Genomic DNA, 72,089 nt, shown 5'->3' with positions numbered 1-72,089 from the left:
TATCTATACTGATCACAAGATTTTGAAGTATTTATTGACTCGGAGATAATTGAACTTGAGGCAAAGAAGGTGGATTGAGCTTTTTAAGGATTATGATATAATTATCGATTATCATCCTGGAAAGGCGAATGTGGTAGCAGATGCGCTAAGCTGAAAGATTTTTGCATATTTACGGGCTTTGGATGCGCAAATGTCATTGAAGGAAGATGGTGCCATAATTGCGGAGCTTATGTTAAATCCGATGTTCTTGGATTGGATTAAAGAGCTATAAAGTCAAGATGAGAAATACTTGTTGAGAATGGCACAAGTCGAAAAGAATGAGACTAAAGACTTTGAAGTAAGAGATAATGGATATCTATATTATAGGGGAAGACTTTGCATTCTGGATAATGATGATTTGAAGAAATATATTCTTTATGAAGCACATTATAGAAATTTTACTATTTATCCTAGAGGTAATAAGTTGTATAAGGATTTAAAAAGTCGCTATTGGTGGTCTGGTATGAAAAGAGCTATATCGGAGTTTATGACTAAATGTTTGATATGTCATCAAGTGAAAGTTGAACATCAAGTACCTTAGGATTACTTCAATCCGATATATATTCTAGAGTAGAAGTGGGAGAGAGTTACCATGGATTTTGTTTCAGGGATACCTTTATCGCCTGGTAAAACGGATTCCATATGGGTTATTATAGATAGAATAACCAAGATAGCTCATTTTATTCCAGTTCAGGTAGATTACTCGATGGATAAGTATGTGGAGTTGTACATTAAAGAAATAGTCAGACTGCATGGAGTGGTGATATCAATAGTGTCCGATCGAGACCCAAGGTTTACATCAAGGTTCTAGAAGTCGTTGTATGAGACATTGGGTACTTGATTGAACTTCAGCATAACTTTTCATCCACATACGGAAGAGCAGTCAGAGTGAGTCATCTAAATACATGAGGATATGCTAAGGGCATGTGTGATTGAATTTAAAGGATCATGGGAAAGGTATTTACCTTTAGCCAAATTTACGTATAATAACAATTAGCAGTCAAGCATTAAGATGGCCTCGTATAAAGCATTATATGGGAGAAAGTGTCTTACACTATTAAATTGATTTGAATTGAAAGACCGAGACATAATTGGGCCGAATTTTATTAATGAAATGGAGGATAAAGTAAAGATTATTCAAGGGAATTTCAAAATAGCCTCCCGATCGGCAAAAATCTTATGTTGATTTGAAAGAAGAGAAATCGAATTCTAAGAGGGAGATAAAGTGTTTTTAAAGGTGTTGCATTGGAAGAAAGTCCTGAGATTTGGGCGAAAAGGAAAGTTGAGTATGAGATTTATTGGACCTTATGAAATTTTGAAAAGAGTCAGACCAATAGCATATCAGCTACCCTTGCCTCTAGATATGGACAAAATTCACAATATTTTCCATGTATTGATGCTCAGAAGATATCGATCCGATCCATCCCATGTTATTAATCCGGAGGAAATAGAGGTCCGAATGAATTTAACTTATTAAGAAGAACCAGTGCGGATCTTGGCAAGAGAAATCAAATAATTGCGCAATAAATAAATTCCTTTAGTTAAGGTACTATGGCAAAATCATAAGGTGGAAGAAGCTACTTGAGAAATGAGGAGGACATGAGAATGCAGTTTCCCTACCTTTTTGCTTCAGGTATTTATCTAAATTCGAGGATGAATTTTCTTAAAGGGAAAATTGTAATATCCCAAATATCATATCAGGGACTATAACAAAAAGATTTGAAAATTTAAGATTTAAATTAAATAAGTGGTAAAAGATAAGAAAGAGGATTTGGAATAATGTTTAGATTAAATTGAATCAATAGATAAGTTAAGAGGGTATTTTGGTCTTTTAAGAGGAAAATGAAATTAAAATAGATAGGGATTTTAAATAGGAAGAAAGAGGAAAGTAAAGTAGTTTCTACACTTATTCTTCTTCTTCTTCACGTGGGTGTTCTCTCATCCCTAGTATAAGGTAACTTCCCATTAGATAGTGTTTTCTTTAAATTATGGGTTGCTTTGATAACATTAAGTGATATATATACATAAGTAAGGATTAGATGGGATTAGATGGGATTCCATATGGGTTATTATAGATCGATTAACCAAGATAGCTCATTTTATTCCAGTTCAGGTAGATTACTCGATGGATAAGTATATGGAGTTGTACATTAAAGAAATAGTCAGACTACATGGAGTGGTGATATTAATATTATCCGATCGAGACCCAAGGTTTACATCAAGGTTCTGGAAGTCGTTATATGAGACATTGGGTACTTGATTGAACTTCAGCATAACTTTTCATCCACAGACGGAAGAGTAGTCAGAGTGAGTCATCCAAATACATGAGGATATGCTAAGGGCATGTGTGATTGAATTTAAAGGATCATGGGAAAGGTATTTACCTTTAGCCAAATTTACGTATAATAACAATTAGCAGTCAAGCATTAAGATGGCCTCGTATAAAGCATTATATGGGAGAAAGTGTCTTACACTATTAAATTGATTTGAATTGAAAGACCGAGACATAAGTGGGCTGGAGTTGATTAATGAAATGGAGGATAAAGTAAAGATTATTCAAGGGAATCTCAAAATAGCCTCCGATCGGCATAAATCTTATGCTGATTTGAAAGAAGAGAAATCGAATTCTAAGAGGGAGATAAAGTGTTTTTAAAGGTGTCGCCTTGGAAGAAAGTCTTGAGATTTGGGCGAAAAGGAAAGTTGAGTCTGAGATTTATTGGACCTTATGAAATTTTGAAAAGAGTCAGACCAGTAGCATATCAGCTACCCTTGCCTCTAGATATGGACAAAATTCACAATATTTTCCATGTATTGATGCTCAGAAGATATCGATCCGATCCATCCCATGTTATTAATCCGGAGGAAATAGAGGTCCGAATGAATTTAACTTATTAAGAAGAACCAGTGCGGATCTTGGCAAGAGAAATCAAATAATTGCGCAATAAATAAATTCCTTTAGTTAAGGTACTATGGCAAAATCATAAGGTGGAAGAAGCTACTTGAGAAATGAGGAGGACATGAGAATGCAGTTTCCCTACCTTTTTGCTTCAGGTATTTATCTAAATTCGAGGATGAATTTTCTTAAAGGGAAAATTGTAATATCCCAAATATCATATCAGGGACTATAACAAAAAGATTTGAAAATTTAAGATTTAAATTAAATAAGTGGTAAAAGATGAGAAAAAGGACTTGGAATAATGTTTAGATTAAAATGTATCAATAGATAAGTTAAGAGGGTATTTTGGTCTTTTAAGAGAAAAATGGAATTAAAAATAGATAAGGATTTTAAATAGGAAGAAAGAGGAAAGTAAAGTAGTTTCTACACTTTTTCTTCTTCTTCTTCACGTGGGTGTTCTCTCATCCCTAGTATAAGGTAATTTCCCATTAGATAGTGTTTTCTTTAAATTATGGGTTGCTTTGATAACATTAAGTGATATATATACATAAGTAAGGATTAGATGGGATTAAAATGAGGAGATAAGGGAAATAATGGGGATTTATAAAATGAGTTTGAAATGATATGTTAATATAGGAATGTTTATGGATGTTTATGGTAGATTTGACTGTCATAGAGGCAAATGGGAGATTAGAAGCATTGGATAGGATTAAAAATGCATTAGAAAAAGTGGTGTGATTCTTGGAACTTAATGTTCTTGGTAGATGTTAGATGTTTTATGAAACAAGATGAAGGAAAATTTGTATGGATAAGTATTGAAGAGATAAATAGCATTATTGGGTGTAAATATAAAGAAATTTGGCCCCATTTGGCTAATGATTGGGTTAAAAACTAGAAAATATGGGCAAGGGTATCGGTACTGATAGAACAGTACCATTGTAAGGCTATCGATAACAAGCAAACATCGAATCTAATATTGGTATCGATACCGCAAGGGGATATCGGTACCATAGTATGGTAGTATCGATACCATGGTAAGGGTATCGATACCAGGAAACATCGAACCTAATATTGGTATCGATACTGGTAGGAGGTATTGGTACCATAGTATAGAAGTATCGGTACCATGGTAGAAGTATCGATACTTTGGAGCCAGAAATGTTAAAAATAGGTTGATGTTGAAATAGAAAGTAATAATATATATATATATATATATATATATATATATATATATATATATATATATATCCTTTTGAATATGGTTTAAGTATGATGGTTAGGAAATACTAACATTGGGTATGGTATATGTTATAATGGATGCTTGAATAGATCAGAACCAAACTCCCGAGACAAGCAAAAATAAGGCAAATGCAAAGTACCGGAGTAATCAACTTTACTTTTTGGATACTTAGCGAGGAAAGTCAGGTGAGTATATTTATTGTATCAATCTATTTAAGTACAATATGCAATAAATACAATTAGAATGTTTAAATTTTAAAGTATGTTTTATAGTAGTTACTAAGTTTTATTTAATGTATGAAAAGAATTTTATGAATGAGTTTTAGAGTATGAACTGCTCTAGAACAAATGATAAAAGAATAATGCATATGGGTGCATTATTGGCATGAAATGATGCCTTAGCTGAAATGCATATGGGTGCATTATCGGCATAAAAGAATAATGCATATGGGTGCATTATTGCATGAAAGGATGCCAAAGTTGAAATGCATATGGGTGCATTATCAACATAAGGTATGTTATAATTACAAATGTATAATGGTGTATGATAAATGTGAATGGACGTTATTAATGAAAATAAGGAATAAAGACCAATGACTATGACAATTACGAATGTAACATAGTTTAACTAAAAATGATTAGAGAATCCTTAGAGATTATGACATACTTATATGTACATAAAGGTTTCTTTACAATATTTTATCTCACTAAGTATATAGTTAATGTGTGTTACTTTTATGCGTAGGTAAAACGAAGACTAAATTAGTAAGGAGTGCATCCATCTCAGAAGATATCATCCATTAAGGTTGACTCACCAGTAACATTAAGACAATAGTACTCATTTTGGAACTTTGTTGGGCATGTAATTAAATTTAACAAAATATTATGTAATATAACTTAATGATTACTACTTATTATGTTAACTTATGTGAGGTTAAGTTTTGCAACAAAAAAATTAAAGTTTTCTTAAATATGAGTATATAATTTTTTAAAAGTGATGTGACATTTGTATACGTATATGGAAATGTATATGGTATATGGGTGTTACAAGACCAATTCATAGTGATGTTCATTGATGACATCTTGGTATACTCATATTCAGAGGAGGAGTACGACCATCATCTTCGTATTGTGCTTCAAACTTTGAGAGAGTGTCAATTATATGCCAAATTTAGTAAGTGCAAGTTTTGGTTACCAGAAGTGTCATTTGCGAGTCATGTAGTGTCCGTCAAGGGTATCTGAAATTGACCCTCAAAATATTCAAGTTATGGTAGGGTAGAAGCCACCGAAAAATGTTTCGAGGTATGTAGTTTCCTAGGACACACTGGATACTATTGTTGCATGTTGTGAGTACTATAAAATTATATGCAATTAATGTGCAAGAATACATATTCAAAAAAGTAATAATGATGAGTGAGTATCATCCTCATGGATTGATGGAGTTTATGAGTTTGGACACAACAATACACTAAATTATATAAGTATATTAATGATATTTACACTGATGATGCCTAGGTAAAATAATCGTGACTGTAGGGCAGAATGATGGTGAAGAAATATGAATGGAAGAACAAATTTGATGTCGTGGCAATGGAGATGTTTATAGTCTAAATAAGTGAAATGTCAAGGCAATGTAGAATGGTAAAAACATAAAATAAATTAACTAACTTGATAATCGTCACACAAGAAACTATTTTGGGAATGATTGGTAGGGAGTCACTCAATGAGCTAAAATTTACCTCTAAGGTTGATTAAGACCTCTTATGATTTACTAGTTTGACGAAGTTTGCTAAAAGTGTTCTAGCTATTTCTAGTCTAAGAACCTAATAGCTTATAATACCACGACATCTCCTCTCAGTCTCAACAATGACAAGTAACCTGTTGAAAATGGAGTACCCCTCTTAGTCATTGAAATCCTAGCTTAGTATCTCTCAAGTAGTAAGGGATTAGGCTATAGCTATTAACTATATCCCATTGCTTATGTTAATCATGCTTAAGTTTATCTCAAATAGTTAAAGATCAATGACTATGTTTCTCTCAAACACCTAGTCTTCTTCTAAGAGATGTACACTCTCATGCCTCTTACAAACTTAGAAGATAAAGCTCACATAAGCAAAACGTGTAAAACAAAAAGAAAATCATTCATCAACCAGTAAAAGATAAAGTTTAAAAACATCCATCAAATGAACTCTACCAAATATAACTTAGTTCATGGTAGAGTTTGAATAAATAATAGAGTATATCGAATCGTTCATTCGTCCTTATAACCCAATCAAAGCTTCAAGATTAAAAATGGAGCAAAAGTTAGAGAATAAAGCACAAGGTGTGCAAGACCAATACTTCCTTCAAGCCACCATGAATGGCTATAGCGTGAGCTCCTCTCGGATGCTATGTCACTCCCTCAAGCTTCACCAATGGAGGAACACCACTAAAAATGAACGGTAAAAAGAAAAAGGAATAACTCGAGCTTCTTTAATAGAGGAAGAGAGAGTTATAGAAGATGATGAATTAGATTTCCTCCAAAATAGTGTCATTTTCTTTATAAATCTAGGGAATATACTAGGTAATTTTTCTTAAAATTCCCATCATACCTCCAAGCACACTCCAAATGTATGAAGATTGATTCCATAAGTGGCAGTGGGTCTCATTTTAGTGGTTACCAGCACCAATCACATGCTAATAACAACTTTCATTTGTGAAAATATATTTTTTATCATTTTATGCACCATAAATGACAAGGCATTACAGTCTGCTTTAGCAACTTGTGATGTTGTGGCATTCTTCTATGCTCGCCTTATGCTCCTTATTTCCTACGTATCACCAAATAGACACACCTTTTCTATCATATAGCACCTTCACAAACCAAAATGCAATGACAAAACACAACCATCAAAATATAATTATATAAAACTACATGCACCTAAAATGACCTATACGATATTTTAGACAATCAATAACTTAAATGAAAAAGGCCTTAAAAGTATGATTTTTACAAAGTTATCAACTATCGTCATTTTGTAAAAGGGTTTTCTATGATTGACGTTCTGTTGACAAAACTACTACAAAAAGGAGTACATTTTGTATGAGATAACAAGCGCCAACATAGTTTCGAGAGACTAAAGGAGATCTAACTCAAGCACTAGTGTTGACTCAACCAGAATCAGGTAAGGATTACACAGTGTTTAGTGATGTTTCATTGAATGGTTTAGGTTGTGTATTGATGCAAGAATGTAAAGTAATCATGTATGCATCCCAACATCTTAAACCGCATGAACTTAACTACCCTACTCATGATTTGGAGCTTGCTGCTATGGTTTTGCCTTGAAGATATGGAGGAACTATCTCTTTAGAGAGGAGTGTTAAATCTTCACCGACCATAAGAGTTTGAGGTATTTGCTCACGTAAAAGGAGTTGAATCTGAGACATCGGCTTCGGGTAGAGTTACTCAAGGATTATTACTATGTGATCGAATACCATCTGAGTAAGGTGAATATAGTGGCCGACGCCTTGAGCTGAAAGACATTATCCGACCTTCGAGCCTTACTTGTGCACCTGAGCTTGCCCAATGATGGTGGGTTGCTAGCAGAGCTACAAGTTGAACCTGAGTTGGTTAAGGAATAAAGTGAATTTCAAAGGAATAACCATCGCTTGTTGGCTAAGGACGAACAAACCCGACATAGAGAAGCGTCTGGTTTTACACTAAAAGATGGTGATGTGCTGTATTTTCGGGAATAGTTACGTGTTCCATCGATTAGTGAGTTACATGCCAAGATCATTGGTGAGGCATATTGTAGTGTGTTTTCGATCCATCCATGAGGGAAAAAGATGTATCAAGACCTTCGTTAGTAATATTGGTGGCCTGGTATAAAGAAAGAAATATCTCAATTCGTGTCTAGGTGTTTGGCTTGTCAGCAACTCAAAGCGAAACATCAGGTTCCATCAGGGTTGCTTCAACCTATCTAGATTTTGTAGTGGAAGTGGGATAGAGTGACCATGGATTTCTTGGCTAGATTACCAATGACACGAAAGAAGAACGATGCAATCTGGATAGTGGCCGACCGGTTGACCAAGTTTATTTACTTTCTGTGAGTTTACATGGATTTCACCTTAGAAATGTTGGTTAAATTGTATGTTCAGGAGATAGTGAGATTGCATGGAGTACCTACATTGATTATCTCTGATCGAGATCTATGTTTCATATCGAGGTTTTAGAAATCACTTTATGAGGCTTTAGGTGCCTATTGTATTTTAGTACTACTTTACATCCGTAGACTAATAACTAGTCCAAGCGTGTGATTCAAATTTTAGTGGACATGCTTAGATATTGCATATTAGATCTTGAAGGGAGTTGGGAAAACCACCTACCATTAGTTGAGTTTGCTTACAACAACAGCTACCAGTCAAGTATTCAGATGGCTCCCTATGAAACCTTGTATGGTAGGAAGTGTAGGAGGCTCTTGTGTTGGACAAAGCTCAACGAAAGGAAGATGGTTGGTCTCAATCTAATCATAGAAGCTGAAGAGAAAGTTTGATTGATTCAAAGTTGACTCAAGGAAGCCACCGTCAAAGATTGTACACAAACTTGAAGCTTAATGACATAGAGTTTGAAGTGGGTGACAAAGTTTTCCTAAAGGTCTCACCTTGGAAGAGAGTGTTTTGTTTTGGACACAAAGGGAAATTAACTTCGTGCTTCATCAAACCCTATGAGATCTTTGAGAGGATTGGACTCGTAGCTTACCGACTAGCATTACCATCAGAGATGGAGCACATCCGCAATGTTTTTCATGTATCAATGCTTAGGAAGTACCATTCTAACTCTTATCATGTTATCCCGCTAGAGCAAATCGAAATAAGTCAATATATGACCTATGAGGAGAAACTCGTAAGTATTTTAGATCGAGTGGTCAATGAGTTAAGAAACAAGTGGATTCCCTTAGTTAAAGTCTTTTAGAGGAACCACGTCATCCAAGAATCAACATGGTAGACCAAGGAGGATATGCAACTTTAATATCCACATCTCTTCTACACATGTGATTTTCAAGGACGGAATTTCTTTCTAGGAGGAGAGAGTTGTAATACCTTGATTTTCAAGTAAATAGTTTCAGGTAAACTCGGGTGGGTTTTAATTTAGGCCAAAGGACAATTTAGAAGTATTGGGTTAAAGATTGACTTATTATGGTTTGGGCTTGAGCCCATAAAAGCTTTTAAAGGATCTCTTTAAATTGAGCTTGAAATGAGGAGGACTAGGAGAGTAATTAACCCTTTAAAAGTTTTAAAGGATGAAAACATCTATGTTTGGTGAGCTCACCCAGGGAAGAAACAAGGAAAAATTGTGAGTGATCTCATTTTTACCCTATTCTTGTCTTTTTCTCCATTTCATAACTCCTCCGGTGAGTTGAAAAAAAGGAGCAAACCTTATTATCCTCAATTCCAAGTATGAGATTCTAGAGGTAAGTGTGGAAATCTTTATGCTCTAAGCATTGTATAAAACCTCCAACCTTAGAGTTTGGCCATGGTGGCTATAGTTGGGTTTTATAAGGGTTTTGGGATTTTAGAACTCTTAGGTGTTCCAAATCCATCCCTAAGAGTCTAGAGTTATGTTTATACTCTTCTTAAGCCATTAAGTAAGTTAGCAATCCATTATTTTACTTTTGACTAGTAAGAGAAGTGGGAAAAAGCTCAAAAGTGAAAGAGAATGAGAAAGAGGTCCTTGGGTGAGCTTGAAGGTATTCCTACAACTCCCAGGTGTAAGGTAACACAGTCTTAACCTTTCTTTACTACTTGTAAATCAACATGTGTAGTTTTAATGCATGTTTGGAAGTTTGCGCCATTTGTGTGCACTTGGGGGTTAAGCATAAAAATGGGAATTTGTTGTTATTGTTATGTAAATTAGAAGCCTTTCATGTTTCTTAAGTACTACATAATCTTTAAGCATCATTTTGGGGGCCTTGGGGACACCTTGAGAGGGTTTTGGAAGGTTTTAAACTAGTGAAATAGAGTTTTATAGGCAGAGGGTATCAGTATTGTTTTTACATTATCGATACTGCCAGTAGTGTAAGGGAAAATTTTGAAAGATTTATGAGGAGATTATTAATACCCTATCAAGGACTATCAATACTACTCAAGTGGTATCAATACTCGAGGCCTTGAGTATAAATATCGAATCCAATTTTTGTATCGGTACTTATAGGAGTATCGATACCGAGGGTAGAGTATCGATACTCCCCATAGGGGTATTAATACTGAGGTAATTTTTAAAACATCAAAAGTAGTTTTGGTACTGGGAGTATCGATACAAAAGTGGGATAGTATAAATACTCTCAAAAGAGTATCGATAATGAGATAATTTCCAAAACATTGAATACATTTTTGGTACCGATACTTGGGGAAATATTGATACCACAAGAGGGGAATACTATTACCCAAAAAGAAGTATCAGTACCAGCGTGAGTATTTATGCCATAAGCCTAGCTGAGGCTAGAGGGACGAAACCAATGGTTTTAGTGTGAGAAACCTTCTAATAAACTCACAAGTGGAATACCTTAATTAATTATGTGATAACAAATGATCTTAATGAGGTAAGATTCTATATGCCTTATTCCTTTGTATAATGCTCGATAAATGACGAGGAAATTTAAATCATCTGTACGATGATTGTGTGGCAGATTGAGAAATATCTAGATATATCCAAACCACTGGTAGCGTACATAAAATGCTAGTTGGATGAAGTGTCAAAGCTAAGTGACCCGACCATATCTTGAGTACTCTAGAGGAGTAGACTAGCCGAGTGAGTTCTGATGCTTTGTGACCCAGACTCAGCTTGAGGTTCAGGGTGACGCTGATGTTGTGTGACCTAGGTCTTTCATAAGGTTCTTTAGTAAACAGATAGGAGTGTAATTTTCGTGATGTTAAGTGACCCCAAGTTACACCATATGCTTACTTTGATTGTTGTATTAATGTGTACAATTATTCACGACCATACTTGCAGCATGCTTATATGTCAAATGCATGTAGTATAGTGTGTTTTTTTGTGTGGCACTGAGTTTATGAGCTTACTGTATGGATTATGTTTCTGTGCACATGCCCTTAGGTTCCAGTTCGAGGAGCACATCTCTAGATTCAAGATTTTCATACTTGATCTTCCATCAGAGTACATCTCGAGTATTTAGTGGGCATGTACTATCATAGACCCTTATTATTATTGGAGTCATAAACTCTGTTTTGTACTTGTGTATTTTGCAGGTTGATGTTGGGAGCTCCCCTGTATTTATAAATATTGATATTTCGTAAACATATTATATTATGAGTACTTTATATTATGTTTAAATGGTATTTTGGTCAAATGCTTTAAAAAATTGGTTAGACACTTAAGTGGTTCCGTGTGAAACTCTAATCATCTAAACTTCGGGTCGGGTTAGATTAGAGTGTTACAAGTTCAGGCTTCGTCGACCGTCAGATGCGACGCTCGACGACTATAAACGTGGGGGCCGATGAGCTCGTCCGTTAAGTTTTGTGTAAACTACAAGTTTAGTACCTAATCTATCGGTATTGATCTGTTTTAGTAGCTAAGCTTTCAATTTTTCCAAAACTATACATAATGTTTAGTTTTTTGTTTCATTTTAGTACCTTGTTAAAAAATTAACATTATATTTTGAAGAAAAAAAATTAAAAGTTTAATTACTGAAACGGACCAAAACTGATAGTCTAGGTACTAATGTGTTAAGTTTTTAACGACATGGTACTAAAATGAAACAAAAACTAAATGTTAGGTATGATTTTAAAAAAATTAAAAGTTTAGTTACTAAAACATATAAAAACTAATAGTTTGGGCAAAAAACGCATAGTGTACCCTTAAGATTTTAACGGTGGAGTACTAAAATGAAACAAAAATTAAACGTTAGGTTTGGTTTAAAAAAAATGAAAATTTAGGTACTAAAATGGACCAAAACTGATAGTTTAAATACAAACTAATAGGTTACGAAACACATTAGATTATACCAAGTCTAAAGTCAAGTGGATTTACTTTTGGGCAAACTATACAGATGGTCTATTATATTTTTGGTCTAATCGATTTTAGTCACCAATTAAAAGAATAGGGATTTTGATCACTTACGTTATCGATCCGTTCAATTTTAGTCTCTCAGCTGTTAATTCATGTTAACCCCTTAATGGAAATGTTACGTGACAATTAAAAAATGACTTAATGCAATAATAAGTGCCTAAACTATAACTGAAATTAATTTTAGATGCCTAAAGAATTTTTTGCTTAAAATATGTGTCTAACGTTTTCTCTGTTATACTTTTAGGTGTCTACTTCGTAACGACTATTAAAAAACCATTAGCTAACACATGTCGCGTTTATATTTTTTGAAATTATACTTTTATTAAAAACTTAAAATATTTGTCACACCCTAAGTTAGGGGTTAAAATTCTCATGACTTTTGAAATAGCTTCCTAATTAAAAATGTTGGGTTCATAAGAAATATGGAGAATATTTAAGGACTTTATATGTAAATTTCCATTTCTTGGTTACTATGAAATTGAGAGATTTCTAGAATAAGTGAGATTGATATTGTTTATGAGTAAATTTGGAGTATGATTGACAAATATTATTACTATTATTTTATTAAAAATAATGAATGCCACATAATACATAGATATTTTCTTATTATGGGGTAGTTGGGTTTTAAAACCAATAATAAGGATGACGATGAGGAAATGAAAACACAATTTCCATACTTATCCATGGAAGACTCCAAAGTCAATGCACGTTTGGTTGTGCTTGCTGGTCACTTGGTAGCTCTTGATTGCTCCTCCACCAACCTAAATATCTGTTGCGTATCGGCTCAGGCCGCCTCTTGCTCTATCGACGGTTCTTTAACCGTCATCGACGAGCGAACCGGGAAGAAGTACAAGGTTCATGTCTCCTCGGAAGGCACCATCAAAGCTACCGATTTTAAAAGATAATGACAAGGAAAGATGAAAATGGGATAATAAGCTTCGTCTTTGGGACTTGCTTTGCCAAACATAGAGCAACGAACAGTGAGTTTATTAAAAATAGTGGAAAGATTATTTTGATTACAAGTCTATGATCACTCAAACAAAAGATTCTCATGTCTTCCTCATTTCTCATATATCTGGAAAGCTTAGGATTCATTGCAATGGTTACTTCACCACAAGCTTCTACTTCACCTAATCCTGCTAAACGTTCAATTACCGCTGCTCCGACAACCTCACCTGGATATGAGCGCTACCTCGACCCTCCTGTATTTTTATCAACAATCTGGTCTGCTGCCATGCCTTTCCGAGCCTTTCATTCAACTCTTCAGCTACTGGCTTTCTCATCAGGTTCATGTTTGCTCACATCCTCGCCGCACCATTTTTCAAATGAATCAGTTGAGCTTCACCATCAACTTTCCAGTGCTATGGAGGAATCAATGATGTTGGAGTCACCATGTGTTTATTCTCAGTTCATAAGTGCTGCTGTTGCAACTTAAATTCTGAAGTTGTTGGAGCAGTGATCAAACTTTTATAGCTCGAGGAACTTTAGCAATGGCCAACGAGAATGCTTGTAATGGTGATACCGATTGCATGGGGCCAGCTCATCGAAAAGTCAAGAAGAACCAAAGAAAATATCTGGCGTGAGTGGAGAAAATAAATATTTAGAAAACAGCAAAAGAAGTTAAGAAAATCAACTCTATTCCGTTATACAAGCTGTTTTCATTTTATGGTTTGAGAGATATTATGTGAATAATCATGGGCACCATAAGTGCCATCGGGAATGGTTTATGTATGCCCTTGTGACAATCTTGTTCGGTGATCTTGCTGACGCATATGGAGAAAAAAAAATTCGTTCACCAGTCGCACCCAAATGACCGATGATGAAATGGTCATGTACTTCTTTCAGTTTGATGAAGCTGAAAAAGGAGGCATTTCTATTCGAGATTTACGAAGAGTAGCTATTGCACATGATTTTATGTGGACGGATAAGGAGTTGGTTGACATAATTTATTGCTTTGATAGCAAGAGTGATGAGAAGAAGATCTACGGGGTGGGAAGGTCGGGTTGGCAGCGAGGAACAACATAGCTCGTCTTGACTTCATTGGACGATCATCGGAGCTCGGATCGGTGACGAAGAGGGCGAGCCGAGTCTGATGGTGTACAGAGGATTTTGATGTTGAATCGAAATGCATTGTTTTTTTTTTGGGATACAATGGTGGTTGGACTGTTCGTGCAAGGACAAAACTAATAAATGGAATGAGTTTTGATCATAGCTTTGGTCTTTGGTTCATTACCACATACAACCAGAATTAATAATTGAGAGTGGTGCATGCAAGGGACACTCCACGTGGGTTATGTGGCAATGCCCCACACACCAATTACTTGTAAAATGGGGTTATGATTTCCCAAAAGGAAAATCATGTGGGTGGTGATTTAAAAAGAAAATATAGTGGAAAATCGCATCATGAGTGTTTGGTAAGAACTTGGCCTTGTCTCATAGTTTCTTTTAGTTTTAGTTTATGGCTCAATAATGCAAATTAATTCAGTTCAGTCCCTAATTTTAGTGATGGTCTGGATCAAGAGGAAAATATTGGAAGTGGAATCAAAGATCAAGTGCGTTCGAATGGAATTTAAATGGTCGACCAGTATGACACGAAAAAAATTGAGGTAATACTTTACTACCTCTTTATGCTTTATGAACATGTTGATATTGGTGAATGCATGAATAAGATAATGTTGGTCACTTTTGTGGAGTTGATTAATTTATACACTCGATATGAATATGGTAGAAATTCAGTAACTGAATACGGATCGAATGACTAATATAAGAGATTGAGGGATTGTTAGAATTAAATATAGTCCGAGTTGACCTTGAATGAGAAAGTACTTTGAGGATTTGTTCTTAAAACAATAAATTACTGATTTAATTGTTAAAATCTTATCTTTGTACATAAAGTTCCTGATAACCTATTGGTAACTTCTGAGAAGACAATTGACCTAAAAATCTCTGAGCTAAGAATAAATTATCGAGGGTGTTCTCTTGTCAGAACTATTCAGAATGACTGGAAAAAATAATACGTTTGAATTAAATAATAAGATCAGATGGATGAAAAGAATTGAAATACATCGGATCTGTTAAAATAGTTCGATAGGACTGACATAAATGATAAGTTTAAATTCGATAATAAGAGCGGACGAAAGGAAATGATTGAAATACATTAGATCTGTAAAATGACAGGAATATCCCTGAAATAGAAATGACTCATGAACATCACCAAGCTTAGGAATGATTGGATATTCTCGAGCTTTGAAATGAATGGATAAAACTGAACACCAAAATGATCAAAATACCCTTATATTCCTAAACTAAATAGATGTTTTGGATTAATTAAGAAATCCAAATAAACATGGATGTTGTACTGCTCTTTAAAGTTATTAAACGCAACTTAAGCCGGTCAAACAATGCTAGTGCTATATCAATACTTGAATGGCATAGGTACCACTTGAATGATAGTTCGTATTCTCAAGTTTGGATTGAGGATAATTATGGAAGTACTCAACTCAGCTCAACGCTAAAGTTCATTCGATATTAAGAAATGGATATTCGTGAGATAAATCAATCACGAATACCAAAATGATTTTAGTATATGACCAAAGTGAACTGAATGGAAGTACGTGTATCCGAAACTCAAAAGTGTCTGAATTTCTCTGTAAAACTCTGAAGTAATCGGGATAACATTAATTGCTAAATGAACCAAGGAACCTTAAAGACAGAGAATTTAGTAAGTAGTTGGATGAGTCTGGAAATATAATAAACTTGTATGATGCACGGTCCGTATAGATATGAACTAAGAATCAAATACGTCATCAATTCTTGATATTGTTGTAATGTGAAAAGAAAATAAAGATTATAAGGATGCCGGTTCGATTCCTTAAGCTATATTTAGTGATGATTCTGAAGATTTATGGACAAGAATTGTTGGTATTATAGAGTGAATACCAGGAAGGGCTTGACCAGTCGACATACACCAGTTTTGAGAGTTGTTCAGCTCAAGTTGTTCAGTAATTCGATCGATTGTCATGGATAGTAATTGCCAGGAATATTCGTTTCTCATTTATCAACTCAAATTACTCTGATCATACTTGAACACTTGCCTGAGGCATATGAATAATAGATGGATTCGAAAGTATCAACCTTAAATGTTTGACTAGATCGATTAGTAATCGATTCTCTTTAATAGAACCTCGTTCCTGGAATCCGATCAAATTGCATAAGTTTTGTGTTATCCATACTGATAACTACAATGGCCTCTGAAAATACTTGGATCCTCTAGTGTGTTCCCTACTTATTACTGAACTATTTTATTGGTTTTAATATGTGGTACACCGAATTCATTAGTTATTGTTTTATGGAAGCACCAATTTAATGTGACACTTTATGGAATATGGCTGCTATCTAATTTTTGTTTTGAAATGGTATATGATTACCATGTTTTTGGATTTATGGAATTTATGTCACGGTGCAATTGAATTTTGGAATTGAATTTCGATGGAATAGCTCTGATCAAGCTAAATGGACCTAATGTGACTCTTGAGGGCCCCAAGATGTTTCATTAGGTCGGCTTTCCTTTGCTGTGTGCTTAGGGTAAGCTATATTGACTTATTGACTTGGGCTTAAGGATACAAGCTTCATAGCCTATCCTTAAGTCGGCTTTCTTTTTGCTATGTGCATAAAGTAAGCTATATGGAAAATAATTTTGGGAACTACTGATGGTGTACCAGAAAAGGGTTTAAATTATGATTTTCAAAAGTTAAACTCTTTTATGAATATGTGAGATTTACTGGACTATGATTTGTACCTATTATGATTTTATCGTATTGATGGAACACACTAGATATCCTATTCGACCTCATGAAAACGTGATAGTACGAAAGGTTTCTTATGAACTGAGATTCATGGCTTCTACTCGATGAACTACTAATGAAACCCTAGATTATTCCGAAATTGGTATACGCTTGATTCAATAAGGAAATTATGGCTCCTCATTTATCTGCATGTTATGTAGCATCATCTGGTAGTTTTGTATTACTGAGCTTTCTGAAGCTCACTCTATTACTCACCATTGCAGGTTAAAAGAATTGTACCAGTGCATCTATCGAATTCAGTAAGGAAGCTCTTCCGGCGTTGTTTGCAGAGTATGGTACATGTGATTAGGGGGCATGTAATTGTATTTTGTTTTATATACGAGTCTGAAAACTTGTTTTTATTTCTGAACACTGATAAATCATTTTATGAGTTACATGTTTTGATAAAAAAATTTAAATTTTCCGCTATTTTTAGAGTGGGTCGCTCCAGTGACCCTAATGTGACACTCTAGATCAGATCGGATTATCCGTATCGGTTTGAGGGTGTTACAATATTTATTTTTATATAAACAACCCTAAATTCTTTGAATTACAAAAAAACTAAATCTCTATCCTAGGGATTCAAATAACGGCCAGATAGTGGTATAACAGCCGCTATATCGCGGTAGCAGAAACGTCCGAGACCGTATTGCAAAAAATAGTCGTGTAAAGTGGTGGGTCGCGACCGTTATTTAATTGATAACAACTAATCACGGCAATAACATACCGTTATTCCGTTATTTTTTTTGTTATTTTATTTTTTTTTTAAATCAGGTTTTTTTTTTAAATCAACTCATTTAGAAAAAATTCACGACCGCGACATTCATAATGATCATGATAACATCCATTATATCTGCAATAACGATAAACGTAACGCGACCACAATTTAAATCCTTGCTATATCATATTCCTGTCGTCGGTGACTGCACTGCTGAGAGGTGAGGAGAATCATGGAGAGTGCTTTTGACGGCAAAGAAATAAAAGCAATGCTTTCACATCCTTCCTTAAGCTTGCATTCCTGGAAACCTCTTCCCATGACAGGACAAAGACGAATGAAAGATAGAAAAAAAAAACACCAGAAAATGCAGAAACTCAACTTGGATTATAAAGTGACCTTCAGGTAGAACGTCAATCAACTTGACTTTTTACTGCATATGAATTAAAAAATTTTGTTTCGTTAATTGATTAGTATGATTTATGATATACACATTGATGGTTTAATCGTCTTCTTCTCCCCCCCCCCCAAATTGATGGTTTTATTCACGGTACAATGAGTAAAAGTGACATAGAAATGTGGAATGTTCCAATTTTGAATGAATGGTTTTCCAATGATTATTTGTTCAACGATTTAGGGTTTATCAGAAAATTTCACTTGATTAATATAACGGATAAATCGTTAGATGCTTATTTTGAGCGAAAAAATTCTTTATGCACTTAAAAGTTAATTTTGAATATAGTTTGGTAAGATAAATTTCTCTCACCCTTTCAATTTGCATCCTCCATATCACCACCCAAAGCCAATCCGATGCAACAATACAAACACAGACCATTTTAGATAATCTCATAATCGAGAGCTTCATCAATGAAGAAGAAGAAGCTATCATATGTTGAAATCACACGGAAAAGAAGTAGCCATCATATGTTGAAATCACACGGAAACATGAAGTTATCAACCTCTTCAGTGATAACGTGAGTGTTGAGTTTCATGCCTACCTTCAAAATCATTAAGAAGAAGAATTTTTTTTAAAAATTTTTTAATTGTCACGTAACATTTTTATTGAGAAACTAATTGGAGTTAACGGTTGAGAGATTAAAACTGAACGAACTGATATTGTAAAAGATCAAAACAATTTATTTATTGGCGGCCAAAATCAATCAAACAAAAAATATAAAAACTCATCTATATAATTTAACCTTTTCTTTTTTTATCCTATAATCCTTTATTGTTATATATTAGTATGTTTCTTGTTCTTATTTATTTTTCAGGATATTCTAGTCGTAAATATTTTTTAGTTTTAGCTGTAATAGATATCTTTCTATCAATTGGTTGAAATTAAATATTTTTCAATACAATTAAAATTAATTGTATCAAACATCCTCATGATCCTTATTTTAAATTTATCCCTAATCATTCTAATTAATCCTCAAACTTCTGAACATTTAAGTTTCATCCCTAAACTATAACCTTCATACCAAATTAATCCTCAAACTTTTTGAACATTTCAATTTCATCTCAAACTATATGTATATGCTAATAACATTCCTTGTTAAGAAAATTGTTAGACTAATTATATAATTATATATTTGAAAAAAATATATAATTTAGGTTAAACTATGGTTGAAACTAAGTATGTATTTGGATGAATTTGAGAATGAAATTAGAAGATTTAAAAGTTTAGGTACCAATTTAGAAAAATGTTCATAGTTTGGGGATAAAATTGAAATATTAAAAAGTTTAAGGATTAATTTAGAATGAGATTTGATGATGAAACTAGAATGTTCAAAAATTTCTGGATCAATTTAATGTAAAAATAATAATTTATGGAGATATAATGCAATTAACTCATACAATAACCATATGACAAATGGTTTTAATCATTTTAAAATGCTTTTCTCATTTAATGTGACTTACTGACTAAACTTCATTCTAACTTTTCTTGTGATCAAAACCAAAATGGGTGGAATATTTATAAAGGTTAATTAATACAAATGGTCTTTCGATTAGAGTATGTTGTTTTGTTGAGCCTATCAACTATTAAAAGTTATAAAATTGTCTCTTGATTATAAAATATTTCTTTGTCAAGTCTCCTGACTATTTAAAGTTATAAAATGGTCACATGATTGTTCATATGTTTCAAACTCGTCATTTTTCATTAAAACAATTAATGACATTCTGAATTGAATGTTAATCTGTAAACTGAGATATGATAACATCTTATCTCAAAACCTCAAATGTATAATATATCCTAGTTAGTAGGTTAATGTCTAGTTCAAACGATTTTCAAATTTTTAACAAATTTGAAATATATGAATAGTTGAATAACCATTTTATAACTTTTAATAATTGAGAAACTAAAAAACAATACCTTATAATTAAAGAATTATTTTATAATTTTTAATAATTAAAAAAACTCAACAAAATAATTAAAAAAACTTAATAAAATAATATTTTATAATTAATAACGATTTATATACTTTGCCCATTCATAAAAATACGAGAAGATCGTCTCTTTGTCTATCCCACCGTGTGTAGGCATAACGGTCTAAAACATTTTTGAAAAGAAAAATAAATGGAAAAAAATCAAAATATTTGAAAACTTAATCTTCAACCCGAGACCCATTATTTTGCCCATTTCTTTATTTTATTTTTCAAAAAGAAAACAAAAATTTTTTCCCTCTCCTTTCAAATTTTCTTCACTCTCTCACTCTACCTCAAACCCTAAACCATCCAATTCTTTGAGCAAACGGATCTGAGTCGGAGGAAACAAAGAGATTGATTTATCCTAAATGCAGGACTTTGTTGGATCGGTTCGCCGATCCTTTGTCTTTAGGTCTTCGACGTCTGGCGAAGATGACGGTGGAGGACTTGGATGCTTTGTTGAGAAGATCGGCGCTAGCATTCGTAGATCGCAAATCGGTTTGTTTTCTAAGCCACCTGCGCCTCCCGCTCTTCCTCCTGTTAAAAAAACGGATGATCCGCCGATCAGGTGGCGGAAGGGCGAGATGATTGGTAGTGGCGCCTTTGGTCGTGTTTACATGGGGATGAATCTTGACTCGGGCGAGTTATTAGCAGTTAAACAGGCGAGTTACTCTCAATTGAGTCGTGACTTCTTTTTTGTATTTTGTTTTAAATTTTATATTGTCTTGACTAGGTTTTTTTTATGAAGGTTTTGATCGCGGCAAATGCTTCGAAGGAGAAAACACAGGTAGAAAAAGGATTTTTTTATAAGTTCTTTTGAAAGTGTGTATAACATTATAAATTGAATCATAAAACAATCATTATTTTTTGTTTCTTTAATTGAATTGATTATGGGTAGGCTCAAATTAGAGAGCTCGAAGAAGAAGTGAAGCTACTACAGAATCTATCACATCCAAACATAGTTGTAAGTGTGATTTCTGGAATTCAATTTAAAATTTGTTGTGGGCAATCCACAAGCCATCATTAACTGTTTTATGTTTGTTAGAGATATTTGGGCACTGCAAGGGAGAATGATTCGTTTAATATTCTATTGGAGTTTGTACCGGGTGGATCCATTCAATCTCTTTTGGGGAAGTTTGGATCTTTCCCTGAACCTGTAAGTTATTGTTTTGTGATTACATTTTAAAATATTTGGTGTTTTCCCTTTTCCACTAGCTGGTGGTGATCTAATTGACTAATTTTACTCATTAATTAGAATACTTGCTCAAAAACAGGTAATAAGAATGTATACAAAACAACTTTTATTGGGACTGGAATATCTTCACAAGAATAGAATCGTGCACAGAGACATCAAGGTACTTCATTTGGTTTTCATTGAAAATTGTCGCATGTTTACACGCATCTGTTTGATATGATGTGCAAAATCAGGGAGCAAATATTCTTGTGGATAACAAGGGGTGTATCAAACTTGCAGACTTTGGTGCATCCAAAAAAGTTGTCGAGTTGGTAAGAAAACTATTTTCCTTTCTTTTCCATCCATGCCTTAAAAGGTATTCATTTCGAGTAATGGTTTTCTGCTTCTTCAGGCTACAATAAACGGAGCCAAGTCAATGAAGGGAACTCCATATTGGATGGCTCCTGAAGTTATTCTTGGAGCAGGACATAGATTGTAAGAAATTCATGTAACTTCATGCTTATAAATGTAATCCTTGCTATCTGAAGTTGGGATCTTATCTGCTTCGGTCTTCTTTTCTTAGCTCTGCTGATATATGGAGTGTCGGTTGTACTATTATTGAGATGGCTACTGGAAAGCCTCCATGGAGCCAACAATATCAGGAGGTGTGTATTTGAGCTGTTAGAAAACCGTCATAAGAATGATAGTATAAGAATAATCCAATTATAGACTAGACTAGGCTTGATTTTCCCTTATTTTGACTGATGATCTGGAGTTTCTTTCAGGTTGCTGCTCTCTTCCATATTGGGACAACTAAATCTCATCCACCAATCCCTGAGCATCTCTCGTTTGAGGCTAAAGACTTCTTGTTAAAATGCCTACAAAAGTACATTCTTGATATCTATTATTGTTTTGTCGTTAGAATTCCATATTTTCTCCATCCATTCTCTGTTTCTTTAAAAGGTCAATGAAATAGTTGAATCATGCATAAATTGCAAGAACTTTCTTTTCCCTAATAATTTCAATTTTGTAATCAACCCTTATATTGGATGCCAGAGAGTCAGAACTCAGACCTAGTGCATCAGACTTGCTTCAGGTAATTTGAAATTATTGAGCAGTTTTTGCCTGAATTCTTCATAAAATAGTCATATGTTGGTTGTAATGCATGCATTAAGCCGTGGATATGACTACATAAATAATACTCTGCTCACTTATAATTTGTCTTTACCAAAATAAATGCAGCACCCTTTTGTGACTGGGAACTATCAGGAACATGCAGTTCGTAGCTCAATTATGGTAAGTCTGATTGCATTAAGCTTTATTATTTGATATTTCTATTCTTTTGACCTTCCTTGATTAATCTATCAGGAACCTGAAAATCTGGAGATGGCATCTGGGTTTAACCTGAAGAGCTCGTATGTGTCCAAATTTCTTGAGCTATGTTTATTTATTTTTTATATACAACGGTTGAACTTATTATTGATGTCACAGAAGAAATTCAGGGATCAGATCAACAAGCATAGGTTTAAAGGATGTTTGTGAAATGGGTAGTGTGAGTTGCTCTACAGCATATCTTGGGAAATTCTCAGAACCTGGAGCCTATTGGAAGGAAAACAGTTATGACAATAGCATGTGTCAGATAGATGACGGCACTTCAGTAAATTTCAGCACTGTTTTAGCATCTGCTGATTTGAATAAAGTAATTAACTATTCTTGCGAGTCACCCATTCTTGTCAGATTTTTATAATTAGCTTGAACTAAATTGCTTAATTATTTATTTGCATCAGAGTTTTAATCCCATATGTGAACCTACTGAAGACTGGCCATGCAAATTTGACCAAAGTTCTGAGCTAAGCCAAAGTGGAGTGAACTTGTCCTTAGGTGAAACAATAGAAGCTGCTGGCATTCATGGAATGTCTGCTAAGGAGAACGGCTTCACTTTTTTGTGTGGACTGCCAGCAGCTGATGATGATGAAGAAGTTACCGAGATAAAAATTAGAACGTTTCTGGATGAAAAGGTATTGATCTTTCTTTTATGGATGATTTTTATGTTCATTTCCTTTAGTTTGTTTTCCTTGAGGTCTTGAATGAGAGAATCTAATTCCGTATTATCATTTGACCAGGCTCTGGAACTGAAGAAGCTTCAATCTCCTCTGTACGAAGAGTTCTACAACACATTGAATGGTAGTCTTCCAACTTCTGCTGGAACTGCAAACGGTGAAAATATTTTGAGCTTACCTCCTAAAAGCAGGTCGCCTAAGCGGCTTCCTAGCAGAAGACTCTCAGCAGTTGCTGATGCTGCCAACATAGTTATCCCAAAGGGTCATAAGAATCATTTGTCAATTACTGCTGGTGTTCATGATCGAACTTTACAAGAAATTCAGCCACCTATCAGGGAATGGAAAGGGCTCAATGCGCAGCAGGAGACTATTAGTCCTAGGTTTGCTAATAATTTTTTGTGGTATGCTAGCTTACGTTTGCATGTAAAATCTTCATGTCCTATTCTCTAATCTCCTATTCTCTAATCTTGCAAATGGTATTGCACAGCATGAGCTTTTCGGAGAGACAAAGGAGGTGGAAGGAAGAGCTTGACCAAGAGCTCGAAAGGAAGAGAGGTGTGCTATGCTTTTCATCGCATTATGTCAATATCCAGCCTATTATGAGTGTGCTTGTTTTATGTTAGTTAAAAGCTAATATGCACTCAGATGATGTTAGTTCTATTTGGAATTCGGATGCATAACAAACCAAATTTCTATTGCAGAGATGTTGCGGAAGACATCATCTCCAAAGGATAAGTTTCTATTTGGACAAAGAGAACAATTTCGATCTGCATTTTCTGGCAAGTAAATGTATCTAACTTTACCAATGGGGCTGTCAGTTATGTATTCTATTTTTGGTGAGTATATTCAACTTTAAAAAAAATATCATGTATTTAGATGATCTTTGAGGGTTCATGCCCCTATATCCATGTCCATATGTTTTGGACATGTATTTCAAGAAAAATGAAGTCGGAACAGTCTAGTTAATAACAAATGCTTGTGTAGCATGGCAGTGCAACCTTCATGTTGTTTTATGCTCTTGATTTCCGGCAAAAATAAATTTATTAGTATTTGTATATGGGTTTTTCTTTTTATTTACCCTTGTAATAGAATTTTCAAATGTATTTAAGTAATGATTTAAGATATATCATGTCATTTAAAGTGATGACATTTCACTTAAAGCAATGATGTAATATATGTCATGTCGCTAAGGGCCCTACCATGAGTATACAAGTACTAAGTCTCTAACCTCATTATCATCCTATAATGCACCACAATGCCAAACACAATGACAGTACCTGATATCATAGAGACATCGGTATTATCACTCAACAATAAGTATGGTGTAGCTTGGGGTCACATAGCATCATAGAGCTCACACAGCATTATAGAGCTCATACCTCCGTTTGCTTAATAGTGGTACCTTGGGTAGATCTGGGTCACACAGCATCAGCATCTCCCAAGACGACTATCCTACTGCTAAAGTAACTCAGATGTCCTCACCGTTTCCCTAACTGTACACAAGTGCATAAGTCTTATGGAATCTTACCTCATATGACTATTATGGTCATCATATAATTATTATTATCTCGTTATTATTATAAGTCTTTCTCTAAAGCTAACGTTTAGCACATGTTATCTGATGCCCTATAAGGAAAATAAAGTAGCTTAGTTACTCGTTATCGATCTTGTTGAAGTTAAGTGAGGTCATTTCCTCTCACTTGAACTATCCCACTCGTCCTCTCATCTAGGACATTAAGTAAATGTTAATTAGCACTTAAAAGGGTATTTTAGTCATCTTTGACTTCAGAGAGATCTCTAAGGTTTCAGGATTTTCTATCGATTATGCTTGTTGTTCACCGACTGAAGCACTAGTTAGCCTGATGTAGACACTCATTTTCGTCCGTCTTTTTTATACACACACACATATATATATATATATATATATATATATTATAGTTTGCAAATGGGTCTTAAAAATACGTTTTTAAAATATTTTGAAAATATATATAATATATAGTTTTTAAAACATTTTTAAAAATGTATATAATATATAAATTTTTAAATCATTTTGAAAACTTATATAATATATAGTTTTTGAAAACATTTTTGAAAACTTATATAATATATAGTTTTGAAAACATTTATATATTATATAGTTTTTAAAAAACATTTTGAAAATATATAATATATAGATTTTTAAAACATTTTTGAAAATATATATATTATATAGTTTTTTAAAACATTTTTGAAAACTTATATAATATATAATATTTAAAATATTTTGGAAAATATATATAATATATAATTTTAAAATATGTTTTTGAAAATAAATTATATTATATGGTTTTGAAAAACATTTTTAAAAAAAATAATATATAAATATAGTTTTAAAAAATATTTATTTATTTAATTTTTTTTATTTGTTAATTGTTTTTTATTATTCATTTCCTTTCTTTTTTTCTCTTTTTCGGTTCAGGTCTGAAGATTGGGTCTAATAATCCAGTCCAAATGATCTAGCAGAAGTCCAACAGGTTTGGGGCCTGACCCAGCCCAAAAACAAAACTTGAATGCTAGGGTTTCCACAGTTCAAGTTCAGCGCCGCGTAATCCGGAGTCAACACCGAAACGACTGGTCAATCCTGAGACTGACCCATCCTGGGATGACCAGTCACAGATGCATGAAGATCTCAGAATAACCTCAACCATTTCGGGGTTAGAAACAACCAAAACTAAGCTTCAGTGAGGCCATGCAAAGGGGACCATCAACAGAGATCGAACACAGCTAACGGGAGGCCATCACAGTACCAAATACACACATCACAACAATGGAAAAGAAAATAATGAACCATAAACAACGAACCACAATATCGAAGAAAACAAAACAAAAACATCAACACAAACACAAAATACCCAATGCAACCACTCGGGAAAATGAAAGAGAAGCGTCGGCCATTAGAAGTCGAACCGTCCGACGAAAGAGGGGTAAAAAACTGAAACCTTTTTTTTCTAGATCTACACCATAGGAAGCAATTTTAGGCGGTTTTGGTTTCGGGTAGTGCCTCGTGGTGACAAGGGGAGTGTTTTGGTGAGTTTGTTGTTTTTCGGCCAGCCATCGAGGAAGGGGAGAGAGCTTGAGAACTTTTCTCGTGTAAGGGGAGAAGGTTTTTGGGCAGAAATGTAAGAAATGAAGGAAATGGAGTGCTTTTGGCCCATTTATATACGAGGGACCATTGTGCAAATAGGGGTTTTTTAAATTCTTTCCGTCATCCTTGGTATTTTGAATCGCTTTACAATTCGATCATTATTTGTAATTTTGCCTCTAAATTTCTAATTTAATCAATTTAATCCTTGCTTATGTTTTTTTTTTATTTTGTGAATTAACCTCTGATTTTTTTTCTCTTGCAGTGCATTTTTAACACTAATTTCACTCCATCAATTTTAATTTTTTTCAATTTAATCCTCTAAGTTTTGTTTTATTTTATTTTTAAAATTGTTTTTTACTTCGTTTTGCTACTTTTAAAATTTAACACTTTTTTTTAATTTATTTAACATTTTTTAATTTGTTTTATTCATTTCGTTTATATTTATTTCTTTCTTTCTTTTTCATTGAATTATTATTCTATTTTTTTAGTTTTATTTTTTTGATTTATTTAATATTCATTTATTATTATTGTTTTTTTCCTCTAACATTTTTTAGAAGAATTGCAATCGATCAAATGTAAGTAATTCGAATCTAATGTTTTAAATTTTAATTTTTGAAATTAAAGACAACCGACAAATTAATTGGTACTGAAAGGGCGGTTCAAGGGCTTCCTTGACCGTAACCGACTCCCGAACCCAATTATTTAAGCCGAAGCCCAATTCCAGTAAAACGTAGATCAGGTAAGATGGTGTCCGATCTACCTAAATATCGTTTAAAATTATCGGTGGCGACTTTAACCCAATTATTTAAGTCGAAGTCCAATTCTGGGATCAATCGAAAGACGGTCGCTACACGCGATACCTGACTCAGTTTCATTATTGGGTAACAACACTTCTAACGCTCTTATCGTACTTCTTCCAAAACCCTTAAAATAGTGGAATGACTTATCCATTCCCAGTTCACTAATGTTCTCAAAGCCTCATAATTTTTGTAGTACTAAATCTAACATACTCATCCTACCAATTATCGAATATCTCTTGTAACGATCCTCGATCCCAACTATATGTATACGTCCTTTATTGAAGATACTTTGGTGTATTACGCTTAATATGGTTACACCCGATGTAACCTACTCCTACGAGTGTTTTTAAGTATGTTTGATTATTTATATCCCTCACAGACTAAGTCTTACTATTACAGATCATCCTTAGATCTTACGGACCTTAAACAGGTCAAAAGAACATTCAAGAACACTTAGGACCTTTAATGAATGCAAATCCATCCTTTTACAACGAAGAAAACAGAGAAGGGATTGATCATTTCTTTTGAGGGATTGATTCTTTTGAAAAGGGATCAATCCTTTATCCCAAGGGATCGATACTTTGCTGGACAAAAACTTTGGGATCGAAATGACTTGCTTGAGCTCGAGAATCACTCAAGAATCACCCCAAACAACATGGTTTGGTTTATAAACTTATTCAAAAGCTTTAGTAAGCTATTCAGGGTCTTAAGGCATCATTTAAATATATTATTAACACCTAAAACATGACTTGGTTGAGAAATTAAAGATAAACCCTAAAATGCTCAAATCACCAAATCTTAACAAAAAAACATAGATTTATGAAACCTTAATACTTAAAAAGGTTAGAAATACACTACCTTGAATTTAGAAACCCGAAATGAAGCTCATTTTTCTATCAAGCACCTTCCTTTTTTACTTTGGTTGATTTTCCACCATTTTTTCCTCAAACCAAAAAGGAAGACAAGATCCTTAGCATACCAAGGGTTATAGGATTATTGAAATAGATTAGAAGTCAAGAGGAGTAGATAAAGATGTTCTTACCAACTCTTAAAGCTATGAAGACTTGGAGGAGAGAAGGAGAAGAGAAATGAAGAAAAAGAAGAATCTGAGAAGAGGAGATGGGATGGAAGCCCATGTCCAAAACACCAATAAAAACCCTATAACCAGCTTCCAAAATCTTTAATGATCTAATTGCACTTTTTGTCCTTTGCATTTTATCTTATATTCAAAAATTCCCTTTTTTATGACTAAAAGGGCCCAAAGCCAACCCAATTAAGCCCAACAACTTAATTTATAATTTCATATGGTCCATTTACCTCTCAGGTAAACCCGAAACTACTAACCCATAATTTGGGATGTTACAAAAATGAAACAAAAACTAAGCGTTATGTATGATTTTGAAACAAATTCAAAGTTTAAGTACTAAAATGAAAAACAACTGATAGTTTAAGTACTAATCACGTAGTTTACTCTAAACTATTTCTGAATAAATCCAAAAAAACTCCTGCTTTCACTCAATTATCATAATTTCTTATTTATTTAATAAATATTTATATTGACTTTCTATTCTATATAGATCGGGATGATTCGGTCATGCTTGACGTGCACCGATGAGTACTATTAATTTAATTTATAAAGCTTTTAAATTATAAAATACTCAAGTAATTATAAAATAGTTAAAAATCTAAACGTAAAATATTTAAAATAAAACATTAATTACATTATTTTTATAATCTTATTTTAGATAATAATTAGTCGATGCCACCGCTGTCGTCGTCATTACTACTATCATCAATGCTGATGTTGCCACCGCGGCTGCCACCATTGCATCGATAGTGTTGCTATCGTTGCCACTAATACTGTTGTCACTGTTACTATGGCTATTGTTATCACTTTCGTTGTCAATGTTGTTACCATCGTCGCTGCTATTACTACCATGTTGTTGCCACAACGTCAAAGGAAATTTTTTTAGGGTTTTATAATTTAAGGGTTAATAATTGATCTAATTATTATTTAAAATAATATTATAAAAATAATGTAATTAATATTTTATTTTAACTAATTTACGTTTAGATTTTAACTAATTTATAATTATACGTTGAGTACTTTATAATTTTAAAGTTTTATAAATTAAATTAATAGTGCTCATCGTTAGTGGTGCTAATCGATACTCGTTGGTAGAATTAGAGAACAAGCTAAAAAACCCAATGTGCTTCTTGTGGTCTATAAAAACATTATGAGAAATAATTCTGTAAAAATTAATTTAGAAAACATGCTTTTAAAACGTGAACACTACTCCCATCCAAACACTAGAATGTGTAGGTTTTCCTGAACCATACACCCACTTGTACACCCAATAAGGACCTTATACTTATAGCATAAGGATATGCGATAAAGACTTATCCTGTGCACAAAGCATATGAGTCTGCGGTAAAATCTTACAAGTCATAGACTAAGCCTGAGATACTTCCTCCAATCATACCTCCAATGATAGTAAACATGCATGTATTTGAGTGAAAAACAGTAGTTTAATTCATTTAAACATGAAAACATTTCATATTCCAGAATCAAATATAGAAATATAATAACTAGAGATCATGTCAAAAATATACGGTAAAGTAAATATTAAAATCCAATACATACAATAAATAAGATATCATGCAGTCAAAATATTTAATATCAGTAAAATTCCAAAACAATTCAAAATAGTAATGTAACACCATCAGGAACACACCCGTATCGGTTTGAGAAGTCGAAAATGGTAATATACTGTTGAGCCTGCATATCACGGTCAACAGCAGTGCTAGATCCTACAAATCAGAATAACTGAATAAAAACATAATATAATAAATAATAAATTATACTTAAACAACTTACGGAAACCTACGAGTAGCTTTTGAAGAATGTGGACTGTATAGATTTGTTGGACGGGAAGCATTAGATCTAGTCGACCCTCGATCAGGACAAATGTGAGTACCTTCATAAAATATATATTTTCTAATAAATTCTATATTCAATGCCCAAATAATTATTCAGAAATGTTAATAATACTAAGCATTTTCGAGTTAACGAGCTTATTGTGGGCCTTTCAAGTCGGAATATGGTGAAACGCATTGCAAAATTAGACTTAAGATGTCGAAAATATCATGGGGGAGGTCAACATCGGTCAATGATCAAAGTCAACTTTAGTCAACGATCAACAACAATCAACGGTTTGGCTCGGCTAGACCGATTTAGTTCGATTGGACTAATTCATTCTGGTTCAGTTGGGCTGATCTAGGTAGGCTAGTTTGGGTCAAATGGAAATGGGTCGGACAGGTCAGGCGGGTCGAGTTAACCCTTTTCTACAAGCCCACTGGGTGATGAATAAGCCCTACGCTTAACGACAGCGTATGGGGGCGCGTACAGGGTCATTTTAGGTTGAAAAAATTACAGAAAAATACTAAAAATTAATTTGAAGGGTTTTGAGACACTTACCAAGTTTGGTTTCACAACGGTGAACGACGAAGAGCTCGATATTAACTCGCCAAAAACTTGTTATTGCTTACCCCTCCACACATCGATGGCAGCAGTGACAAAACAAATATCGATTGACTCGAGATGGCACAAGAATCCATTAGTGTGGGTGGTGCCGAAAATAGAGCTACGGTCGGTGATGAAACAAAATTTGAAATTCTTGGCTAAAAGTTTTTAAAAAAGGACACTTAGAAGAGAGGGAGATTGAGACTTTCCATAAATGGAAAGTTTCTGATTTTGGGGCTTTTCAACCAACATTTTTAGAAATAGTAAAATTCTACCATAGGTCCCCAAGCTTTTTTAGTTTTATAAATTTAGATCCAAAATTAATTAAAAGTTCATTTTAGTCCCTGAATTTAACCAAAATCTCAATTTAATCTCTAGAATAAAATATTATAAAAAATTATGCCCTAAATTGGGGTGAGACAATTTCTTTAAAGAAAAAAAGTTAATATTTAGTTATGAATCAAACTATTTTAGTGGTTAAAGGAATTGTTGTTGTTTCTAAAGGTCACGAGTTCGAGCACTAGCGACTGCAAGGGTGATTGAGCGTTCATTGTCAAATAATTGAGAGTACTTAGAACAAATAGTAATTTGTAATCACCTTAACTTAATTAAAAAAAGTTAATATTTAATATTCTATTATTTTAAATCAAAATTGATTCATATAACAAAAAAAACCCAAATAAACTAATTTGATCAATGTCGAAACGATTTTTTTCTTAAAGGTGAAAAAAGGTAAGATTTTGAAAACCACATCAATTTTTGAATTATCTCTTTCAATTGATTTTTAATTTAAAAACAAATGCGATTTAAAAACCTTTCGTTTCGAAAAAATTTGGATTTCTTTTATGATCGAAAAAATATGGTTCAAAGAGTTGCCACCAATCTTTGGTTAGGGTCTGATTGGGCTCCCAAAAATGTTTGTTATTTTAAATAAAAATTAATTTTAATTAAAACAACAAATTAAGGTCTGCGTTACCAAAATCCGAGTTCGGGAGCCGGTTACGTGCCGGGAAGGATTAGCACCCCCACAATGCCCTAAATCGGAACCTAGCCGATTAATTAACGTCTTTACAATGAACTTTACAAATTTAAATTTAATTTGACTTTTAATCCCATAAAACAACAAATATGAATTTTACAATATTCAAAAACACTCAAATAAATTAAATTAAAATTACCAAGTCGTTTTAGAAAGATAAAGAATGTTCGATTATTTACAAATATCGAGACTAGATCTTAAAAGCTATAACAACCTTTTCTCAATAAATTTAAATAAACGAACATTTCCTTTTCTTTCGTTCCCAAATTTTAAGTGACGAATCAATTTTTTGGTTTCACTTCCGGGATACGCTTTTAATTTAAAATAGTCAAAACGGCTCTCTAATCAGTTAAGACAAGCCGTTCAAGATAATTTTAAATTAAAAGGGTATTACCCTTAGTCCGATTATATATTTATAAGTCGAGTTATGCACATGAGGATATCATACAAATTATGAATGCACCCTAAATATTAATTAAAAAAACAGTACTGATATGTACAAAAAAAACCACGATCATATACATGATATTAGATGTATATCTAAAACAATTAATAAATGCCTAAACTATGGCTATATATATATATATATGTACACGCAGAGTTCTTTAACAAATATCTTAAATAAATATTAATTGCAAAGAAAGGCATGAGACATAATTATAAAATATTACATAATATTTTAAGCACCTGGTCATGTCAAAAATATATCTATAATATATACATAGAATACCATCTATGCACATACAAGAACATCATAACCACGACAAAAGGCAAGAATCAGAATACAAATATCATACAAGAACAGGCACTAAAATCAAAGTATAACCATTATCCTATAAGAATAAAATGAACCTTATCGTAAAAAGACTTTAAATGTATAAGAAAAGGAAACAAGGTAAAATGAAACTGATGACTAAAATAAAATATGACCAAAATTAAGGGAACTAGATTCACAAATTTATAAGCCTTGAAAAGAGAACTAAAATGCAATGAAATGAAAACGGGCAGACAACAAATAACCCATTAACCAAAAGAAAGCAAATCCTATCCTAAATGCAGAACAACAGCTTTTAAACCTAATATATTTACCTAAAATACAAAAAGAAAAACAATTCAACTCTCCATTTCACTCTCACTCACTTACGGCCACACGACCTGAACCTTCAAATGGCATTGAACCAAAGGGAAAGCAAAACCGCACTTAAATACAACCAACCCAAATCTTCCCCATCTCTCGATCGCTCACCTCTTCAACCCCGGCAGTAGATCTTGAACAAAATAGGTAAATGAACTAGCATCTCTCCCTTCCATTTTGCTATTTCGAAACAAAAAAAATCTAAAAAGGTTTCACATTTTGCTCTCTTATTTTCTAGATTTTGTACAGTTTTGTTTCTTTGGTTTTTCGATTAGAAGAATTAGAAATCAAAGAAAATGATACCTTACTTTCGATCTATGCTTGGTTGTTTCTATACATTGCTTTGAAAACGAAAAAATAAAAATAAATAAAGAATATGCTACTGTAAATAAGAATAAAGAAAAAAAACCTTGAAATAAATATATATGAATGCTAGCAAAAAAGATCCTCCGTTTCTATTGCTTGTCTCCTTTGAATATGGACAATCTGTTTACACCCCTTGTTCTTTTTCTCCCTATATGTGTTTTCTGTTGTTATTTTTTTTAGAATGGTCTATGGTTCCTCTCTCGTTTTTGCTCTGTGCTCTCCAGTTCTCCTCGTTCTCTCGGTTAATTTTTTTGTTGTGTGTCAACTCCCCCCCTTTTTCTGCTAAATGCTCCTCTAATATCCCCCCACTTTCTTTACAGTTTTTTCCTAATTAATTAATAAAAACTGATCCGATAACTACTTTTAGTTTTCTAGGGAGTATTCACGTGGACTTGAGTTGGGCCTTCAATTGCTCAGCTTTGGGTCTGCTCCGATCTAACCTCGGACAAAAACGAGTATCTACAGCTGCCCCTCTTTGTTCATTGTCATGTAACGAGAATAGAACAAAGATCAAAAGATGATCGAGTTTGTCCGGTTCTATGAACTTCAAAAGATTAAAGCACTCTATTGTTACTTCGGGATAAATGAAACTTGAAAAATCTTCAAATGATAAGTCTGCTCCCTATTCCTTCAGGGAGTATAAGACTCGATCAATCTTCAATAAACGGGTCCGCTCCCTATCCGTTCAGGGAGTATAGAACTCGAACAATCTTCATAAAACGGGTCCGCTCTCTATTCCTTCAGAGAGTATAGAACTCGAACAATCTTCAACAAACGAGTCCGCTCTCTATTCCTTCAGAGAGTATAGAACTCGAACAATCTTCAACAAACAGGTTCGCTCTCTATTCTTTCAGAGAGTATAGAACTCGAACAATCTTCAACAAACGGGTCTGCTCCCTATTCCTTCAGAGAGTATAAGACTCGATCTTCAATAAACGTGTCCGCTCCCTATTCCTTCAGAGAGTATAGGACTCGATCTTCAACAAACGTGTCCGTTCCCTATTCCTTCAGTGTATGGAACTCAAACATCTTCTTCTTATGGGTTCGCTCCCTCTTTATCTAGGGAGTATGGAACTCGAACATCTTCTTCTTACGGATTTGCTCCCTCTTTCTCTAGGGAGTATGGAACTCGAGCATCTTCTTCTTACGGGTTCGCTCCCTCTTTCTCTAGGGAGTATGGAACTCAAACATATTCTTCTTACAGGTTCGCTCCCTCTTTCTCTAGGGAGTATGGAACTCGAACATATTCTTCTTACAGGTTCGCTCCCTCTTTCTCTAGGGAGTATGGAACTCGAATATCTTCTTCTTACGGGTTCGCTCCCTCTTTCTCTAGGGAGTATGGAACTCGAACATCTTCTTCTTACGAGTTCGCTCCCTCTTTCTCTAGGGAGTATAGAACTCGAACATCTTCTTCTTACGGGTTCGCTCCCTCTTTCTCTAGAGAGTATGAAACTCGAACATCTTCTTCTTACGGGTTCGCTCCCTCTTTCTTTAGGGAGTATGGAACTCGAACATCTTCTTCTACTTTACTACTTTCTTGTGAAGACTTCTAGATGATTTGCTTCACTACTCTCTCGTGAAGACTTAAGTTTGATTTGCTTTGAAGGTCGAACCTGAAAATCAAACATTATCAATCATTAATGTGTGCTTGAAAATTTGAAAATCATTATACTAAAAAATTTAGAATTTAAGAGAATCTTTTTGAATTCATTTCTCTTGTGAGAGCTTGTGTCGCCGCAACTAAATGTGAGAGTCTTCCTTGACTTGACTGTCATTTGAACCCCTCCATTCCTGGGACATTGAATCGGTTAATAACTCCTCGCGCGCGTTTCCTTTTCTTTGTACTCGAGAAATTTTGCTTTTTCTCCTACATCTGATAGTCTGATGGTTTGCTCCAACACTATTCCGTGAAGGCTTAAAAAGGATATTCTTCACTACTCTTCGGTGAAGGCTTAAGATGGTTTGCTTCACTACTCTTTGGTGAAGGCTCAAAATGGATTTGCTTCATTACTCTTTGGTGAAGACTTGACTTTGCCCCAATCTTCTGTGTACAAGTCACTTTAATCGAGTGATTCCTCTCTTCATACACGAACATCTCTGTTTTTCTTCTATATCTGATGGTTATCATTTTAGAGTAATGCTTGTTATGTGGATTAGACCTTTCAATTCTTCAAGGTATGCCTCTCTGAACGTGATTCCTTGCGTTTGAGGTTTGAAATCTTCCTTTCGACTTGTTGGCCTTTTGACATCATGCATCTTCTCTTTCCACTGGAAGGTCTGTCAAAACCATATGTTTATGCATGAAACACGAACATGAATGCAATTAAATGTATTAGTGTAATGCATTTTCTTTTATGCAAATAATGTTCTCATGAATGCATAAATGTTGAATCAATCTTCATTTGACTTCAAAGTGGTGAACTTAGTCTTCTTATACTTGATCATTCTTTTCTAGGGTTTGCTTTATAACCCGTGTAGCAACTCAGTTTCCAACTTGTATCTTTGACGAGCCCTCTGATCTTCTTCTGTCTCCTTGCCGTCTTTGTTATCTATCTTTATTTCGAAGAAAGTGTTTTCTCTCTCAACTTCTTGCTATGGTTAGAAGCATGATTGTGTTGCCCCCTTTTTGGAGACTGTACATGACTGCGCCAAACTCCACAAAGATCAATGGGATAGTAGCATCTATTCTGCTTTAACTCATATCACAAGGAGGATTTATCCCAATTTTTCATGTCACCACGTCATTTCTCATTTTAACCTTGGAGTTGCGTATGACAACCTTCATCTTGGATAATGGAAATAAAACATGATCGCAACATTGATTCAGCATCATATTTACTGGTTCGTAAATCATTTGTCAACACATTCGTCTTTTCTTGTGGCTTCTGCCCATATATTTTAACCAGATAAGCCCTTTGCATAACATCCAGAGTTTTTGTATGGGATTACAAGAATACCAAAACTCAATGAAGATTAAAGTGGGATGTTTCGGCTTGCCAACATTGATACATGTGAAATCACCAGAATAATGCCACTATGATAGACAAAATGATCATATATGGTAAACTCCACTGTCACTGTTTCACCATTTTCATTCTTCATACATTTTTATCCCCTTGGAACCATTTTTCAATTCAATGATCGTTCCACATGTCTTCATTGGCTTCCAAAGATGCCCCACAATAATACCTCTAGTTGGAACAAGCCTTCAAAATGCCCCAACATTTCAAGTTATAAGACTCACTCTCAACGTCCTCTTGGTCTGAATATTGTCATTTCAACATGATGTGGGTTCGGTCATGCCCCAACGTGGGTATTCATGGCTCCCTTCGTACCAAAATCTCTTAACTTTGAAAGCTCACATTCTAGTATGATTGAACAAGAGTGTTATCAAATAGCTTGAGGGCTTTTCTTCATGTTTCCATGGACACTTAAGGAATGATCAACCCTTCTAACATGTCTTGCATTTTGTTATGAGTTGGGATATGTGTGCCCCTGTCCCATAAGTGATCATCTTCTTGATAGATTGCTGCCAATGTCACAAATGAGTGTTACAAGCTCCATTCATCAATCATTCCGATCTCTCGGACTATTTGCTTTCAACACTGTGGAATGCTTCATGTTCTAGCATCGCTTATTCTTTCTTCAATAGAGGCAAAAAGAGCCTCACTAGCCTCAAGGACCTTTCACATTCGAACTGTCATGTTTGAAAATGTTTTTCCCCTTTCTCTTATTTTAGGGATAAAAGAATGAAATTTTTTTTATTAAATATTGCCCCTTAATTCAGGCTCACAATCGAATCGAATCATAAACATGAGTTCACAAAATATCAAAAGAATTAATAGCTCTTTAATATTTCTAGGGTTATAGTTCTTTGACAAGTGTCAAAATTGATGGGTTGGCTTCAGGTTGGCTTCCTATTTTCTAAGGTTTCAACCACCGAAATATCATTTCCTTCTCGGTCATCGTGAATGTTGCAACATGCCCTTCTTTTTTTGGCTTGGTATTTTAATCGGATACGGACAAAATGACGCAACTAGCATAATCCATTACTAGACTTTTTAGAACACTTCCATTTCAGTTCTCTAAAATCTTCCATTTGTTCAAGCCTCGTAGACTCCTCTAACCAAGGCAGTGTAGAAATATCAATCTAAAAATGAAATTTCTGAGTGCACGTGTGAAATTGACTATAACAGGTGTTCCTTAACTCCCTTAGTCCATTTTTGTTGCAACTCCTTATTTATAAAATTGATTTAATTTGCCATTGTCTGGCTAGCTGAAATCAGCTTTATTGTAATTTGCCTTTATCGGGCTAGCTGAAGGATTCAACTCATCACAAAGTCTTTGACTTGACAATCACAGTAGAGCATACACCGAATTGTCAAGTATCCAATTAAAGTCATGGTTTGAATATAATCTATTCATAAAGCCAGGGCTTTCGAGTTTCCTCTATAACTAATTGTTTTAGCGGAATAGCTCAGCTTTATTTTATACATATAATATAATCATCTTTATCAAGGTAGCTGAATTCTATCCATAAAGTCGGGGCTTTTAACCAATTGCTCTAGAGGGACAACTCAAGCTTTATTATATACAAATACTATTATAATCTGGGTATACGGATCCAATTTCTTAAGCTTGTCAAGAAGAACCTATCATAATCTAGGTGTTGTTGAAAGTCATAAAATCTCATCGTTAGAGTTCAATTACCAAGCAACTGACCTAAACTAGACTCATCTACTCGACTATTCCATCCGTAAAGATCATAATCATCATCGAACGTCATCAACAAAAGTGTAATCTAGTCGGTTTTGTAACATCATACACAAGAGATGCCCTATATTGTCCGCTCCTGTACATACCTGAATACCAAGCCTCTTGTTCAATCCCTTATGAAAGGAGAAGGCTATATCGGTCCCTGTAAGAAAAGGGTATGGTATTCGAGTGCATCTTCTAGGGTTAAGGTCAAGGTCATTGTTTTATCAGGTTTCAACCTTGTCATTTTGTCAAAGATTTATAACTCTAACCATTAAAGAGCTTTTAATTCAATTGATATTCAAAGAATTTCAAATCATGAATTTGATTCAATGATCACCATTCTTAAAGTAACATGAGTTCATTTAAATATCATAAAAAAAACTGAGAAATAATGAAAAACAAGTTCAAACATGACGTTGCAAATGGGAAATACGATTGTGGTGGAGCACAACCTTCACTTGTTCAACCAAAAGGCCCTACTTTCCCTAGAATGGTGGGTGCCCTATTGGATTAGGGTTTTCATCCTCATTCTCTCCCCATATCTCGATCATTTCTCGTGTCAGGACTCCTTTATCAAAGAGATTTTATATCTCTTCCATTAACGGTATGCACTTGTCAGTGGGATGACCTAATGCCTCCATATGAAAATCACAAGCACTATTCGGGTCGTAGCCATAAGCGGATGGGCTAGTCTTCATTCTTAATGGCCTTGGAGTGAGGTACTGATTCTTGATTAAAGGGGATAACACGTCGAAAATGGGCACTTGAAAAACCTTGAGGGTCGTATTTTCCCAAGACATCTTCTGCGGCCAGTCTCGGACTACCTCTCCTTTAACTTTCTTCTTGTCATTTCCCACTTTTATCTTCTTTTTTAGCGTCAGAGAGGTCTCAAGAGTTGAGTCCTTTATCTCTGCTTCACATATCTCACTTTCCTTGATTTTATTTTTCTCCTTTTTAACACTCTCTTTGGCATGAACTTCACTTGTTTCAACCCCATCAACTTCATTCTGGCGATTGACTTTCAACTGCTGAGCATCCACCTCTATAACTCCATGAGCCAAAAGATCTCGAACTTGTCGCTTGAAGTTGCTACAATTCTCGATGGAGTGTCCTCGGGCTCCAGCATGATATTCACAAGTAACATCCTCATTATACCAACTCGGATAAGGGGGCATCAAAGGCTTGACCAGACGTGGGACAATCAGTTGGGCTTGGAGCAAGTTTGGATATATCTGGCTATATGAAAACTCTTTTGGTCCCACTTTCTCCTTGTTGTTATTATGATCATATTGAAGACCTTGTGACTGACCACTGGAACATTTGCTTTGAAGGTTTAACGTTTGACCAACATCTTGGGAGAGACATTGATTTGCAGATCTCCCTTCATCGACAAGTTTTGAGCTTCCGGGGAGCTTAGGTTTTCCATTTTCAAAGCATAACAACCCTTCCGTGATGAAGTTTTGAAGTTTAAATCTCAGGATCGTATAATCTTCTGTAGAGTGGCTAAACTCTTGAGAATGATAACCGCATGATCTTTTGACACCTTGCTAGTCTGGACGCAAATATGTGTTGTACCTTGGAGGAAAAGGCTTTAAGAGCCCACTTTCAAAGAGAAAGGGTAACAAGTCTGAATATGAGATCGGAATCGGAATCAGAGGTGTCATCTTCTTCTTCTTTCTATTCTTTTTGGCTTTCTTTACTGGCATTTGAGCCTCCTCTATGCCTCATTTCTTTGAGTCCGGCTTCACTTTCATATTAGAAGTTTCACCCTTAACTTCTACTTTTCCCAGTATGATCTTCGTAGCATCTTCTGGAATCTTACTTGATTTTTAGAGTTGACTTGAATTACCACATCCCCTAACAGGTTCTTGATCAGTTGATATCATCACATTGGCTGCACCACTAACATTCAGATTCTCACCCGAAGTTTTCATCTATTCTTGATCATTTGCTATCATCACATTGGTTGCACCACTAATATTCAGATTCTCACCCGAAGTCTTCATATTTTCTTGTGTAATAGGGTCATCTGATGATTTCTCCCCATATATCACTGTAATCATCATGCTCATCAACTTGGACATCTGTCCCATGGATTCAACTTGGAACTTCCTTGCTTCATCAATCATTTCTTGTTGGGTCCTTACGAGCTGTTCTTGAATTATCTCGATCTTACTAACTCGTGCTAAGATCTCATTCATTGTTGTCTATCTTTCTAGAAACACGTCTCAGGGTAACTTCAATTTAATTTCAGAGCTTCTGTCATAGTATCCTTCACAAGTTACTCACGTTTTCATGATTGATGTGTGTAAAAGTGCTTAAATTAAAGCGATGCGAATGCAAATGTGGATGCAAAATGCAAATGCAAAAGGTGTTAATCCCAAAAGTGACCACTATAGAACAACCTTCATTTAGACAACAAGATTTCATTACACCATGTAATCAAAATAAAATTGTGATTCTTCATTTCCTTGAACCGTACTCTTCATGGAATCTGGCATTGCATCTCCAAAATGGTCGGCGTATTTTATCACATTTGATGAAATCGGTTGTCCTTGAATTGAATCTTGGGATCTCCATCTCCACTTTCAATGGAAAGTGCTCTTCACGTCTTTGTGAAGGGTCTTCTCCTCCTTGGCATTACTGCATCTATCTCTTGAGGGAACATCTTCAGGATGTCTTTCTTTGTGGATCAGTCTTCAATCAGTTTCAAATTTCTTCATTCATTGGATGTCCTTCATGAATCGTTCTTCAGTCAGGTTCAAATTTCTTCATTCGTCAAATGTTCTTCTTCATGAATCATCTGAATGCCTCTGGATCTCCCGATTTTGATTACATGGTTAAGAATTTCTTGTCTCATTATGACCAGCCTTCTTATTAGCCAATCACTTATGAATTAACACCTTGTGATGACATGAAGATGTGAATGCAATAAAATCAAAATAAAATAGACATAAAACAAAAATGGGTTAGTGCACATAATATAAACAACAAAATAAGTACCATAAACATCAAATAAAACCTACCCTCACATGCTGGCTACCCAATCATGCTTTAGTAGATCCTACCCAACATGATATCTACCCCCATGCTTTGTTTGAACATTAAAACCCTAACCGCATGATATCTAATTCGCATGCTTGCTTGACAAATAAACCTAACCGCATGATATCTAGTTCACATGCATTTATTCGAAAAAATGAAAATGAATAACTCAAAAAGCTTTTCCTTGTGTACCCTCCTCACGAGACTCTTAAGGTTCGGGTTTGGCTCGACCTAAGTTTGGGCTCTATGTTCACTATATGTTTGGTTCGGTTCTAAAGTAATAGGTTCTCGAATTATCCTTGCCGGTGCCCCCTTGGGCTGCCGAACCCTCAATCCTGGCCCATCACAGGCTTTAGGGGATCGAGTTCAATTTCGAGGGAACACCCCCCCCTTATGTCCATGTGGAGGTGAATACCAACACGAGGACCATAAGGCGTGAGCTCCGGGAGCGATCCACTATCCCATGCGGAGGTGAAAACCACACGATGGCATAGTCTCTCATTCCTACTTGATTAGGATGGAGCGGGGTTTTAGCTCATGTCATGAAAATGCAACTGTGCAGTGTGTGAGGAAAAGCGAAAAAACACATAATAAAAACACTCAAAAATCAATTCTCAATTAACAAATATCTGAAACCATTAGCAAACAGATCAGTACAACTATTTAATTGTTAATCGAATTAAATCAAAATACAAACAAAACTTATTAAAAACCTAACAAGGGGTAAAAAACCAAATTAAAACAAATTTATAACTTTCAATTGCAAAGACACTTAATTAATCGACTATCGGCCTGACTCTCTAAAAAGAAGTCCCCAGCGGAGTCGCCAAGCTGTCGAAACGATTTTTTTCTTAAAGGTGAAAAAAGGTAAGATTTTGAAAACCACATCAATTTTTGAATTATATCTTTCAATTGATTTTTAATTTAAAAACAAATGCGATTTAAAAACCTTTCGTTTCGAAAAAATTCGGATTTCCTTTATGATCGAAAAATACGGTTCAAAGAGTCGCCACCAATCTTTGGTTAGGGTGTGATTGGGCTCCCAAAAATGTTAGTTATTTTAAATAAAAATTAATTTTAATTAAAACAACAAATTAAGGTCTATGTTACCAAAATCCGAGTTCGGGAGTCGGTTACATAAGGGGAAGGATTAGTACCCCCACAATGCCCTAAATCGGTACCTAGCCGATTAATTAACGTCTTTGCAATGAACTTTACAAATTCAAATTTAATTTGACTTTTAATCCCATAAAACAACAAATATGAATTTTACAATATTCAAAAACACTCAAATAAATTAAATTAAAATTACCAAGTCGTTTTAGAAAGATAAAGAATGTTCGATTATTTACAAATATCGAGACTAGATCTTAAAAGCTATAACAACCTTTTCTCGATAAATTTAAATAAACGAACATTTCATTTTCTTTCGTTCCCAAATTTTAAGTGACGAATCAATTTTTTGGTTTCACTTCCGGGATACGCTTTTAATTTAAAATAGTCAAAACGGCTCTCTAATCAGTTAAGACAAGCCACTCAAGACAATTTTAAATTAAAAGGGTATTACCCTTAGTCCGATTATGTATTTATAAGTCGAGTTATGCACATGAGGATATCATACAAATTATGAATGCACCCTAAATATTAATTAAAAAAACAGTACTGATATGTACAAAAAAAAAACCACGATCATATACATGATATTAGATGTATATCTAAAACAATTAATAAATGCCTAAACTATGGCTATATATATATATGTACACGCAGAGTTCTTTAACAAATATCTTAAATAAATATTAATGCAAAGAAAGGCATGAGACATAATTATAAAATATTACATAATATTTTAAGCACCTGGTCATGTCAAAAATATATATATAATATATACATAGAATACCATCTATGCACATACAAGAACATCATAACCACAACAAAAGGCAAGAATCTGAATACAAATATCATACAAGAACAAGCACTAAAATCAAAGTATAACCATTATCCTATAAGAATAAAATGAACCTTATCGTAAAAAGACTTTAAATGTATAAGAAAAGGAAACAAGGTAAAATGAAACTGATGACTAAAATAAAATATGACCAAAATTAAGGGAACTAGATTCATAAATTTATAAGCCTTGAAAAGAGGACTAAAATGCAATGAAATGAAAACGGGCAGACAACAAATAACCCATTAACCAAAAGAAAGCAAATCCTATCCTAAATGCAGAACAACAACTTTTAAACCTAATATATTTACCTAAAATACAAAAAGAAAAACAATTCAACTCTCCATTTCACTCTCACTCACTTACGGCCACACGACCTGAACCTTCAAATGACATTGAACCAAAGGGAAAGCAAAACCGCACTTAAATACAACCAACCCAAATCTTCCCCATCTCTCGATCGCTCACCTCTTCAACCCCGGTAGTAGATCTTGAACGAAATAGGTAAATGAACTAGCATCTCTCCCTTCCATTTTGCTATTTTGAAACAAAAAAAAATCTAAAAAGGTTTCACCTTTTGCTCTCTTATTTTCTAGATTTTGTACAGTTTTGTTTCTTTGGTTTTTCGATTAGAAGAATTAGAAATCAAAGAAAATGATACCTTACTTTCGATCTATGCTTGGTTGTTTCTATACATTGCTTTGAAAACGAAAAAATAAAAATAAATAAAGAATATGCTACTGTAAATAAGAATAAAGAAAAAAAAACCTTGAAATAAATATATATGAATGCTAGCAAAAAAGATCCTCCGTTTCTATTGCTTGTCTCCTTTGAATATGGACAATCTGTTTACACCCCTTGTTCTTTTTCTCCCTATATGTGTTTTCTGTTGTTATTTTTTTAGAATGGTCTATGGTTCCTCTCTCGTTTTTGCTCTGTGCTCTCCAGTTCTCCTCGTTCTCTCGGTTAATTTTTTTGTTGTGTGTCAACTCCCCCCCTTTTTCTGCTAAATGCTCCTCTAATATCCCCCACTTTCTTTACAGTTTTTTCCTAATTAATTAAAAAAAAATTGACCCGATAACTACTTTTAGTTTTCTAGGGAGTATTCACGTGGACTTGAGTTGGGCCTTCAATTGCTCAGCTTTGGGTCTGCTCCGATCTAACCTCGGACAAATACGAGTATCTACAATCAAATTTTAAAAGTATTTTAAAACATAATTTTGTTTATTTTAAGTTGACTTAGGGTGCGTTTGGTTCACGGAATGTAAGATTACCAGTGGGAATGTAAGATTACCAGGGAATAGGATTACTGAGAATGTTGTATTTTGTGTTTGGTTGGTTTAGCAGGAATGTAAGATTATCGTGTTTGGTTAAAGGAATAAAAGATTATTGAAATGTATATTTGACCAAATTGTTCTTATTATATATTTGTTTTTTAACAAGTTAGAAAATATTTATATATTTTCTTTAAAAAATTTAAATTCATAAAATTTATATTTTAACCCCTAAACTTCATATAAAATTTTAATTATATATTTTTTTGTAAATATAAAATAGTTTAAGGATAAAATTTATTTTAACCCCTAAACTTCATAAAATTTATATATTTTTAAGGGCATTTTAGTCCAAAACTTCAGTAATCCAACAATACCTAAGGAAATGGAGGAAATGTCATTCCCGGTAATATACCCCGAAAAATCCACTATTGGTAATGTAAGATTACCGAGAATGACATTCCCGGCCAACCAAACGGGGGAATGTGGATTTCATTCCCATGGGAATCTCACATTCCCCCAACCAAACACACCCTTAATGCAAAAATAAGTGACCAAAGTATACCCAAGTTAATTTTAGATGTATAAAGTATTTTTCGTTAAAAATAGGTGCCTAAAGTTTTATATATTACACTTTTAGGTGCCTAACATTTTCGACGTTATATTTTTATGTATTTGGACTATAACGATCATTAAATTCAGACGTCAAGTGACATGTGTCAAACATATAATTATTTTTTTAAAAACACTTAAAATTAAATTTTATTTTTAAAAAAACCTTTATTTTTTGAATTATAAAAAATCTCTAACTTTTTAAAAAAGCCATAATTTCAATCCTTTAGCACCATCAACTGCCACCAACGTCGTCAATTAGGAGAATACCCAATTCTATTTGATCGACCAACCAACCAACGACTAAAACCCCTTATTTTCGTAATGTGTCAAACACCCAATGACCATTTAAAACAAGATTTCATGATCGGCTAAAATGGTTCTCCACACTGCAATAATCGATTGGTCACTGCAATTAGAAGTCGGAGCAAGGTTTCGACCGTTAGATTTTCGAGCAATCATCTGCCGTTAAAATTTTGGTCAATTGGCGAAGGACGACGATGGAAAAGGGATTGGAATTAAGTTTTTAAGGAGTTTCAATTTTTTATAATATCGCGAAAAATGGTTTTTTAAATAATTTTTTAAAAGAGTTTTTAAATAAAATTTTATAAATTTTATAAATTGGCATGTGTCACTTAACGGCTAAATTTATAGTTGTTACAATCCATACACCTACAAATAAAATGTTGGAAATATTAGACACCTAAAAGTGTAATAGAAAAAACGTTAAATACCTATTTTTAACGAAAAATTCTTTATGTACCTAAAGTTAACTTTGAACACTTATTTTTACATTAACCCTTTTAAGTTTATTTCAATAATATATAAATAATATTTTTATTTGTACAACATAAAACATAGAACTATTTTTCAGTTTTACACAAATTAAAGTTGAATGTAAAAATAATTAGAGTTAATTGCATAACATGTATCTAGATTATGGATTTCATTCTAAATTAATCTCTAAAATTTTAAATGTTTGAAATGTATCCCTAAACTATAACTATAATTCCAATTTAGTCGTAAACTTTTGAACATTTTATTTCCATTCTCAAACTATGACCTTTATTTTAAATTGGTCTCTAAATATTTTAAACATTTCACTTTCATCCCAAACTATACATATATACTAATCACATCATTTGTTAATAAAATTCTTAGCCCAATTCATATTATTATATTATTTTAAAATAAAATTTAGATTAAATTTGAATTGAATTATATATTTTGATGACTTTTGGGATGGAATTGAAAGATTTGAAAGCTTGGGGACTAATTTAGAACGAGAGCCATAGTTTAAGGATGAAATTAAAATGTTCTAAAATTAAAAATTAATTTGAAATGAAACTCATAATTTAGAGATGAAATTATAATATTCAAAAGATTAAAGATTAATTTAAAATAAAGATCATAAGATTCAATTAACTCAAATAATTATCTAAACCCACCTCACTCGCTTTCCACCAACACCAATGGTTAGCGTACATATTGGTATTTAATTATTGTTTTGATATTTAAACCCAACAATAATAAATATAATAGAGCAGGTCAAAACCTTTATTTTTACGATAAAAGGTTCTCTAAATCATTAAAAGCAAGAATTATTTGATTTTACTTAAATATTAAGAATTACTCAATTAACAAACACTCATTGCATTATCAAATTAGAATTTGTTTATAAAGGTATACTAAAATTAGTGTTTTTACCTACAAAATTAGTTTAACTGGTAAGTAATTTAATATCGTTTAAGTTTCAAATTTGAGTTATTATGTATGTAAAAAAAATTGTTGGGAGATTCTCTCGTAAAAGTTAAGTGTGAGACGCGGGTCAGTCTAAATTAGTCAGGACAAAATCTTAAAATCGGAAAAATAATAAAAAAATTAGTGGTTTTTTTAATATTAAACTGTATATAAATATTATATATTTACAAATGTCTATGAATACTTTATTTTACATAAATTTTGATATATTCTGTATTTATATCATATTTTTACTATGTTTTTATACTATATTCATATTTTATAATTATGTTGAATCCATATATATATATATATATATAATAGTGCTTTTTTAAAAGAATTTGAAGTTCTTGAATATTTTATATTTCATTGTTATTATTTTAATTAGGTGTTTAATATATATATATATATATATATTTATTACTATCTGATTTTTTTTCCTTCAAGAAAAATATATACAGATTTTTAAGTGAGTTTAATACTACTAAATAAATTTAAATAATAAAAACATGTTTTGCTTTTAAAAATTCATGTATGAATGCCACGTGGATGCGACCACAAGTCACAAATAAATTCCCGAAATAAGTAAGTAATAAAAAAGCAAAAGAATTTAACAGGTACGTTGAGGAAAATAGCAATAATAAGAAAATTAAATGGGAAAAAAAGAGAGAAAGACGAAAATTGGGGGGGGAATGAAGGAGGAGCGAACCATTCATAGAGAGGTTGTCGCGAAGAAGAGACGAATCTGAAATTTGTGTGAGAGGAGAGAGAGAGAGCGCTGAACGACTATGGCGATGCTAGAAAGCATTGTCGTTTTCACCCTCCTTCTCCTTATGTTGATTCTTATCGTTATCCTCATCCTTGTTGCTTTCAAACCATGGCGCTTCTTCTCCTTCGCCGTCTCCCTTTTCTCCTTCTCTTCTCGCTCTCGCACCGTCAAGGTACCGTCGATTCTTTTTCCTCTCTCGATTTGATCTATTTTTTCATTCATTTTAAGACAGAAACTAGTTTCAACCATCGGTTTATGTTTGATTCCATGTTTCTAATCGCGGATAATTGCATTTTGAGCTTAGGTGGAGCTGGATCTCTTTTTTATGTTTTATTTATTATTTTTTACAGTTACGAGCTTTATTTTTATATGTATTTTCTGTTTTGATTTCTAGATGGATTTAATTGCATATCTTTTGTTTGATCCATTTCTCAGCTCTGTATGTGCGATGAATCAATGCGGCTAGTTTATTTAGTAATTTTCTTTTTGCTGCTAATTGTTGATGTTTTGAATAAATAGTAGAGGATTCCATAGTTCCGCTTGCGGTTTGCTGAAATCCGTGGGGATGCAATGCAGATTTTCTTGATTCGTTGAACTGGAGGGATGCATTTAATTGAATTATTTTTGGTATTCTTCTGTGGTGGCTGTAGATTTATGTTGATGCTAGAGGAGTAACTCGTTTTCTAGTTTAGCGGATTGTGGGTGGATTTCAATCATGGATACCAGATATGGCATGTTGTTTAACATTGGGGTGAATAAAACTTGACTCGATTTAAAAAAACTTGACTCGAATCATGTAGGCATTAGTGAGAGAAGCTCCACCTTCTCTCTAAAAATCAGGCGTTTTAAAAAAAAATTCTTTCTTTATCTCTTTTCATATCTCTTAGATGGCGAGTAAGGTGAGAAAATCTGTTGGGAAAAATTGCGTCACAGTGATCATTTTCAATATTCCAGAGTGTCTTCATCATCATGGTCTTTGGTTATTATTCGATAAATATGGTGAGGTGGTTGATTCTTTCATCCCTAAAAAAGAAGCAAGGGAGGAAGTAGGTTTGGCTTTGTTCGCTTCACCAGATTGGAGGTCGCGAGGAAGGCTATCAACTGTGCTGATAGATCTAGGATTCAAGGTTTTAAAGTTTTCATGGCGAGATTTCAACCTCGTGAAGAATTCTGGAGAAAGAAGTTTTCTGGTCCAAAACCAGCCGAGGTCAAGAGTAAAGTGAAGGTTGATACTCATTCAGAGGCTCTCATTGTCGGTGTTGTTGACGAGGATAAACTCTTAACTCTCAGAAATAGCTTGGTAGGTTAGTGCAGAAAATTTTTAAAAATGAAAGAGTTGTCTGCTCTTATGTACAAGGAAGGCGTATTAGGTCCGAAAATTATGAGGTTAAGGCTTTAGCAATTTTAATCATTTTTGAAGATGAAGAGAGTAGGGATTATGCTCTTAATAATTAGATTGGGGTGTTGATAAACTGCTTTGACAAAGTGGAAGTGTGGTGGGAAAATTTTCAGTGCAGCAGCCGTCGGGCATAGCTATCGTGCAAAGGAATCCCACCGTTTGTGTGGAGTCATTCCATCTTCAGAAACATTACAGACAAATGGGGAGAACTTATCTCCATTGAGGAAGGGACCTTAAATCCCGGTTCGTTTGATAGGGCATTGTTTTAGATAACTACGAACTACTAAGCTCGAGTGGAAGACTACTTAGATTTGAAAGTCGGGGATCGAATCTATACAGTATATGTTTTTGAGTTTGAACCTTGTTTCAGCCCAAAATCTGTCTGGGTAGATTCGTCCTCGATGGAAAAGGCAGTTGCCTACCCGTTTTCCACGGTGGGGGAACTCGTTGGTGATTCGTCAGTAAAGCCTTCCGAGATGGAGGAATGTGCTGAGGAAGCAGGAAGAAGTGTGGACTCATCGGAGGAGAAGAATTTCGAGCGGTGTTCTGAGGAAGAAGACAATCTATTATGTTGTATGGGGAACAAAACTAGAGGCAGCAACTTGTCGGGTGAGGATGAGGAGGAAAGGAACATAGGGGAGGAATTAATTACGGGATTGAGGAATATTGTTGCTGGTCAAGGGATGGTACAAACGAAAATTGAGGAAATAGTGGAACATGAGGAAGTGCTGGATCACGCGGAGAGAGAGGCAGAAAATGACAAGGAAAAGTTGTGAGACTGCACGTTCTTATGAGGGAATGAAGGATTATTTAATAGATTTCCTCATGATGGATGTTCGGGTAGAGTCAAAGGTGGTGGAGGAGGATGTGATTAATGTGGGCCTTACAAATAATTGTGCATTCAAAAGTTCAAAGGGTGAGGCCAGGCAGAACCGGAGAGTAAAGGAGGGGAAAAACAATAATTACAGCTCTCTCCAAATAGTTCAAGGAAAATATTCGGCTCCCCAATGGACGTCTAGAGACTGCCGCAACAAGATTAATCAGAGTAAGGTGCAACGCGAGGAAGAATTGTCTGAACTTGAAGGTATAATCCTATATGATTCTGACTTTCGAGCAAGGTGGTAGAGACAAAAGAAGGAAGTGAAAGAATCCTTACAGATCGGGAAAGATTTGGGTATAGTGTCTAAAGGCTCACAAGTGTTTTTGATTTCGGAACATTATAGTAGTAGAAGTATTGAAAGATACAATATGTAGTGAATAGTTTTCGGGGACTCAAATATGATTTTTGATTTTGGAGTTGGAGGTTCGGATGGTCACCGATGTCAAGTCGAGTAATCAGTGGCAGAATGGCGGATAGAGTTTTTTCGAAGTTTGTTTTGTTCAACTCTTATCGTGTGGAAGCTCATGGCTTTAGTGTTCAAATTTGGCTTCTATGGTTTGTGTCAACTGATATATTTGGCTTCTATTGTAGTTGTATTGTGTTGTGCTGTATTTCAGGCCAAGTTCTGGTTAGTCATATTGGAGTTGTTGTTGTAGCTGAGATGATTAGGCAGTTAGTGTTGTTGTGGAGAGTTGTATTCGGTTGTTTTTTTGGTTTTTTTGTCTATGTTGGGGGTGGCTCTCTGTTTGTATCTTATGTAATTTCTTATGTTTACTGAAATCTTAGGCACTCTTTTCCTCCTTTCTCTGATTAAGGAGATTCTCTACAAGCTCCTTTAATCAAGAAGGGGTTTTTTAACGAGGACTTCAATTCCTATAAAAAAAAACTTGACTCGAATTGATTTCGAGTTGTAATTTCATAAAATCAACTCCACTCGAAAAATTTTAAGTTTTAATCGAGTTGTAAAATACAATTCGAATAACTCGAAATTTTTAGTAATTAGTGGATGAATTTTCAAGTTTGAGTCGAGTCCCTCAATTCTGTACATACATGTATTTCACATATGAAAGAAATATATATGTATTGTATTTTTTTTATCAAAAATCACACAGGAATAGATTGTTATATATGTATTGTATATGATCATAAAAAATCATTTAAATTGAAATCAATAATATTATAATATATAAATATTTATAATTAAATTTAAACACTAACTCGAAAATTCAACTCGACTCGAAAAAATTTCAAGTCAACTCTGAGCTGTAAAATAGGACTTGTCAACTCAAATAACTCAAAATTTTTTTACTCGACTCGATCGACCGCTCACCTTTAGTTTAGCAGATTTAATATGGTAGGAAATCTGCTCGGAGATTATTGGCATCTATTCTGAGTCAGTCAACTATGATGAATCACTTAACGCAAATCCACTAAGAATAGATGGCAAGATGTTGCCTCCTAGAGATACTTTGTGAATCCGCCGGTTTTAGAAATATATGTATCCATTCTTGTAGTGTAGCGTCTTCATCAAGAACTTGGTTGATTTCTTTCCTTAGATGGAAAGATATGGAGAGAAAAAGAAAGAGGATAACTTGGCTATCATTTTGAAGCTAATAACTAATTTTTGGAGTCTCTTGGTAAGTGACAAATTTGGAAGCCTATGAAACCAACATATAGATTGATCTTCCCAGTTTATAATAGATTTGTTCCAAATGTCGAAAACAATCCTAATATCATATTATTATCTCATTTTCCTATAATTTTTTCCTATTGTATGGTATCTCCAACGAACTATATTTGAACATTGAAATTGAAATTTACTCTTAGATGATTACTCTCGGTTTCTCTTCCTTTATCTTTTCTTCTCTAAATCCGTATGGAAGCAAGAGTTGGGATCTTTCTTTTAAACCCTTCATGTGTTATCTAAACGCTAAACTTTGTCATAGCATTTTTGCCTTTATATTTATATTCTTTCCATTTAATAAAGGGGAAAAACTGTTGAAGCTTTCTTTCTGTTTGAATCTATTGTGATCTTCTTTCATTTGACAGTTTACGTGGATTTGTAGGTTGATGATGTTGAGAGGCCTCTAGTATCAGATGATGCCAATCTCACTCGAGATCAAAGCAATGATTTGACGAGAAATTATGATTTAGAGGGAGCATGTTACCAAAACGAAGCTCTTCTGCGCCCACCTCGTAGTGAGGGACTTGTTCACAAACAACGGATTCCCTCAGGATCTCCCCATTTGGCTCAGGGTATTAACTTTTTCTTCTATCTTTCACTGTTTTTCTTGTATAATTATGCTTCAAATGTTTTAATTTGTACAGGTGATAGCCTGGTTCTAGATGTAATATCTGATCCTCCAGAGGATATTTTGGTTGGGCAGACGCTAAAGCGCCCACCGGCCACAGAGCACCCAGTTGAAGTGGTAAAACTTGGTAGACCTGAAAATCAAAGTGAAAACAGTATTCAAGAGTTTGTGCCCCAGGCTACCAGTGATCAACGTAATTTCTGTTTTCTCTCACTTCTATAAAGAAAATAATGCATTGTTTTCTTTCAATAGATTGAATGTTGTTAAAAGTAGAGTAATTATCTGTCAAACTCATATGTATTATGTAAGATTGGTTACATATTTATATACAAGCTATAACCTTAACTTAGAAAACTCTGTCAAACTCATATGTATTTTGTAAGATTTGTTACATATTTATATACAAGCTATAACCTTAACTTAGAAACTCTTAAGTTAGGAAAGTAACTAATTCTAGGGAAAGATACAATCCCTTAAAGTTAGGGATTATAACTACTAAAAGATATTCACAAAATCCTATCATAATATTTCTAATTTAGGAATCTATTTTCTGACACTCTCCATCAAGTTAGGGAATGGATGTCTTCCATCTTCAGCTTGCTTGCTAACTTCTGAAAATACTTTCCAGGTAGTCCCTTGATAAGTATAACTGCAACTTGATCTTCAGTGGACACATTGGGAGTAAAAATTAGTCCATTGTCAAGTTTTTCCTTTATGAAATGTTTATCCACTTCAACATGTTTTGTCCTGTCATGTTGAACTGGATTATGAGCAATATTGATTGCTGATTTATTATCACAGTATAATTTCATTGGGCCTTCCCATTTGATCTTTAAATGCTCCAAAATAATCTTTAGCCACAATAATTCACAAATCCCAAGTGTCATTGCTCTAAACTCAACTTCTACGATGGATGTACCCACAACATTCTGCATTTTACTTCTCCATATCTTTAGATTTCCTCCCAAAAAGGTGTAGTATCTTGAAGTTGATCTTCTATCAACCATTGACCCTGCATCAGTATAGCTTCCAAAGTCAAATTTTCTACCTTTATAAATATAATTCCTCTGCCTGGTGTGCCCTTCAAATACTATAGAATTTGAGTTACAACCCTTAGGTGTGATTCTTTAGGTTGTGCATGAATTGGCTTACAACTCCAACTACACACTGCCTGCCCAACACTTGGACCAAATCCAGGTGGGATGTCCATGTAAACCTTCCTCCTCAAGATCCACATGCAAAAAAAAAAAAAAATCTTAATGGCATACTTCTGTAATTTCCATCCTTGATTGGTAGCTAATGACAATAAAATTCTCAGTGTTCACCTTTGCAACAGGAGCAAATGTCTCAAGGTAGTCTATCCCATAGGTTTGAGAGTACCCCTTAGCCACTAACCTTGCTTTGTACCTCTCTAAAAAACCGTCTAACTTGTACTTTACTGAAAATACCCATATGCACCCCATTGTTTTCTTCCCTTCTGGTAGTTTCACGAAGTCTCATGTCTTCTTCTCAAGTGCTTCCATCTCAACTTCATGGCATTCTTCCAATTCTCATTTTCTAATACCTCAGACACAGTTCTAGGAATGACTATGGTGTTTAAGCTAGTAAGGAAGGCCTTGTGTTTTTTAGATAAGTTCATGTAGGACATAAATAGGTAAAAAGGGTTTTTTGTTTTGCAAGTTCTTTTTACTTTTCTAATTGTACTAGGAAAATCAAAATCCCTGTGATCATAAACAAAATCAGATTTTTCAGTGGGTATTTGATCAGAGATTGATTCAGTAGTTATCTTGGTTTGTATAGGAGGGGAAAAGAATGATTGAACCTGCACTGGTGCCTTCTTCCTTGAGTAGATTAACAGAGGACAATTAGTGTCCTGAGTCTTTGGCTAAGGGGTGTTAAGATCATGATTGTAAGGTGGTAGGTTGGTCAAAACTAGGTTGTTGTATAGGAATAGGCTGCTGAGCTGGTGGTACAATCATCTATGAATGAGAGAAACCATCAGACCCCAGGTTATATTTGGAATAGTGGATGACCCTCAAACATCACTGTGAATGAGAGTAAAAAGGTTGGAGGCTTTTTTATTACTCACTGGAAAAGAAGTGCGTTTATGTTTTGCAAGTTCACATATGTCACAATAAAATTCTTCAATAGTTAAGGATTTGAACAAAGAAAAAAACATAAGCTTTATAACTTTAAAGAATGGGTGACCAAGGCAGAGGTGATGAAGCCATAGTTGGTCTTTATTGGTTTTAGATTCTGATAAAAGTGAAAAAGGTTTGGAATTCAGGGCACTGACTTGTCCACCGGGGTCTTCAAGGTAATATAGGCCATTTATTTCTTTAGCACGTCCAATCACCCTCTTCGTTCCTTGTTCCTGAAAAATGCATTGAGTAAGATGAAAAAGAACTCTGCAGTTAGTGTCCTTGGTAATTTTATGGATGGATAGAAGATTAGTAAATAATTTTGGTACATGAAGGACATTTTTAAGTGTAAGGGTTTTACTTATAACAATATCCCCTTGACCAACCATTGTTATCATAGAACCATATGCAATTGTTATTTTTTTTGTTGCTAGGACAGGAAGTATAAGTGATAAATCTGAGTAAAGAATTAGTCAACTTTGAGGGAGGTTGTTATTGAGACCTCCTATTCCTATAAAAAAAAAAAGTAAAGAATTAGTCATGTGGTTTTTAGCCCCTAAGTCAATTACCCAAAAGCTTTGGTAAGTAAATCCGACGCTTTAGAGTCTTGAGAAGAGGATATAACTGAGAAAACTAAACTACATGTACCTGTAGAGGAGGATTTTTCTAGAGACCCCAACAAGTTCTTCAGTTTCTCTATTTCTTCTTTGTTGAACTCAACAGGCGGTTCTTAAGAGTTCTTAACCATCTGTTTGGTTGTATATGCTCTTCCTTGTCCCCTTGATGATCCCTCTCTCTGAAATTTTTTTACTTGCTGTTAGTGGGTTCCCATGAAGTCTCAAGCACTTCTCTTTTGTGTGGCGAGGTTTCTTGAAGTAGGTGCACCATAGAGAGTCCTTGTTCACTATTTTTTATGCTTCTGGTTTATTATCTTTAGTAATTTGCTGTTCCTGACCAGTTCTTCTCTCGGTTACAGCTCTAGTGACCAAGGTTGAACTCTCCACTTGACTGCTTTCAATCAAAACTCCTCTTCTTCCTTCCTTAGCATGAATGATTGCAATAACTTCATTCAGTGAGGGCAGATCATCTTTTCCAAGAATTTGGACTCTCACTGCATCGAATTCAATAATTAGTCCAGCAAGAAAATCATAAATTCTATCTTTTTCAACAAACCTCTTTAGGACTATTGCATCTTCACTACACCTCATTTGGATACACTGATAGTGATCCATCTCCTGCCAAAATTATGTAGTAAGTTAGAGTATTCTGTGATTGACCTGCTTCCCTGCTTGGTGGATGAAATCTTGCTCTTGATTTCATAGATATGGGCAACATCTCTAACCTTTGAGTAAGTTTGTTTTACAGCCTCCCATATCTCTTAGGCTGTATTGAGAAACATGCATGTATCACTGATCTCTGGTACCATGGAATTCTATAACCAGGACATTACTAATGAATCTTGTTCATCCCAAGAATCAAATCTAGGATCTTCCTCCTTAGGTCCGGTTCCAAGAAGATGACTTAACTTTCCCCTACCCTTTAGAAATGTACGAGTTAGCTGAGACCATTTAAGGTAGTTTTTTCCATTCAACCTATAAGCAACTTGTATATTTTGCAAATCACCTATTGGGTAAGAATAACTCCATTCATTCATTTTGACTCCCTGAACAGTCTCAGAACTACTGGTATCGACCACATCAACCATGTTTTTGTTGGGTTAACAGTACACACTTAAGGGAAGGATTTAGGAATAACAAAAAGGTTACTAAACCGAGATTAACAAGACACAAAAATGAGCTAAAAAAGCTTTGATATTATGTTAAAAGTAGAGTAATTCTCTGTCAAACCCATATGTATTCTGTAAGATTTGTTACATATTTATATACAAGCTGTAACCTTAACTTAGGAAACTCTTAAGCTAGGAAAGTAACTTATTCTAGGGAAAGATACAATCCCTTAAAAATTAGGAATTGTAACTACTAAAAGATATTCACAGAATCCTATCATAATATTTCTAATTTAGGAATCTATTTTCTGACAAATGTGTAAAGCATGTAATTATATCTTTCTGTTAGAAGTGCAGGAAGTTGCCTCTCTCTTGAGGTTGTCTCTGGTCCTTCTCGTGGAACTCGTTGTTCTGTGCAGTCAAACACTTCAAGGCTGCCTTTGACTCTAGGGAGAGTTTCTCCAAGTGATTTATTATTGAAGGATGGAGAAGTTTCTGGAAAGCATGCAATGATAACTTGGAATTCAAATGTATACTTCTAAAAGATTGTATGACATTAGTTTGCATTGGTTGCATGCTATATGTGGTGTATTAATTGTTCCGATTTTTATGAACTCCTGCAGAAACTTAAATGGGAGCTGGTAGACATGGGTAGCCTCAACGGAACACTATTGAATTCTCGACCAATTAATCATCCTGATTCTGGAAGTAGGCAATGGGGCCACCCAATGGAACTTTCAAGTGGAGACACAATAACACTTGGAACAACATCAAAAATACATGCAAGTCGATATGCTTTTTTTATTCTGGCATTTTTATTTTTGCTTCTGAAATTTCAAAACTTACTAGATATAATTTATCATTTTCATAAGTACTGAAAACAAGAGTTGTTCATTATTCACATGATATCTCCAGGATTATTTTCATTCGTTTTCTTATTTTAGCAATTCCATAAGATCATCATAGTCGGAGACCATGAGTATAGAACTGACATCTTACTTGTCTTTGTATATTTTGACTGTCAGAATCATCCTTTTGATACAAAATACCCTATAAGCACTTGTCATATAGCACAAGCCACGTCCACTTCTGACATTCTAGAAGTACATAATTTTTGTACCTTTTTATTTTTCCATTATCATTTTTTATTCTCAGGCAATTCTCATTAACTTCTGTTCGTAACTATCTTTCAAGGGTGCTTAGGTAAATTGAAGAACTGAACTTTTAAGAAAACAGTTGATAGTCTGTCTTCATAAGATAAAATCCCATATGGTTAGGATTGTAGACACAATTGTTTGCATGGCAGCTACTTTAGTTATGAACAGTTGGGTAAAGTGAAGAACTGAACATTAATGTCGCACTTTCAGTTAACAGCTGATAAACTGTCTCCATAAGATAAAATCTATATGGTTAGGATTGTAGACTCGTTTGTTTGTGCGGCAGCTGCTTTAGTTTTCTGATAGACTATTGTGGTTAAGTGTTTTCTCTTATGTACTCATTGCAGATAATACAATGTTCATATCAATTTGTAATGCATGAAATATTTGATTTGGTGGAGCTGATTTTATTGATTGCATGTTGTCTTCTATGACAGGTTCATATTTCATTCCAAAATGAGTGTCTGATTCCTTTTGAAGTTGGTATGATTTCGGACCCTATGTCGTTACGCCGAGGAGGAAGGAAGCTTCCCATGGAAGATGTTTGCTATTATCAATGGCCACTTCCTGGCATTGATCAGGTTTTTAAGTTATTAAGTTTTTAGTTGGTTTTTTTCCTTCTATCAAAAGCGATGAATCTTATAATTGTACTGACATTGCAGTTCGGGGTGTTTGGTATCTGCGATGGGCATGGTGGTGTTGAGGCTGCCCAATCTGCGAGCAAGTTAGTATTCCTATTATGTCTTTTAGTGTGCTTCCTAGACGGGGTTTCTAGTTGAATCGTAGATGTCTCGTATTTTGATTAATTATAAGATACACTTTTTATTTCCCATAGATTAATTGTTTTCTAGAGTGTATCATAGTCTTCAAAGCTTGTCACAAAGTATTTTGCATCTTTTCCCTTTCTTTCTGTTTCTGGTGTGTTTGTTTAAATTCAGTCAGTATGATTTCCATGAGCTTTTGATATGATAACTGCTGACTTAGGCTTTGCTTGATAGATTTTATAACCACCTTCCTACTTTCTAGCTTAACCATTTGGTTACCAAAATTTCATATTTACCCCTTTCTATCCTTCTCAACTATCAAAACCTAATTATTGGCTTGATTTATTCATTTAATATTGTCTTATGATATTTTTATCGATACCTTTGACTGGTATGACACATCGGTCTCTTGTTAGTATTAGAAGATATCAGATCAGGCAAACTCCACTCATTGAACCACAACACTTTTCACTGGTTTCCTTGGATACTTTTGGGTTAAAGTTAGATATATCTTGAGAGATTATGAAACATTTAGGTGTTTAGGTGCTACTTTTTTCCCCCCTTAAAACACCTCCTAGCTATATGATAGATAACTAATGTTTTTAGAATTTAGTTCTGCTGTGTGGCGACCTAACCCAAGGCCAATTTGCTCCTAGTTTTATCCTAAAATGTTACCATTTCCAACCTAAAATGTTACATTGCGGCAGGGTTTAACCTAAAAATATTATTTGTCCATTCTAAAAAGTTACACAATTGATAATAATTTTGGTTACAACCGAGAATGTCTTGATGGTAATTTTTTAGGTTGCAACCGAAATAGTTATGCAATTTTCACGAATTGTATGGAAGACGTAATATTTTCGGATTCTACCTAAAATGTTACCTAATTTACTCTAAAAAGTTACGCATTCGTTAAGTTTTTCGGTTACAACCTATTTTTGCTTTTTTTAGCCTTATATGAACCGTTTGTATTTTTTTTTTTTTTTTGATAAGAATTTCAGGCCTCATTAAAAACCCCCTTCTTGATTAATGGAGCTTGTAGGGAAGCTCCTTAATCAGCGGAAGGAGGAAAAGAGTGCCTTAGGATTTTATTGAAGCAGAAAATTACATAAAATCCACACAAAATACAACCAAGAAAACACCCCAACAGAACCAAATAAACTGAAAACACCCATAAAACATCCAAACTAAAAACACAGAAACAGCGAAAACAACATTAGTAACCCCCTAACAAAACACAGAAAAAGAAGAGACAGCTCTAAACAACCATCAACAACTTAACTAACGCAGCCTATGCCTTCTTTAGCTAAGGCATCAGCCTCTAAATTGGATGTCCTATTAACCCATCTAACAACACCTTCAAAGGCCTTAAGCCTATGAACAATATCTTTAATCAAGAAAGCATATACAACAGGACATAATTCCACCCCTTTATCCAATCCACAGCGACCTTACTATCACTCTCTATAATCAGACGGTCCTTGATCCTCTCTCGATGGGATGCAAAGAAAGACAACCCCATAAGAATAGCCTTTAACTCCATCAACGTAGGAGGTCCCGGACCAGCAGTTTCCTTGAAATAGGCTATAGTAGAACCTGATGAATCTTTTAAAACACCTCCTAGTCCGCTTTTCTTCCAATCCCATGTAGTGGCAGCATCAACATTTAATTTAACAAAACCTAACGTTTGTATTTTGGACTCATCCATAATTTGCTTAGAGCCTAACTTTGAGCACTCTTCATAATTTTTTTCTTTCTTCCATACCTTTACTTCCATGATAGCTTAGACTTCTTAATAGCCGGCAGTTAAAGCTAGAGTTGAAGGCTGCTGAGTCTAAAATCAAGAGTTATGATGCCGAGATATCATCATTAAAGGTTGAAACTAGGGAGTTAGTCGAGAAGCTAGAAAATGCTTACACCAAGGCCCAGTCCTTCGAGGGAAAAGCAAGGATTATGGAACAGGAGAAGATCTATTTGGAGCAAAAGTATTCTTCCGAGTTTGAGAGGTTTGCAGAAGTTGAAGAAAGGTATAGAGTAGCCGAGAAAGAAGCAAGGAAAGCAACAGAGTTAGCTGATAAAGCTCGAGCAGAATCAGTGGCTGCTCAAAAGGAGAAAAGCGAGATACAGAGGGTAGCAATGGAAAGATTATCTCAAATTGAGAGGGCTGAGAGGCAAATTGAGAACTTGGAGAGAGAGAAAACAGACTTGGAGAATGAACTCCACAGAATTCGTGTCTCAGAGATGGATGCTGTTTCTAAAGTTGCATTACTAGAGGCAAGATTCGAAGAGAGGGAGAAAGAGATAGAGTCATTGTTAAAAACAAACAATGAGCAGAGGGCTAGTACAGTCAAAGTACTTCAAGATTCTTGACTCTGAACGTGCAGCACATGCAGATGCAAATAACAGGGCCGAGGCCCTTTCTCTTCAGCTACAGGCTGCGCAGGCAAAACTTGATTCATTGCAGCAAGAGTTGACTTCGGTTCGTTTAAATGAAACTGCATTGGATAGTAAGCTAAAAGCTACGTCCCACGGAAAGCGATTCAGGACAGATGATGAAGCTGGGGTGGGATCTGTTCAAGATGTGGACATGAGTGACAGAATTTTGAGAGCAAATAAGAAGTCCAAGAGCACAACCAGCCCCCTGAGACATTCACATTTAGAAGACGGTGGGTCGGTATTCAAAGGTGATGATGTTGACGACAACCAGAATCAACAGGACGACTATACAAAGTTCACCGTGCAAAAACTCAAGCAAGAACTCACGAAACATAATTTTGGCGCCGAGCTGCTTGCATTAAGGAATCCGAATAAGAAAGATATCCTCACCCTGTACGAGAAATGCGTATTACAGAAATCTTGAATGTTCGTTTTCGGTTCATATTATGACTTTGTATATGAAGGGGCGTGCAATCTACTTGATCTGATAGGAGTTGGAGTTGATGAGCTTTTAGTAGAGGTGAAAGTTTTACTTTATAAATTTGATTTGAACTTTCAGGATAAGGTTTGTGTTTCCATATACAGGCATGGGTATTTGATTGTGGTGGCGCAAGGTGTGACTTTTGCACTTGATCTTTGTATCTCGACTCTTAAACCTACTTCATTGAAGGAATATTATATATGCTTGATTGTACTACTCACCTCAACTTGTTTCCCAATGGTAAGGGAAATCTCATAAATAAAGACCATCAAATGCGTGATGTTAAATCAAAAAAAAATTATCTTAACACATATGCCTGAAATATTGTATTTTATTTTATTTTTTTATTAAACAATTGGCAATCAAATGTTTATATGGTCATGGATCAATAGTGCTTGTGGTGCTAGAGTATTTAATGAATAGTGGAATTTTGGAATATTACTAGGGAGAAATTTTCAATCTACTTGCTGCGGAAAGTGGTTAGAAATACATAGTAAAAAGGCGAGGAATTTTTTAATACCGTAGTGAGCTCAAGTGTCTACTTGCTATCCACTTGATCATGGGTTCAAATTCTGGAAACAGTTTGTGTATATAGTGAAAGGCTGTGTACATCAAGACCTTCCTCAAACCCTGTTTATAGTGGGAGCTTTGTACCGGGTATGACCTCTAAGGGAAACGAGAGAAGTTTCATGTTTATTTATGTCCTTTTTTTTCTTTATCTTTCTCACCACTTTGTGCATGAATTCAAGAGACAAACAGATGGAGGATTTGGATATGATCATATTAGTAGATTATGTTTTTTTTTCTCTTTGGCTATACATATCCTCTCTGTATCGTTCCAATCTTATTATCTTCTTCGGCTATAAACACACGCGCGCACGTGCACCCCACATATATATTAAATGAGGAAAATTGTTCTTCAGACTAGAAATTATTGATTGGGGACCTGAATTGCATTATTCTTGCAACATGAAGCTTTCAGTTCAAGATTTAAGGCTTCTGATTTGACAAAAAAACAAAAATTAGCTGTTCTGCTCATTTTAGCTGATATGCAGATTTTGAATTAACTATTTCACTAAAGTTTCAAGGACTTGATGTCCAGGATTCTGCCTGAGATGCTTGCTACCATTTTATCAGATTCTGTAAAAAGAGAGAGGGTTTGTCACAACATGATGCCTCTGATGTTCTTAAAGATGTATTTTCTCGAACAGAAGACAGCATGAATAACTATTATGAGGTTTTCCTCATCTGCCTTTCCTTATTTTCTTTTGTTCCATCTGTCTACATTTTATTGCTGTTTAGTTTGTAATTCTGTCAAGAGCGTGCTGTACAGCTCCTCCCCCCCCCCCCCCCAAACCCCACAAACACCCCCCTCCCCCCCACACACACAAAGTTGGAATCTGTCTGCACTGTATTTCTGCTGCTATCATTTGTAGATTTGCTATCACTCTTGTTGAATCATATCCCCACCCCCTCCCAACACACAGTTGGCATCTGTCTGCACTGTATTTCTGCTGTTATCATTTGTAGATTTGCTATCACTCTTGTTGAATCATATCTTTTCAGGTTATTACACTTGTTTCCATCAACTTTGCATGTCCTTCTGTATTTTATGATAACTTAATGGGGGGTTGTCAAGCATTGGATATCTTCTGCCTACGTTGAAGTTTATGGTGTGCATATCTTAATAATTAATTCCTTGCAGGGCTGTACTGCAACAGTTCTTCTAGTTTGGGCTGGTGATGATGAAAAGTTCTATGCACAATGTGCAAATGTTGGGGATTCAGCTTGTCTTATTTAGTACGTGTTTCATTCTTATTGTTTCAAGTTGTTGGATATCTAGGGTTATTAGGGTATTTTACAATCAGAGTCTATTTCTTGGAGTCTTGAAAAGATATCACTTCGATCATGCCCCATTCATATCATATTTAAGAAATTTTCTGTTAATCTTGGTAATGTGGTGATCTGTAAGTTAGAATATAGGATAACCTGCCATCAACGGTTCATGAAGGAATCTATTGGCATCTGTCAGAAGCTTTTTTTCTTTGAAAAAGCATCTGTCAGAAGCTACTTATGCTAATTGGCGTACTTCAAGTCTTTAATTCATCTAACTATTGGCTGATATTGTATACTTGTGATAATCACCTTTGTTACTCGTACTTGGGTGTGAATCTCGAATACTGGTATTTATCTGGCTAGAGTGTTCAATTTTGCAAAGGTTTTTCATATATTTAGAGGGTCTTAGGTGGTCATATCTTTATAATCGTATCCAGGTATACATCAAACATATGCTTTGGACACGAGCACTTCAAGAAACATGAAGGGTCCGAGCAAAAATAGATAATTGACCCCTTTAGTGTCAATGCAATGTGTTTTGCCTGTTGTATTGGCATCTGGTCATATTTCTGTCTTATTTTCTGCAGAATTTTCTCACCATTTTCTGTTCTAGTTATTTGATATTAAAATTTTCATCATAATTTCCTATCAAAAAAAAAATTTCATCATAATGCTGCTTTTATTGCTGTACTTACTACCAAATTCAATTTTAATGGGACAGTCTCGGAGGTAAGCAACTTAAGATGACAGAAGACCATAAATTAACTAGTTATTCTGAAAGACTCCGCATCGAAGGAACAGGGGAACCCTTAAAAGATGGGGAAACACGTCTATGTGGTATGTGTAAATTTCTGCATATAGTCATTACATACTGGAGACGGGACTTGGTGACATCGCCAAAAGAAGGTAGATATCGAGTAATGGCCCACTTGTTTCAGGTTTGAACCTTGCTAGGATGCTCGGAGACAAGTTTTTGAAGCAGCAAGATTCACGTTTTAGTTCCGAGCCTATATAAGTCAACCTGTGCATATCAATCAAATAAGTGGGGCGTTTGCACTACTAGCAAGGTGATTCTATCAAAATCCTTCCTTGATTATAATTTTGCATGTGAAAACATATTGCATCGACTGTTCTCGGTCGATTGTGATGAAAACAATCTATTTTATATAGTTTTCTCTGCTCCGCTCATATTTGCTTGCTCGTATTCTTTAAATATTCAGCAAATTTTTGTTGTAATATGGATCCACTTATATGTGCCCATTGCAGTGATGGATTCTGGGATGTTGTTAGTGTTAAGAAGGCAGTCCAGTTAGTTGCGCAGGTATTTTATTACAGGCTTATGTCACAAATAAGTCTTAAAAGTATTTCATTTTTTATTTAGGTACCTAAAATAATCTTTGGTTAAAATAGATACATGAAGCGTACTATCTTTTTCATCGAAGTACCTAAAGTATTATTTAATGAATACTACATGTCAACATTTTAAAACTTAGGTGTAAAAGATTGAACTCTTTAGGTACCTATTTTGACTAAAAGGACAACTTTTTTATAAAAAAAATATTAAAGCTTCTGGCTGTTTTCTTTTTCTCTTCCGAACAAATGACGAATCTTGGGTGTGTGGTGGTCAGATGAGGGAGGAGCCGGAGAAGGAGAATTTGGCAGAGAAGGTTGCAAATGTTTTGTTGAATGAAGCTAAAACACAGCGAACAAAGGATAACACCTCAGTTATTTTCTTAGATTTTGACAGCATATCGAGAAGAGTATCTTGTAAAGTCGATGATTCTTAATATGAATTCTTTTTAAAGGTTTCTATTTAGAGTGGAAAAACTATATATTAATTATTTCAAATGCTAATTTCATTTCTGGCTTCGACTCAAGTTTTCACTTTTTACCCCCTCCTATTGTTGAAGGGACCCAAGTCTTCAAGCATAGTTAAAAAATAAAATCAACCAGGAACCATTTACTAAAGGTTGATATTTAACATGAATAAAAGAAACACATAATACTTCATTAATTTAGAATGTCCAAATAAGTCATTTGAGTTTAGTCGAGTGATTGATTTCTAGTGTATTTTGCCCATCAAAAAAATTGTCCAAATCAAGGTGTGCTAGTGCTAGGGTTTTAAAAAATTATTTCAAGGAAAACATAATTAAAGCTCTAGGCATGATTTAACTTATTTCTAAAAATTTCTTACATTCAATTTATCAAACTAATTCACCTATAACCTAAATTTTGATTCTAATATAACTTTAAAAAGCTTTAATTCAATCTAGATTTTGTCTATCCTCACACTTTTACAAGACCATAATATCATGCTATTGAGTAATAAAAATGTATGATCTCATAAATTAATTGGCAAATTGTAGAATCTCATACACCATATAATTATTTCACGTCTTCGAAAACATTCACCCTACTTATTGAGGTTATATTGTCATTACACCTATGAGTGTTACATAGTTCTTTCATCGTTACAGTTTCACACGCTTGTTTCGGTAAGTTAGGAGTTCATTGCATGCAAGATAGTTTAACCTTTTTCAGATGGAGAACGTGCGCCTGGTTTTGTCAAACGACTCCTACGGATCATCCTGGCGAAAGGTCACTTTTAGGCGGCAACGAACTTGGGCTTTCCTTGAGTTGAACTGTGTGGCTCGCCTAGCCTTTCCTTCACATCCTCCCCCTTTCGCACGAACGGGGCACTCTAAGAATCCTTTCGCCGAAAAGCGGTTTCCCGCGTGAAAATACTATAAAATCGATTCCGGGTTTACAGGCTGAGCGTTTTCTGGGATTTGGATAATCAAATTTTACTTGATTTATAATATGAATACAATAAATGACCATTTCAAACATTTGAAGTATTCTACTTTTGGTCAAGATGTTAGCAAGGTATTTTAGAAGGCTTTGACGCCCTTCAAAAAATATATTGGCTAAACTAGTTAGAAGTTAGTCGCCGGGAGATCCAAATTTTTGATTAATTGGTGAATTCAATGTTGCAATATTTTTTTTTTGGATAATTAAGATTTTTATTATCCAAAGGAGGCAGAAACCTACTACAAAAAATCAGTTCAGACAGTGGAAAAAAATAACAAAAATAACAAGGGTATCCTATATACAACCAAAATTAAACTATACCCCAATGATTACAAATATCCAAATTAGTGCTATCTAATCTATTGATAATTCTATTGCTTAAATGAGACCCTATAATCTGCTTAATTTCGAGAATAATAGCGTCCTCGGATTTGCAACTACCTCTGAAAAGCCTTCGATTTCTTTCCTCCCATATAGAGTAGTTGAATGAGCACCAAGAGAGTTTGAGGATGACAGTGATGAGAGATTTACCTTTCCATGTTGTTGTGGCCCAGATCAGTAAATTAGACCAAGTGAAAGGAGGTTTTTGGATACCTGAAAGAAGAAGAACATAATTCCAGATTGAAGAAGACAGTTTGCATTCAGTAAGCAGATGGTTTCTGGTTTCGCATCCATCAGAGGAGAGGATGCACTGATCGGTGGTGACTAGCCCAAACCTTAACTATCTTTCTTTGGTGGGGAGGCGATCCTGGATTAGCATCCAAGAGATAATGATGTGTTTAGGAATGTGAAGAGGGAACCATATGAGCTTTTGCCAGTGGACTTTGCTATGTTTAAGTCGAACCTGCTCCCAAATTTCTTTTGTACTGGTAACTCCTGAAGAAAGCAGTGGGCACGCAACACTTCGAAACTTCAAAATTTTCTAAAACTCCAGCTGATAGTAGAAAAATCATCCATGAACCAGAAGTTATGATGCTTGATAATATAACAATGTATCTAAGCAACCCATAAAGAGCCATCCTGGGCAAGAATGTTTTTGATAAAGTGGATCATATAAACTCTATTCCAGGATTTAATATCTTTGAGGCCTAAGCCTCCTTCAGATTTTGGTGTACGACTCTTTCCCAACTTACTCGAGCTTCTGAAGCAGTAATATCCGATCCTTTCCAGAAATAACGAGAGCAGATTTGCTCTATCTTACTAATGATAGACTGAGACAGAACTAGCTGCCTACACCAGTAATTTGCGACGCTGAAGAGGACAGTTTTAATAAGCTTTAGCCTGCCAGCTTAACTCAATTTCATCCTCGACCATTTGTGAAGTTTGGATTTAATCTTATCAATAAGAGGCTGACAATCTTTTAAAGAAAGTTTTATGGTGACCAAGGGGATTCCCAGATATTTGACAAGCAGAAGGCCATGCTTGAACCCAGAAAAATTAATAATGTTATCAATAGTGGAGACATAAATACCAGCAGTAAATATCTCACACTTGAGAGCATTAAGTTTAAGCCCATAAATCTCATAGAATGAGTCAAGAACAGTAATTACTTCTATGACAAAATCAATATTTCCTTTGCAGAATATTAACAGATCATCAGCAAAAGTAAGATGTGTCAGGCCAATTTTCTTACACTTAGGATGAAAACCAAAAATCCCTTTACCAGCAGCTTTATTAAGAAGTTTGGATAGAACATTCATAACAAGAACAAATAAAAGAGGGGATAAAGGGTCACCTTGTCTTAGACCTTTGGCTCCTTTAAAAAATCCAATCAACCTTCCATTAAAGGCAATGGAGTATGAAGCATTAGAGTAGCAGGCAGTAATCCAGTCGATGAGTTTACTAGGAAGCTCTAAAGCCTTGAGAATAATAGGTATAAAGCCCCAGTGGATAGAGTCAAAGGCCTTTTGGAGGTTAATTTTTAGAGCACACCTAGGTGAAATAAATTTCCTCCCATAACCTTTCACTATTTATTGGGCAAGGAGGGTATTATCAACAATACTCCTCCCTTTGACAAAATTTGTTTGGTTAGGGGTAATAATCTTGGGCATTAATTGTGTGATCCTCTTAACAATGATTTTTGTAATGGACTTGTAGAGGACAGAGCAGTAAGATATTGGCCGAAAATCCAAGACTTTACTAGGATTGGGAATTTTAGGAACTAAGGCAATAATAGTTGTATTGAAAGCAGGGTAGATGAATGATTCTTGAAAGAAAAATTTGATAGCTTCAATCACTTCATCTCCAATCACAGGCCAAGCTTTCTTAAAGAAAAGAGGAGTATAACCATCTAGACCAGGTGCCTTGTCATTACCTTGGCTAAAAATTGCCTCTTTAATATCTTCATTAGTGAACTCCTTTGTGAGCCCCTCGTAATCTTCAAAAGAAGGAATCAGATGCAGCAGACCTTTTAGTAGACTAGTTGAACATGCTTTAACTTCAGGGTCAGAGAAACCAAATAGATTTTTGAAGAAATTAATAGCTTCATTAGACATGTCATCGAAGGTGTAACACCCCAACCCGTACCCGACCCGGATATGAATTCGAGATGTTACATTAACTTTTTAAAACCATATTCTTACAAAATTTCAAAAACATTTGAACTCATATTAAGAAAATACGATCATATATTGTTGAATTGTGTTCGTTATAACCAATTTAAGAAAATATACATTTTTTGAACAGTAAAATACTATATGAACAGTAGCATGTTACAGTGCTACAGTAACCTGCTACTATGGATGCATCGGTGCACAAATTAGGTTCGAAAGTCTCATGCATCGATGCATCCCTTAATGCATCGATGCATACTCAAATTTGGTCTTAGTGCATTGGTGCTCGTTCTTAGTGCATCAATGCACCTGTCAATAATAAACTGGTTTTACCTGAAAATTCCATAACTTTCCATTAAATTTCCTCATATAAAACTCCTTTCATACTACTAAATTCAACTACAACTATTTTAACTAACTCTTATCATTTCAACCCTTTAGAAATTCCCATATATCATTCAAATTCTTAAAACTAAGGATCATACTAAAATTTCCATGTAATCCAAACTTGTTTCTAACACTTATAACTTATTATTCACACCCATGACAAGTCAAATTCAACTTCTAAATCCATTCATACATCCTTATTCAAAATTTCACTAATCCACTTCCTATCTTTAATCCTCTATAACTTACAAATCTTAGAGTTTCTATGATCTTTTTCACATCCATCATCTTTCCTAAAGCTTCATGAATCAAACCCATGCTTTAATTTGAAGGATTAACCAAAAGAAATCAAACTTACCTTAAGCTTGGATGCTTCACGTTTGGAGAGAAAATGAAGAAGATAAGTCTCTGAAACTTATCTCTTCACTTATGAATCACATGGGTATTATAATACCCACTATCCAATTTTTAATTATTTTTCTGGTTTAAAGACCCATTTACCCTTTTAATTCTCCTTTATTTGCTAATTAAACCTACAACAACATCTTTCAATTAAATCCTTCTGTAGATGCTCGTTTTGTCCGGGCTTATAGAAGATTAAACAATTCGAATCGAGCCCATCATTATATCTAACCCAACCCGTGCTCAGTTGGATTATGCCAATAAGACAGGCAGTTTTGAGTAGGAAAAGAGGGGGAACGGTTTATAGAGAGTGGGGATCGGTTTTGAAAGGGATTAACCTCTGAAAAACTGGAGAGGATCAGCAGAACGAGAAAAGGCAGAGACCATTGAAAAAAAAACGAAAAAAAAACACAAAAAAAATCATCACAGGGAGAGACAGAGGAAAATCAGCAATTAACCGAGAGCAAAAAAACCTCCATTGTTTCTCTTTACAAAAAGAAAAACAGAAAGAACATTGTACTGGATTTTCTTGCTATTTTAGAGATTAAAGAATCACTCTTGGAAAGTAAACGCAGAAGTTCCTTATTTTCCACGAACCCAAGCAGTCAAAGCAAAAGTTCAATTATTTCAAGGTTTTTTTTTCTTTATTCTTTACAGTATCATTTCCTTCACTGGTTTTCATGCTTTTTGAATGATCAATAAAAAAATATAGTTTACATTTCTAAAGATGTTCTTGGAATAGTGATTTGGGTTTCATTCAAATTAAATAGCAAGGAAATAATATAGGTTATGTTAATACCTGGTGATTCGAAGCCCCGGGAGAAGTAGTCATCGAAGTCATCGCCGAGTTGAGTCTCGAGATGCCACCAGAATCGTGAGAAGGGGGTAGTCGAGTTAGGTAGGAAATCTAAGGGAAGAGTTTGAGAGAAAAAAAACAAAGTGAAGAAAGGGGTAGGATTATCGATCTTACCTTAAATGCGAGGATTTCATCGTTCGGAAGCTATCGTCGGAGGACAAAGAAGGAAGCCGAAGGATGGCCAAACGTTGGCCATGGGGTCATGCTTGAGAGGGGGAGAGGGAAAGAGGATTAGTAAGATGCGGCTAAGGTTAGTTAGCATGAGTTTAGGATTTAGGCTTAGTTTAAAGTAGGTTTTATATTAGGTTATTAGGGTTAATTATTTTGAGGTCCTGGGTGTGCCGTTGATTTCCATTTTGGTCCTGAAGTCGAGTCTTGTTTGCTTCGTAATATGGTCTTTATCTTTTTTTGCACATTTGGTTTTAGTCCTAAATGCTAGGGTATTATTTTCTTTCGTTGTATATTCGGTCCTCGAGTTTTTGCATGTTATATTTTAGTCCTCAAGTAATATCTTTCTCTATTTTAATTTAGTTCTCAATTGTTGCGCGTATTTAATTTTAGTCATTAAATCGAAATTCCCAAGTTTTTAATTTGATTTTACATTTGTAAATGTTTCTTTTTTAGGTCATCAGTTTATGTTATTTTTTTTGTTGATTGTTTTCGCATTTAGCATGTAATTTTGGTTAATTGAGTTTTAGTCTTTAAATCAATATGTTGTGTTTAATATGATCTTGTATTCATGCTTATTTAATTTTAGTCATAAATGTTAGTTATTTTGTTTTTGTCATTTAGATATTAGAGCTCCAAGTTTTACATGTTACGCTTGGTGTTGTAAATATTGGGTTTATTCTGGTTTTAATTCATAATGATATAGTAGTTTTAATCATATGGCAATATTTGCATGTATAGTTTAATTTTATTATTAGTTTAAATAATAAAGTTTCATTAATACGGTAGTCCTTAAATATAGTTATTTCTTGAAATTCATATTTCGAGTTGATATGTTTTTTTTTATTTATTCTAAGTCACTTTCGTACATCATATAGTGTGTGTATATATAATTTGTGGTATTTAAATATTTTGGCATGACATCCACTTTTTGCATAATTTGCATGATAGCTCACGTGCATAACTCGACTTATTATAATTGGACTAAGGTAATACCCTTTTAATTTAAAATTGTTTTAAGTGGGCAGTCAACTGATTTGAGGTGGCTTTTAATGATTTTAAAATAAAAGTGTATCCCATTAGTGACGCCTAAAAATTGATCCATCACTCTAAAATTTGGGAACGAAAGAAAAGGAAATGTTCGTTTATTTAAATTTATCGAGAAAAGGTGTTATAACTTTAAGATCTGGTCTCGATATTTGTAAATAATTTGAACATTTTTTATCTTTCTAAAACGATTTGGTAATTTTATTTAATTATTTTGAGTGCTTTTGAATGTTTTAAATTACATTTTTTATGAGATCAAAAATCAAAATAAATTCGAATTTGTAAAGTTCATTGCAAAGACGTTAATTAATCGACTACGTACCGATTTAGGGCGTTGTGGGGGTGCTAATCCTTCCCCACACGTAACCGACTCCCGAACTCGGATTTTGGTAACGCAGACCTCAATTTATTGTTTTAATTAAAATTAATTTTTATTTAAAATAGCAAGCATTTTGGGTGCCCAATCACCCTAATCAAAGATTGGTGGCAACTCTTCAAACCTGTTTTTAAATTAAAAAGAGACAATTAAGAATTAATGTGGTTTTCAAAATATCACCTTTTCACCTTTTGAGAAAAAAATCGTTTCGACAGCTTGGCGACTCTGTTGGGGACCTTTTTTTTAGAGAGTCAAGCCGATAGTCGATTAATTAATTGTCTTTGCAACTGAAAATTACAAATTCGTTTTAATTTGGTTTTTGATCCCTTGTTTGGTTTTTAATAAGTTTCGTTTGTATTTTGATTTCTTTAATTTAATTTGATTGACAATTAAATAGTTGTACTAATCTGTTTGTTAATGATTTCAGAATAATTGTTTGTTTTAAGAATTGATTTTGAGTGTTTTTGTTTTTTTCGCTTTTCCTCACACACTGCACAGTTGCATTTTCATGACATGAGCTAAAACCCCGCTCCGTCCTAATTAAGTAAGAGTGAGAGACTATGCCCTCGTGTTGTTTTCACCTCCTCATGGGATAGTGGATCGCTCCTGGAGCTCACGCCTTATGGTCCTCGTGATGGTAATCACCTCCGCATGGATATAAGGAGGTGTGTTCCCTCGAAATTGAACTCGATCCCCTAAAGCTTGTGATGGGCCAAGATTGAGGGTTTGGCAGCCCAAGGGGGCACCGACAAGGACAATTCAAGAACCTATT

The 72,089-nt window shown here is 34.4% G+C and overlaps 2 protein-coding genes across 4 annotated transcripts; both read left to right on the top strand.

Annotated features, from left to right (window-relative positions):
- Positions 1 to 20,413: 20,413 nt before the first annotated feature.
- LOC120147207 (mitogen-activated protein kinase kinase kinase NPK1-like) lies at positions 20,414 to 24,383 on the top strand. 3 transcript variants are annotated; one of them, XM_039160659.1, is made up of 18 exons: positions 20,414 to 20,881; positions 20,968 to 21,006; positions 21,118 to 21,183; positions 21,265 to 21,375; positions 21,494 to 21,574; positions 21,648 to 21,725; positions 21,806 to 21,888; positions 21,977 to 22,058; positions 22,179 to 22,279; positions 22,450 to 22,489; positions 22,636 to 22,689; positions 22,762 to 22,808; positions 22,885 to 23,092; positions 23,181 to 23,411; positions 23,517 to 23,833; positions 23,941 to 24,008; positions 24,155 to 24,189; positions 24,227 to 24,376. In XM_039160659.1, exons 1-18 carry the CDS (start codon positions 20,588 to 20,590, stop codon positions 24,248 to 24,250), a joined length of 1,959 nt encoding a protein of 652 aa, XP_039016590.1. In that variant the 5' UTR covers positions 20,414 to 20,587; the 3' UTR covers positions 24,251 to 24,376. The 3 variants fall into 3 exon arrangements, with proteins under 3 accessions (XP_039016590.1, XP_039016575.1, XP_039016583.1); XM_039160644.1 differs by having other exon boundaries at positions 23,517 to 23,854; positions 24,155 to 24,383; XM_039160652.1 differs by having other exon boundaries at positions 24,155 to 24,382.
- A 23,106-nt stretch (positions 24,384 to 47,489) lies between these two features.
- LOC120147197 (protein phosphatase 2C 70-like) lies at positions 47,490 to 64,553 on the top strand. Its single transcript, XM_039160636.1, is given in 15 exon segments — positions 47,490 to 47,758; positions 51,932 to 52,121; positions 52,194 to 52,370; positions 56,402 to 56,574; positions 56,668 to 56,826; positions 57,639 to 57,782; positions 57,864 to 57,925; positions 61,985 to 62,037; positions 62,040 to 62,119; positions 62,588 to 62,682; positions 63,440 to 63,555; positions 63,657 to 63,722; positions 63,725 to 63,785; positions 63,985 to 64,039; positions 64,347 to 64,553. Coding segments are annotated over 15 exon segments (1,743 nt in total). The 5' UTR covers positions 47,490 to 47,605; the 3' UTR covers positions 64,506 to 64,553.
- The last annotated feature ends 7,536 nt before the right edge of the window (positions 64,554 to 72,089 follow it).

This window comes from Hibiscus syriacus, unplaced genomic scaffold (assembly GCF_006381635.1).
Source record: "Hibiscus syriacus cultivar Baekdansim isolate YM2019G1 unplaced genomic scaffold, ASM638163v2 tig00002511_pilon, whole genome shotgun sequence".
In the NCBI taxonomy this organism is placed as follows: domain Eukaryota; kingdom Viridiplantae; phylum Streptophyta; class Magnoliopsida; order Malvales; family Malvaceae; genus Hibiscus; species Hibiscus syriacus.
The sequence above is the reverse complement of the archived record's forward strand: the minus strand, read 5'-3'. Positions and strand labels throughout refer to the sequence as shown.

Excerpts from the sequence above, each read along its gene's own strand:
- LOC120147207 (XM_039160644.1), top strand. The coding sequence starts at position 20,588 with ATGCAGGACTTTGTTGGATCGGTTCGCCGATCCTTTGTCTTTAGGTCT. Across the intron at positions 22,059-22,178 it reads GGAGCCAACAATATCAGGAG|GTTGCTGCTCTCTTCCATAT; the intron begins GTGTGTATTTGA and ends AGTTTCTTTCAG. Across the intron at positions 22,280-22,449 it reads TTGTTAAAATGCCTACAAAA|AGAGTCAGAACTCAGACCTA; the intron begins GTACATTCTTGA and ends ATTGGATGCCAG.